Here is a 72,089-nt window from a genome sequence, read left to right as displayed (position 1 = left end):
TGGTATGCTACTTGTTGCATACAAAGCTCACGATCGAAATCCTCCAAACACCCACAAAACCATAAACCAACACACCAAACAGAAAACTAATCAATCCCCTGCCTCGAAACCAACCTATATCCCAACCAACCTCACCGATGAACGCAATTACGGCGATGTCGTTTACAACAAAAAACAGACTGTGTCCTCGCTTCATACAAAAGAATTCTCTGTCAAAATACCCACTGATGAAAAACTCATTGATATTCTTGGTCATGCCGTAATCGGGAAAATAAAAGTTATCGAACACCTTGAATACTTCAATGAAATTTGCAAATCGGAAAATCTCCTCGGATTTGAATCAAAATATCTTGGTGGGAGAGATGTCATGCTCATCTATGAGGACAAAAGACTAGCACTTGAGATGCTAAGCGATAAGAAAAACCCTTTATGGAATTGGCTAGACGATATACAACCTTGGGACCCGGAGGAATATTCATCTTCGGGTCGACTTGTTTGGATCGACATCAAGGGGGTCCCTATTACTTGTTGGTCTGAAGTTACGTTCAACAAAATTGCAAGCTGTTGGGGTGAGGTCATCAAACTTGAAAATTGTTCCATTGAAGTTAAAGGTTCACAAGATCTATCTCTTGGCAAGGCACTAATCAAAACGAATTATCACGCTCTTATCAACGGTCTTGTCTACATTCATCACGACAATAAAATCACCCCTGCCTATGTGAACGAAAATAATTTGCAACCTATTGATTTCAACTCCACCGATAACGAATCTTCATGCTGGGACGATGATGATCATACCGAGGATTATATCTCTGATGAGGATTCGTGCATGGATGGTGATCAAAAATACGATGACCAAGCCTCTCAACCGGAAAAACTAGACTCACCAGGTAATCCATCGGTTCAACATAACACCGGTGACACTTCGTTTTCTTCAAAAAAGATGAATGCTACCACCTTCCCAACCAACCATATTAATTGCCACCCAACTGAATTTAGCGAATCTCAAAGTCAAAACATTCATATTACCCAAGAGGATTCCCACGTTTCGGATACCCAACATGTTAACCACCTACACAGTCACCAAAAACACTATCATAACTCCTCACCCAACTCCCCATGCCCCACCGTAATTCACATGCCCAATGCCAATGAACCAAATATCCCTATAAGCCCAATCCAAATCATAAATAACTTAATAGCTGAAAAGCCCATTGACTCTCATACCTCATCCTCACACGAGCCCAACAAGCAGACTATGGACCCGATCTGTGAATTAAATAAGCCTATTACCGAATTGAATTCACCGTCCGAATCTGTAGATGAGGATACCACAGCTTCGGCTTCACCCACAGATAATAACATCCAAGGAGATAATTCAAATGTTAACCCTAGCCAACTGCCTATAATCGAAGAAACCGATATCTTCTGCAACCCGTCTATTGCTACCAATAAATCAAAAGGTAAAGGATCAAAAAAATCTAAAGCCATGGGTAAAGCAAGTTCGAAAATCCTCAGTTACGATACCACATACTTTAAGAAGAAAGCTCACGACAACTTGGTACCAAGCCCTTCAAAGCCAATTACACATGCTAATCCACCTTCTGATCTCAACAAAAAAGGCTCTAGGTCAAAATTTTTATATGTTAAACAATGTGCTAGAAGCGGACAAAAGCTGAAACTGTCACAACTTTCTAGAAAGACGACATCATCTACTAGTAAAAAGCCATCGAGCAAAGGTGGGAACCGATCAAAATTGACCTCTTCCAACACTATCGACACCAATGAATTCGGCCAAGAGCTGGGAATTCGTTGGACCGCGGATCACTGACCTCCTATCATCCACTCCCTCTGTAAGTTTCTCAATGTCTTGTATTTCTCTTAATATTCGGGGTGTGGGACAATCGGGTAAAATAAAATGGCTTAAAAAAATATGCATTGAGGAAAATCCGATTATTCTAGGTCTACAAGAAACCAAATGTGCTCAATCTCCTGACTCCCTAATTGAATCGTTTTGGTATAATTCGAACTTTCAATTTGTACAAAAGGATGCAATCGGGGCATCAGGGGGTTTACTCTTAATTTGGGATCCAACCACTTTTTCTTTCGAACAAGCCCTAGAGGGGGAATTCTTTATCGCCATTAAAGGGACATGGGCGGGTTACAATTCTGACATTGTAATTGTAAACGTCTATGGCCCGCACTCCCACCAGAAAAAAATCAAATTTTGGGCAGAACTCACAAACCTAATCAATTACATCAATGTCCCTCACATCATTTTCGGTGACTTCAATGAAGTCAGATCCAAATCCGAACGTCTCAACTGTAATTTTAAACAAACATGGGCTGATAACTTCAATAACTTCATAAATAACTCGAATTTAATCGACCTTCCTTTAGGGGAAAGAAGTTCACCCGTATCTGTATTAATAAAATGAAATTCAGTAAACTCAATCGATTCCTTATCTCTGAAAATATCCTAAATCTATGGCCAGACATCTCCTCCAAAACCCTTGATCGAGACCTCTCAGATCATTGCCCAATCATACTCAAAAATTCATTCATCGATTTCGGCCCTAAACCTACGCGCGTCTTCAACACTTGGCTAAACCTACCAAATGCTGATGATATCATAAAAGCCACATGGCTACTCCCCGTACCCGGTAACCGCCCAGACTGTATCTTTCGAAATAAATTAAAAAACGTTAAACTCGAACTTAAAAAATGTAGTCATCAATTAAACGACCTTGACAACGAAATCAAAATGCACTTGAACGCCTCCAATGAATGGGAAAAACTCGCGGAATCTAGACCTCTAACCGAAATCGAAAGAAAATCTTGGTTAAACGATAAAATGCAACACTTTGAAAAAGAAAAAAAGAAAACTAACATGCTCAAACAAAAAGCACGAATTAAATGGAACCTCGAGGGCGATGAAAACTCCAAATACTTTCACAACTACATTAAACGACGCATAAGCAAAAACAACATCCGTGGCATATCACTAAATGGATCATGGTCAGAAGAACCTAACACAATAAAAAACGAAGCTCTTAAATATTTCGAAACAATTTTCACATCCAAAAAGAGAAAAGGGATATGCCCATTTGAAAATGAACCTAACCGCTCCTACATATCCCACACGGATAATCTCCTCCTTGAAGCCCGTTTTTCTGAAAATGAAATATGGGATGCACTTCATGGTTGTGACAGCTCAAAGGCCCCCGGTCCTGACGGCTTCAACATGAAATTCTTCAAGAAATACTGGTGGTTGATAAAAGACGATCTCATCAATGCCCTTGAATGGTTTTGGTGTAATTCCGAAATATCCAAAGGCTGCAATGCATCTTTTTTCACACTAATTCCTAAGAAAGCCAACCCAATTGGTTTCAACGAATATCGCCCAATATGTCTAATCGGTAGCTACTATAAAATCCTCACCAAAATTCTTGCAAACCGCATCTCAAAAGTTATCCACAAATTAATCGGAATTGAACAAACCGCTTTCCTGAAAGGTCGAAACATCTTAGATAGTGTCCTAATCGCAAATGAAATAATAGATGAACTCAAAAGGAAGAAACAAAAAGGCCTCATTTTCAAAGTTGATTTTGAAAAAGCCTTCGATTGCATAGAATGGGACTTCCTTTTCGACACTATGAAATTCATGGGCTTCGGACCTAAATGGATCAGCTTTATTCGTGCTTGCCTCTCCTCGTCTTCCATCTCCATTCTCATTAATGGATCCCCAACCAGGGAATTTTCTCCCGGCAGGGGTATCCGTCAAGGAGATCCCATTTCCCCCTTTCTATTTATCATTGCCGCTGAAGGCCTTAACATCCTCACTAAGCGTGCAATTGCAAACGACCAATTCCGTGGCATCTGCGTTGGACACGACAAGATTGTGGTATCACACCTCCAATATGCGGATGACACTATCTTCTTTGGCGAATGGAGCAAACGCAATGCAAAGAATACCTCTAAATTATTAAAATGTTTCGAAAATATCTCCGGACTTAAGGTAAATCTTAAAAAAAGCAATCTTTACGGAATTGGGGTCCCGAAAAAGGATGTTGAGGAAATGGCTACTTATATCGGATGCTCGGCCGACTCAACCCCTTTCACATACCTCGGGTTACCCATCGGCACTCCTTCCACAAAACCCTCCACTTGGCAACCAATCATTGAAAAATTCGATAAACGTTTCTCCGACTGGAAAGCGAAATCCATATCTTTTGGTGGTCGCTTAACCTTAATCAAATCGGTCCTCACTAGCATCCCTTTATACTACTTTTCCCTATTTCATGCACCCATTAAAATAATTAACACACTCGAAACAAAACGAAGGAAATTTTTTTGGGGTGGGGCGGAAGCGGATAACAAAATTAACTGGATTAAATGGGAACACATCCTCTTACCTTATGAAAAAGGCGGGTTAAACATCGGGTCCTTAATTTGCAAAAACATATCTCTACTCTGCAAATGGTGGTGGAGATTCTTTAATGAAAAAAATGCACTTTGGGTTAAAATTATATCGAGCATTTACGGGGAGGGGGGGGTTTCTACTAACGTTTTCTCAAGAAATGTTGCAGGTCGCACAATTTGGAATGAAATCATCAAAGCAGGGAAAACTGCGGACAGCTACGGAGCAAACTTCACAAATTCAATTTCCAAAAATATCGGAAATGGCTCAAACACCAAATTTTGGCATGACAACTGGTGCGGCACAGAAAAATTTTGTAATCAATTTCGAAGATTATTCATGCTTGAATCAAACAAAAACGTCACGGTTGCGGAAAGACTCAAGATAATCAACTCAACAACAACTACTTCATGGAATTGGTCCCGTACACCCAACGGTAGATGCCTCACCGAATTAACAGAACTAAATCACCTTATAGAAACAATCAGTCTCTCAGATAAGCCTGATACCTGGAAATGGAATCTTGACCAATCCGGCATATTTACAACAAAAGCATTAGCCACCATCCTCGACAACCTAAAACTTGATACACCATCTTCTACCTTTAAGACACCTAGAAATAAACTCTTACCCCAAAAAATTAACATCTTCATTTGGAGAGTTCTATACGGGAGAATCCCGACGCGCGTAGAACTCGACAAAAGAGGTGTTGATCTCGACTAAATTCTTTGCCCACTATGCAACCTACACACAGAGTCTATTGAACACATACTATTTCAATGCACGCTTTCAACATCTATCTGGAATTCAATCCTACAATGGTGGAACCTGTAGTGACCCGAACTTTTCCATGTTTATATATATTAATTGAGATTGATATTTACATGATTAAATGTTTCCAACATGTTAAGCAATCAAACTTGTTAAGACTTGATTAATTGAAATAGGTTTCATATAGACAATTGACCACCCAAGTTGACCGGTGATTCACGAACGTTAAAACTTGTAAAAAAACTATATGATGACATATATATGGTTATATATATAGTTAACATGATATTATGATAAGTAAACATATCATTAATTATATTAACAATGAACTACATATGTAAAAACAAGACTACTAACTTAATGATTTTGAAACGAGACATATATGTAACGTTTATCGTTGTAACGACATTTAATGTATATATATCATATTAAGAGATATTCGTACACCATAATATCATGATAATATAATAATTTAAAATCTCTTTTGTTATTATAAACATTGGGTTAACAACATTTAACAAGATCGTTAACCTAAAGGTTTCAAAACAACACTTACATGTAACGACTAACGATGACTTAACGACTCAGTTAAAATGTATATACATGTAGTGTTTTAATATGTATTTATACACTTTTGAAAGACTTCAATACACTTATCAAAATACTTCTACTTAACAAAAATGCTTACAATTACATTCTCGTTCAGTTTCATCAACAATTCTACTCGTATGCACCCGTATTCGTACTCGTACAATACACAGCTTTTAGATGTATGTACTATTGGTATATACACTCCAATGATCAGCTATTAGCAGCCCATGTGAGTCACCTAACACATGTGGGAACCATCATTTGGCAACTAGCATGAAATATCTCATAAGATTACAAAAATATGAGTAATCATTCATGACTTATTTACATGAAAACAAAATTACATATCCTTTATATCTAATCCATACACCAACGACCAAAAACACCTACAAACACTTTAATTCTTCAATTTTCTTCATCTAATTGAACTCTCTCAAGTTCTATCTTCAAGTTCTAAGTGTTCTTCATAAATTCCAAAAGTTCTAGTTTCATAAAATCAAGAATACTTTCAAGTTTGCTAGCTCACTTCCAATCTTGTAAGGTGATCATCCAACCTCAAGAAATCTTTGTTTCTTACAGTAGGTTATCATTCTAATACAATGTAATAATCATATTCAAACTTTGGTTCAATTTCTATAACTATAACAATCTTATTTCAAGTGATGATCTTACTTGAACTTGTTTTCGTGTCATGATTTTGCTTCAAGAACTTTGAGCCATCCAAGGATCCATTGAAGCTAGATCCATTTTTCTCTTTTCCAGTAGGTTCATCCAAGGAACTTAAGGTAGTAATGATGTTCATAACATCATTCGATTCATACATATAAAGCTATCTTATTCGAAGGTTTAAACTTGTAATCACTAGAACATAGTTTAGTTAATTCTAAACTTGTTCTCAAACAAAAGTTAATCCTTCTAACTTGACTTTTAAAATCAACTAAACACATGTTCTATATCTATATGATATGCTAACTTAATGATTTAAAACCTGGAAACACGAAAAACACCGTAAAACCGGATTTACGCCGTCGTAGTAACACCGCGGGCTGTTTTGGGTTAGTTAATTAAAAACTATGATAAACTTTGATTTAAAAGTTGTTATTCTGAGAAAATGATTTTTATTATGAACATGAAACTATATCCAAAAATTATGGTTAAACTCAAAGTGGAAGTATGTTTTCTAAAATGGTCATCTAGACGTCGTTCTTTCGACTGAAATGACTACCTTTACAAAAACGACTTGTAACTTATTTTTCCGACTAGAAACCTATACTTTTTTTGTTTAGATTCATAAAATAGAGTTCAATATGAAACCATAGCAATTTGATTCACTCAAAACGGATTTAAAATGAAGAAGTTATGGGTAAAACAAGATTGGATAATTTTTCTCATTTTAGCTACGTGAAAATTGGTAACAAATCTATTCCAACCATAACTTAATCAACTTGTATTATATATTATGTAATCTTGAGATACCATAGACACGTATACAATGTTTCGACCTATCATGTCGACACATCTATATATATTTCGGAACAACCATAGACACTCTATATGTGAATGTTGGAGTTAGCTATACAGGGTTGAGGTTGATTCCAAAATATATATAGTTTGAGTTGTGATCAATACTGAGATACGTATACACTGGGTCGTGGATTGATTCAAGATAATATTTATCGATTTATTTCTGTACATCTAATTGTGGACAACTAGTTGTAGGTTACTAACGAGGACAGCTGACTTAATAAACTTAAAACATCAAAATATATTAAAAGTGTTGTAAATATATTTTGAACATACTTTGATATATATGTATATATTGTTATAGGTTCGTGAATCAACCAGTGGCCAAGTCTTACTTCCCGACGAAGTAAAAATCTGTGAAAGTGAGTTATAGTCCCACTTTTAAAATCTAATATTTTTGGGATGAGAATACATGCAGGTTTTATAAATGATTTACAAAATAGACACAAGTACGTGAAACTACATTCTATGGTTGAATTATCGAAATCGAATATGCCCCTTTTTATTAAGTCTGGTAATCTAAGAATTAGGGAACAGACACCCTAATTGACGCGAATCCTAAAGATAGATCTATTGGGCCTAACAAACCCCATCCAAAGTACCGGATGCTTTAGTACTTCGAAATTTATATCATATCCGAAGGGTGTCCCGGAATGATGGGGATATTCTTATATATGCATCTTGTTATTGTCGGTTACCAGGTGTTCACCATATGAATGATTTTTATCTCTATGTATGGGATGTGTATTGAAATATGAAATCTTGTGGTCTATTGTTACGATTTGATATATATAGGTTAAACCTATAACTCACCAACATTTTTGTTGACGTTTTAAGCATGTTTATTCTCAGGTGATTATTAAGAGCTTCCGCTGTCGCATACTTAAATAAGGACAAGATTTGGAGTCCATGCTTGTATGATATTGTGTAAAAACTGCATTCAAGAAACTTATTTTGTTGTAACATATTTGTATTGTAAACCATTATGTAATGGTCGTGTGTAAACAGGATATTTTAGATTATCATTATTTGATAATCTACGTAAAGCTTTTTAAACCTTTATTGATGAAATAAAGGTTATGGTTTGTTTAAAAATGAATGCAGTCTTTGAAAAACGTCTCATATAGAGGTCAAAACCTCGCAACGAAATCAATTAATATGGAACGTTTTTAATCAATAAGAACGGGACATTTCAGTTGGTATCCGAGCGTTGGTCTTAGAGAACCAGAAAATTTGCATTAGTGTGTCTTATCGAGTTTGTTAGGATGCATTAGTGAGTCTGGACTTCGACCGTGTTTTCTTTAAAAATGATTGCTTAACATTTTTGTTGGAAACTATATATTTTTAACATATGAATATTATGTGATATATTAATCTCTTAACGTGTTTGATATTATGTGATAGATGTCTACCTCTAGAACAAGTCCCATTGACTCACCTAATAATAATGAAGAGTCAAATGTAAATTGGAATGATTTGTGGACTGATTCACAAGTTCCCGAAGAGGAACCGGAAGAAGAGTCGGAACTGGAAGAAGAATCGGAACCGGAAGAAGAATCGGAACCGGATGAAGAAATAGAACCGGTGGGGGAAATAATAAAACGGTTAAGTAAAAGAAAATCCTCAACCAACCGACCAAAGTTAATTATGGTCAATGGTGTTTCCGCCAAGGAAGCAAAATATTGGGAGGATTACCAATTCTCCGATGAATCGGATTCCGATGAGAATTCCGATGATGTTATAGAAATTACCCCAACTGAATTTAAAAAGGCAAAAGAAAATAATAAGGGAAAGGGCATAAAAATAGAGAAATCTAATTCCAACCCCGATGAACTTTATATGTATCGTCAACCCCCGAAGTCCTTAAGTTGTAACAATGACCCGGGAACCTCTAAACCACCAGGTTTTTCTAAACCAATGTGGACAACGACGACTCGTATTAGGGGAACATCATATATCCCTAGAAACTTGGCAAAACGAACCAAAACCGAAGAAGAAGAAACGAGCGAGTCGGAATAAGATAGTTGTATTCGTGTGGTGTAATATATGGAATATAGTGTTCTTATGCTTTATGATATATGTAAAAATTGCTTGTATTAATAAGTATTTTTTTTATGAATCTAACTCTTGTCTATTTTACAGTTTAAAAACACAAAATGGATAGACAACCCAATATTTTAAGAGACCTACCCGGAGACATGATTGATGAAATCTTGTCTAGAGTCGGCCAGAATTCTTCGGCACAACTATTTAAGGCGAGATCAGTTTGTAAGACATTCGAAGAACGTTCCAAGAATGTCTTGGTTTATAAGAGACTTTCGTTTGAAAGATGGGGGATATCACATTGGGAAACCCAAAAGTTACGATGTGTTTACTTTGACGCATATATTGCGGGGAACCCAAATGCTATTTTACGCAACGGGTTAAGAAATTATTTTGACTCAATATATCCGAATATTGGACTTCGTGATTTAGAAAAAGCGGCTAACATGCAACATAAAGAAGCATGTTATGCTTACGGATTAGTAATGTTCGCTTCTCACCAAAGTGAGAACAAGAACATCGGGCTACAACTATTAAACAAAACGTTTCCACAAGTGACAGAGTCGGTAATTGGGGTAAGAAATGAGGTTTTTAGATTATTACGGGACTGTTGGACATTACGTAACCCTCGTCCCTTTGATGACGTTACAACACGCTGTCTTATCAACGGCCATAACGGTTATGTTGCACAAGACCAAGGATGGGAAGTAGTCCTAGTAAAACCAGAATGCATGACTTGTTTCTGGACGTATGAATTACGTGTCTTTATTGCCTTTGCTGAACGACTTGTGTACTAGCTAGAATTATCTTCACAACTATCTTGTATCAAAGTTATTGTGTGCTATATTTCATGCTTTATGTAAAATAAGCGGTATTGTAAGTTTGTAAAATATTGTATAAAAGTTTGAACGCGAAATATTATTATAATCAGTTTTTCATATAGAATTGTAGTAGTTGAATTGTATATTAGCTACTAAGTATGAACTTAACGGGTAGGTACTACCCGAATTTAAACTTATAAAACGCTAATATGAAGAAAAAGCTTTTATAAATGAGTTCATATTATGCTACGAAATACTATTAACTACTCTTAATATTCTGTATGATTAACTTGTTCCATTTAACTATTTTGAAGGAAATGGCACCGACTACTCGACACACCGTGAATATGAATGAAGAGGAATTCCGTACTTTTCTAGCTTCAAACATAGCCGCAGTACAGGCTGCGCTACATACCAACAATAACCTTGGATCTAGCAGTACAGGAAATCGTGTAGGATGCACCTACAAAGAATTCACTGCCTGCAAACCTTTGGAATTTGATGGAACCGAAGGACCGATCGGATTGAAACGGTGGACCGAGAAGGTTGAATCGGTGTTTGCCATAAGTAAGTGTACCGAAGAGGACAAAGTGAAGTACGCTACGCATACCTTCACAGGTTCTGCGTTAACATGGTGGAATACCTATCTAGAGCAAGTGGGACAAGACGATGCGTACGCACTACCGTGGTCAGCATTCAAGCACTTGATGAACGAGAAGTACCGTCCCAGAACCGAGGTCAATAAGCTCAAGACAGAACTTAGAGGGTTACGAACCCAAGGATTTGATATTACCACGTACGAAAGACGATTCACAGAATTGTGCCTATTGTGTCCGGGAGCATTCGAAGATGAGGAAGAGAAGATCGACGCGTTTGTGAAAGGATTACCGGAAAGAATCCAAGAAGATATAAGTTCACACGAGCCCGCCTCCATACAACAGGCATGTAGAATGGCTCACAAACTAGTGAACCAGATTGAAGAAAGAATTAAAGAACAGACTGCTGAAGAGGCCAATGTGAAGCAAGTCAAAAGAAAGTGGGAGGAAAACGGTGATAAGAATCACCAATACAACAATAACAACAATTACAACAATAATCGCAACAATTATCCCAACAATCGCAACATCAATCGCAACTACAACAAACGGCCCAACAACAACAACAACAACAACAACAACAACTACAACAATCATCCCAACAACAATAATAACCGCAACAACAACAACAATCAGAAGCAACTATGCCAAAGGTGTGAAAAGAATCACTCGGGGTTCTGCACCAAATTTTGCAACAAGTGTAAAAGAAATGGTCATAGCGCGGCGAATTGTGAGGTCTACGGACCAGGGGTTAATAGAACGAAAGGAACAAATGGTGTCGGAACGAGTAATGGCGGAGCAAGTAGTGTCGGAGCAAGTTATGCCAATGTAGTTTGTTATAAATGTGGAAAACCAGGCCACATTATTAGAAATTGCCCGAACCAGGAGAACACGAATGGACAAGGCCGTGGAAGAGTTTTCAATATTAATGCGGTAGAGGCACAGGAAGACCCGGAGCTTGTTACGGGTACGTTTCTTATTGACAATAAATCTGCTTACGTTTTATTTGATTCGGGTGCGGATAGAAGCTATATGAGTAGAGATTTTTGTGCTAAATTAAGTTGTCCATTGACGCCTTTGGATAGTAAATTTTTACTCGAATTAGCAAATGGTAAATTAATTTCAGCAGATAATATATGTCGGAATCGAGAAATTAAACTGGTTAACGAAACATTTAAGATTGATTTGATACCAGTAGAGTTAGGGAGTTTTGATGTGATAATCGGTATGGACTGGTTGAAAGAAGTGAAAGCGGAGATCGTTTGTTACAAAAATGCAATTCGCATTATACGAGAAAAAGGAAAACCCTTAATGGTGTACGGAGAAAAGGGCAACACGAAGCTACATCTTATTAGTAATTTGAAGGCACAAAAACTAATAAGAAAAGGTTGCTATGCTGTTCTAGCACACGTCGAGAAAGTACAAACTGAAGAAAAGAGCATCAATGATGTTCCCATTGCAAAAGAATTTCCCGATGTATTTCCGAAAGAATTACCGGGATTACCCCCACATCGATCCGTTGAATTTCAAATAGATCTTGTACCAGGAGCTGCACCAATAGCTCGTGCTCCTTACAGACTCGCACCCAGCGAGATGAAAGAACTGCAAAGCCAATTACAAGAACTTTTAGAGCGTGGTTTCATTCGACCAAGCACATCACCGTGGGGAGCTCCTGTTTTGTTTGTCAAGAAGAAAGATGGTACATTCAGGTTGTGTATCGACTACCGAGAGTTGAACAAACTTACCATCAAGAACCGCTACCCACTACCGAGAATCGACGACTTATTTGATCAACTACAAGGCTCGTCTGTTTATTCAAAGATTGACTTACGTTCCGGGTATCATCAAATGCGGGTGAAAGAAGATGATATTCCAAAGACTGCTTTCAGAACACGTTACGGTCATTACGAGTTTATGGTCATGCCGTTTGGTTTAACTAATGCACCAGCTGTGTTCATGGACCTTATGAACCGAGTGTGTGGACCATACCTTGACAAGTTTGTCATTGTTTTCATTGATGACATACTTATTTACTCAAAGAATGACCAAGAACACGGTGAACATTTGAGAAAGGTGTTAGAAGTATTGAGGAAGGAAGAATTGTACGCTAAGTTTTCAAAGTGTGCATTTTGGTTGGAAGAAGTTCAATTCCTCGGTCACATAGTGAACAAAGAAGGTATTAAGGTGGATCCGGCAAAGATAGAAACTGTTGAAAAGTGGGAAACCCCGAAAACTCCGAAACACATACGCCAGTTTTTAGGACTAGCTGGTTACTACAGAAGGTTCATCCAAGACTTTTCCAGAATAGCAAAACCCTTGACTGCATTAACGCATAAAGGGAAGAAATTTGAATGGAATGATGAACAAGAGAAAGCGTTTCAGTTATTGAAGAAAAAGCTAACTACGGCACCTATATTGTCATTGCCTGAAGGGAATGATGATTTTGTGATTTATTGTGACGCATCAAAGCAAGGTCTCGGTTGTGTATTAATGCAACGAACGAAGGTGATTGCTTATGCGTCTAGACAATTGAAGATTCACGAACAAAATTATACGACGCATGATTTGGAATTAGGCGCGGTTGTTTTTGCATTAAAGACTTGGAGGCACTACTTATATGGGGTCAAAAGTATTATATATACCGACCACAAAAGTCTTCAACACATATTTAATCAGAAACAACTGAATATGAGGCAGCGTAGGTGGATTGAATTATTGAATGATTACGATTTTGAGATTCGTTACCACCCGGGGAAGGCAAATGTGGTAGCCGATGCCTTGAGCAGGAAGGATAGAGAACCCATTCGAGTAAAATCTATGAATATAATGATTCATAATAACATTACTACTCAAATAAAGGAGGCGCAACAAGGAGTTTTAAAAGAGGGAAATTTAAAGGATGAAATACCCAAAGGATCGGAGAAGCATCTTAATATTCGGGAAGACGGAACCCGGTATAGGGCTGAAAGGATTTGGGTACCAAAATTTGGAGATATGAGAGAAATGGTACTTAGAGAAGCTCATAAAACCAGATACTCAATACATCCTGGAACGGGGAAGATGTACAAGGATCTCAAGAAACATTTTTGGTGGCCGGGTATGAAAGCCGATGTTGCTAAATACGTAGGAGAATGTTTGACGTGTTCTAAGGTCAAAGCTGAGCATCAGAAACCATCAGGTCTACTTCAACAACCCGAAATCCCGGAATGGAAATGGGAAAACATTACCATGGATTTCATCACTAAATTGCCAAGGACTGCAAGTGGTTTTGATACTATTTGGGTAATAGTTGATCGTCTCACCAAATCAGCACACTTCCTACCAATAAGAGAAGATGACAAGATGGAGAAATTAGCACGACTGTATTTGAAGGAAGTCGTCTCCAGACATGGAATACCAATCTCTATTATCTCTGATAGGGATGGCAGATTTATTTCAAGATTCTGGCAGACATTACAGCAAGCATTAGGAACTCGTCTAGACATGAGTACTGCCTATCATCCACAAACTGATGGGCAGAGCGAAAGGACGATACAAACGCTTGAAGACATGCTACGAGCATGTGTTATTGATTTCGGAAACAGTTGGGATCGACATCTACCATTAGCAGAATTTTCCTACAACAACAGCTACCATTCAAGCATTGAGATGGCGCCGTTTGAAGCACTTTATGGTAGAAAGTGCAGGTCTCCAATTTGTTGGAGTGAAGTAGGGGATAGACAGATTACGGGTCCGGAGATTATACAAGAAACTACCGAGAAGATCATCCAAATTCAACAACGGTTGAAAACCGCCCAAAGTCGACAAAAGAGCTACGCTGACATTAAAAGAAAAGATATAGAATTTGAAATTGGAGAGATGGTCATGCTTAAAGTTGCACCTTGGAAAGGCGTTGTTCGATTTGGTAAACGAGGGAAATTAAATCCAAGGTATATTGGACCATTCAAGATTATTGATCGTGTCGGACCAGTAGCTTACCGACTTGAGTTACCTCAACAACTCGCGGCTGTACATAACACTTTCCACGTCTCGAATTTGAAGAAATGTTTTGCTAAAGAAGATCTCACTATTCCGTTAGATGAAATCCAAATCAACGAAAAACTCCAATTCATCGAAGAACCCGTCGAAATAATGGATCGTGAGGTTAAAAGACTTAAGCAAAACAAGATACCAATTGTTAAGGTTCGATGGAATGCTCGTAGAGGACCCGAGTTCACCTGGGAGCGTGAAGATCAGATGAAGAAGAAATACCCGCATCTATTTCCAGAAGATTCGTCAACACCTTCAACAGCTTAAAATTTCGGGACGAAATTTATTTAACGGGTAGGTACTGTAGTGACCCGAACTTTTCCATGTTTATATATATTAATTGAGATTGATATTTACATGATTAAATGTTTCCAACATGTTAAGCAATCAAACTTGTTAAGACTTGATTAATTGAAATAGGTTTCATATAGACAATTGACCACCCAAGTTGACCGGTGATTCACGAACGTTAAAACTTGTAAAAAAACTATATGATGACATATATATGGTTATATATATAGTTAACATGATATTATGATAAGTAAACATATCATTAATTATATTAACAATGAACTACATATGTAAAAACAAGACTACTAACTTAATGATTTTGAAACGAGACATATATGTAACGTTTATCGTTGTAACGACATTTAATGTATATATATCATATTAAGAGATATTCGTACACCATAATATCATGATAATATAATAATTTAAAATCTCTTTTGTTATTATAAACATTGGGTTAACAACATTTAACAAGATCGTTAACCTAAAGGTTTCAAAACAACACTTACATGTAACGACTAACGATGACTTAACGACTCAGTTAAAATGTATATACATGTAGTGTTTTAATATGTATTTATACACTTTTGAAAGACTTCAATACACTTATCAAAATACTTCTACTTAACAAAAATGCTTACAATTACATTCTCGTTCAGTTTCATCAACAATTCTACTCGTATGCACCCGTATTCGTACTCGTACAATACACAGCTTTTAGATGTATGTACTATTGGTATATACACTCCAATGATCAGCTATTAGCAGCCTATGTGAGTCACCTAACACATGTGGGAACCATCATTTGGCAACTAGCATGAAATATCTCATAAGATTACAAAAATATGAGTAATCATTCATGACTTATTTACATGAAAACAAAATTACATATCCTTTATATCTAATCCATACACCAACGACCAAAAACACCTACAAACACTTTAATTCTTCAATTTTCTTCATCTAATTGAACTCTCTCAAGTTCTATCTTCAAGTTCTAAGTGTTCTTCATAAATTCCAAAAGTTCTAGTTTCATAAAATCAAGAATACTTTCAAGTTTGCTAGCTCACTTCCAATCTTGTAAGGTGATCATCCAACCTCAAGAAATCTTTGTTTCTTACAGTAGGTTATCATTCTAATACAATGTAATAATCATATTCAAACTTTGGTTCAATTTCTATAACTATAACAATCTTATTTCAAGTGATGATCTTACTTGAACTTGTTTTCGTGTCATGATTTTGCTTCAAGAACTTTGAGCCATCCAAGGATCCATTGAAGCTAGATCCATTTTTCTCTTTTCCAGTAGGTTCATCCAAGGAACTTAAGGTAGTAATGATGTTCATAACATCATTCGATTCATACATATAAAGCTATCTTATTCGAAGGTTTAAACTTGTAATCACTAGAACATAGTTTAGTTAATTCTAAACTTGTTCTCAAACAAAAGTTAATCCTTCTAACTTGACTTTTAAAATCAACTAAACACATGTTCTATATCTATATGATATGCTAACTTAATGATTTAAAACCTGGAAACACGAAAAACACCGTAAAACCGGATTTACGCCGTCGTAGTAACACCGCGGGCTGTTTTGGGTTAGTTAATTAAAAACTATGATAAACTTTGATTTAAAAGTTGTTATTCTGAGAAAATGATTTTTATTATGAACATGAAACTATATCCAAAAATTATGGTTAAACTCAAAGTGGAAGTATGTTTTCTAAAATGGTCATCTAGACGTCGTTCTTTCGACTGAAATGACTACCTTTACAAAAACGACTTGTAACTTATTTTTCCGACTAGAAACCTATACTTTTTTTGTTTAGATTCATAAAATAGAGTTCAATATGAAACCATAGCAATTTGATTCACTCAAAACGGATTTAAAATGAAGAAGTTATGGGTAAAACAAGATTGGATAATTTTTCTCATTTTAGCTACGTGAAAATTGGTAACAAATCTATTCCAACCATAACTTAATCAACTTGTATTATATATTATGTAATCTTGAGATACCATAGACACGTATACAATGTTTCGACCTATCATGTCGACACATCTATATATATTTCGGAACAACCATAGACACTCTATATGTGAATGTTGGAGTTAGCTATACAGGGTTGAGGTTGATTCCAAAATATATATAGTTTGAGTTGTGATCAATACTGAGATACGTATACACTGGGTCGTGGATTGATTCAAGATAATATTTATCGATTTATTTCTGTACATCTAATTGTGGACAACTAGTTGTAGGTTACTAACGAGGACAGCTGACTTAATAAACTTAAAACATCAAAATATATTAAAAGTGTTGTAAATATATTTTGAACATACTTTGATATATATGTATATATTGTTATAGGTTCGTGAATCAACCAGTGGCCAAGTCTTACTTCCCGACGAAGTAAAAATCTGTGAAAGTGAGTTATAGTCCCACTTTTAAAATCTAATATTTTTGGGATGAGAATACATGCAGGTTTTATAAATGATTTACAAAATAGACACAAGTACGTGAAACTACATTCTATGGTTGAATTATCGAAATCGAATATGCCCCTTTTTATTAAGTCTGGTAATCTAAGAATTAGGGAACAGACACCCTAATTGACGCGAATCCTAAAGATAGATCTATTGGGCCTAACAAACCCCATCCAAAGTACCGGATGCTTTAGTACTTCGAAATTTATATCATATCCGAAGGGTGTCCCGGAATGATGGGGATATTCTTATATATGCATCTTGTTATTGTCGGTTACCAGGTGTTCACCATATGAATGATTTTTATCTCTATGTATGGGATGTGTATTGAAATATGAAATCTTGTGGTCTATTGTTACGATTTGATATATATAGGTTAAACCTATAACTCACCAACATTTTTGTTGACGTTTTAAGCATGTTTATTCTCAGGTGATTATTAAGAGCTTCCGCTGTCGCATACTTAAATAAGGACAAGATTTGGAGTCCATGCTTGTATGATATTGTGTAAAAACTGCATTCAAGAAACTTATTTTGTTGTAACATATTTGTATTGTAAACCATTATGTAATGGTCGTGTGTAAACAGGATATTTTAGATTATCATTATTTGATAATCTACGTAAAGCTTTTTAAACCTTTATTGATGAAATAAAGGTTATGGTTTGTTTAAAAATGAATGCAGTCTTTGAAAAACGTCTCATATAGAGGTCAAAACCTCGCAACGAAATCAATTAATATGGAACGTTTTTAATCAATAAGAACGGGACATTTCAGAACCTCCCCGTAGACACCTTCACCAATCTCCGTGACATAATCTTAAGTGATCAGTCCCTCACTACGCAACAAAATGGTTCCAACATTTGGCTAGCCGTTAAATGGGCATCCACTTACATCATCTGGAAATACAGGAATCTTAAGGTTTTCGGCAAAAAAGAATGGTGCACCGCCACAATTTTATCTGAAATCCAAACACAATCATTCGCATGGATATCCAAAAGACACAAAAAATCAACGGTTATGTGGCATCAATGGCTAATCAATCCCGTCTCATATATCTCCTCGAATCATCAAAGATCTGGCATTGGTTAATTGTAACATGTCCTTTACATAGTCCTAGTCGTTAGATCATTCTTGACTTGGTTGTCCATTTTCACTTGGTTAAATGGGGAGCGTCAACCGACTTTGTCATCGCAAGTGCGGTACTGTCTGGTTGCCTCTTCCCAGCTTGATGTCTCAAGTCCTGGGGTGTCTATGGCCTCCTCGTTCATGAATGTGTATAGTTTTCATATTCGGACTCATTAAATTGTATAGTTATAGGGCTTTGTAACTCTCCGATATATGAATAAAAGTTTTTTGCTTGCTTTTCAAAAAAAAAAAAATTATAGTATCTCATAACACACCTTTTTACTATCTACGTCCACTTTGAAATAAATTTGCCAATTTCAAAATTCTCATCAACTGCCTCACGATACCTTTAAAGACATGTGGAGTATATAAGTACACTGGGCAATACTATAAACATTTATTAAAAATAAGTTTCAAAATCTTCATATTAAATACAATCATAGGTAAAAGTGGTTAAACTTGAACGAAATGAACAATATCACATGATGCAACACGCTCTAGCACGCTTCGCCGCCATTTGAATCAGCAACACAAAATTTAGTACTTGGTAATGATTAGAACATTGATTATCTAATAAATCCTTTTAGCTTCATTTATAGTTTAATACACGCCTTGATAGTTTTTACATGGTATCGTACAACGAATACATCATGTAGTAAAAGGTCCGATCAACAGATATTTGTTTTGCTAAGAAATTGGTTGGCAGGAAACACCTTTAATCTTCATTTTTATTTTAAAAGCTTTGACTAACCTATTTGAAGTCGTACTTAAGTAGAATTTGTTTTAACGTAGTCCCATTTTGCCTCATTTTCCAACCTTCCCGACCCGTTCGTGTTAGAAAAAAGAGGCAGAATTGCAAGCAATCCGACCAACCTATCTCAAGTCGTACTTAAATAGAACCTGTTTCAACCTAAACCCATTTTGCCTACATGTTTCAACCTAAACCCATTTTGCCTCATTTACCAACCTGCTCAACACGCTCCGGTTGACACCTCCAATACAATAGATGTAATAGCATAAACACTCGCATAAAATGCTTACTTTTGTACTATTGCTCTGTCAAGTGTTTGTGTTGCTTGCCTTGCTTGAAGCCCCTTCTAAAAGATGATATTAAAATGTACGTATGAGATATTTGAAAGGTGTGGTTCAACATTATCCAGTTAATGTTCTTAGCTTTTCATGCATTCATGCACCTTTAAGATCTGAGAGGGCATTATGCTTCACATTCAAATGCATCTGCCTATGGTAGACGTCCCCCGGCTTCAGCATTTAAAACACTTCCTTCACTAATAATAATTTGATAACCTATTTTAGTAACAAACCGCACGTAAATAGTCTATCAAACATAACCTAATTTGAGATAGTTATCAATAAAAGATGCCAAGTTTTTGACAATTTGATGCAAGTAAATGGAAAACTCTAAACACAATTTATGACACAGCTCGAAATATAGAACACGTGAATGATCTTTCTTGCACATGAGAGTAAAGGATGTATAATATATAGAGAGACAGGCTGCGAGAGCAACCCATGTTAGTTGGAAGATGTATAATATATAGAGATAAAGATAAAGTTTCAACACACCAAACCCTATCTCTTGTGTACTTACCCTGAACCTTGTGGAGGGAAGTATTGATTTGATCTTACGATCGTCATTCACCACGCCTGGTGCATGTGTTACTTCTAAAAGTCGGTCAGATCATTAATTAGTGCATAAAAGGTTTCAAATGACCAACCAAATCGCAACACCGTCATGAAGGACTCAAACAACAAACCTAACTAAACTACTCATTTTGTCAACTTAGTACTAAAAGAATATGTTACCTCTGATAGCTTTTTCCAGTCATCTCTACACCATCAAGGAGTGTTTTTAGAAGTGGAACAGCTCCTGGATTTCCACCGTTTTTGAAGATGAGAAGGTAAATTGTCCATAAATGTACTTTAAAATATAAACTTTCTCTACTTGATCAGATTTAAAGATTCAGTTCTTGTCAACAAAAAAAGTGATAGACTTGTACAAAACTACAAATTGAGAAATCGATACATAGACTGATAAATTTTACCATAGGGTTTACAAAATATTTTATCCACACAAAAACCACAACTTGCACTATAAAAGCCCAACATGTTCATATGACAAGTAAAATAAATAAAATAAATCTAAATTCTCATCTATTTTGCAACAACATTTACCTGAACAATGGAATCGGATCCCTCAAACACATCTTTATTGATTTTTCCATTTGACCAGCATCTCCACCACGAACCTGTATTCTGCAAACGAAAAAACATCATATACAACATACAATACAATTACAATAATAATCAAAATAATAATAAATACAATTATATATATAATGATACAACTATCACAAGATATCTATTCCATCGATGCACTATCTTCTTAATTATCCTAACGTTCTGCTGCTTCGGGGTTCAGGGGTGAGTTAGTAATTGGTTCTGCATATCATAAAAAAAAAAACAGTTAGCCTATAAATTTGGTAATAGTTGTCTTAGGTACCAAAATAATTCATGTAGTCCAACCCACCCAATTTGACACCTTTAGAATCATCAATCTTTGTTTGACTAAACGTAGGTGGATGTTACGGAGTACTAAAAAAAAGAAAAAAGAAAAAGCATACTACAAATGAATCTATGCATTCGGCCGTGTTTATCTTGAATCTTAAAACCAAATGTATTGGGTAGCATTGATAAAGGATGAGGAAAAGATTTTACAGAATCTGCTTCAGACATTAATCTGAATGAACTCACACTGCATCATCAAAATTTTAACTTTAGGCCAAACAAAAGTAATTTATAATTTGAACTTCTAATAATAGTGTAACAATAGAGCAATCATTACCTTCTTATTTCATCATCTTCTTCAACCGGAGTTATTGCCATTGCAGAATCCCAAAACTTCCACATCATTGAACTTGCAACTTCATTATTGATGCCCGTCGTGTTTCCCATTTAAAACATGTCAATTTCTCATCAACTTCAAAGCACTAATGAATCGATTGAGAAAAACATAAATTAGAAGTGGAATTTTGACCCATTAACTTATGAATACGCCAATGTGGGTTGTGTTTTATCTCATATGGGTCAAATAAAAAAAATAAATTATTTTATTCAAAGATGCAGATTATTTACTGTGGTTATTGCAGCATGAGTTATCTGAAGTACATCAACAATGGCAATAACAGCTCCCTCTGCATCAAATCAAATATTATTATTATTATTATATGAATTTATTTAAATTAAAAATATCCGAAACTTGGTTATCTTCAGCTGAGTTCAACAATGAACCTTGATATACCTCTATCAATTACAGGAAGATGCAAATAGTTTCCATCATGCATGTTATGCAGGGCATTAACGATAGGCGTATCGAGCGTAGCACATTCTGGATTAGGAGTCATCACCTACATATTACAAAAATAATAATTAAATTCATATATTAAACACATGTATATAAGATACATATACGAACAGAAAGTAAACACTTACATTCTCAACTAAAATCAATTCAGGGCGAAGATCTTGTGCTATCACTCTCATTAAAATATCCTTCGATCTAAATATAAAGTATATATAACACTATGTTATGGAATTTTTTTTTTTACTTTTAAATGCATGATTGTTATAAAATTAAAGACTCACGTTAAAATCCCAACGGGCTTGTTATCAACGTTAAAACTTTTTATCTAAAAACTGTTGTTAGATCGATTAATCGATTGATCTTACTTGAGCAACAAGTAAAAGCAAGTATTTTGGAAGTTTTAAATTATAAAACTTTTTATCTGTATATTAGGAAACTTAATCAAAAATAATGTAGCAAGGATATCTAGAAGTATATACGAGTAGAACGTAAGAACACCATTTTAATTTATGTTATTTTCATTCAGTATTTAGTTAATGAAAAAATTGGTTAAAATGATGTCACAAAATTTTCTGAAATGTTTAATATATTTTTAAAAATTCAAAATTGCAAGAAATGCCTTATGTAAACGCATCACCCACCACAGATGATGTACGCAAGCTCGTGCGTGATGCGTGTATACGAGATATTCAACGAGATAGTCATTTTTTCTCGCAAACTCGTTCCACGCACCAAGCACCACCGACGGTGCGTGGTGCTTGGTGTTTGATACGTTCATTCAAAGTTCTTGTCAAACAAGTACCAAACCCCAAGCACTAAGTACCGAGCATCAGTGGCGAAACTAGGATTTTCTTTACCGGGGGCAAAAAATTTTTTTTTAAACCGTAGCAATTTTTTTGGACAAAAGTTGAAGATTTTGGGGCAAAAGTTGAAGATTTTGGGGTAAAATTTGAAGGTTTTGGGGCAAAAGTTGAAGATTTTGAGGCAAAATTTGAAGGTTTTGAGGCAAAAGTTGGAGAATTTTGGACAAAATTTGAAGGTTTTGGGGCAAAATATGTAGGTTTTTGGCCAAAAAAAAAAAAAAAAAAAAATCCACCGGGGGCAAAGTCGAAAAACCCAAAATTTTTACACTGAAAAAAAATCCACTGGGGGCGGCCGCCCCCCTCTGCCCCACACAGTTTCGCCTCTGCCGAGCATCACGCACGGTGCGTGTTGCGTGATTCTTGATGCATGTTTACGAGAAAAAAACGGTTTCGTTAAATATTTTGAAAATACGCATTACACATGGGTTTGCATGCATCATGCGTAGTGCGTGCGCGAGTGGCCAGGAAACATTTTGAGAATATTGTTAAAAACTTTAGAAAATGAGAACATTTGACAAATTTCCCTTAACTAAATTATGTGTTTTTCTTTTTATTCTTCAAATTTCGTGAAGTTTATATTTTGATTAACCACGTTCACGATTAATTTTAGTTCAGAATGTGATTGTAAATAAATCCTTCCAGTCTTCCACGGTCGACCACACCGACTCACCGAGGATCAAATATCAATAGGCCCGTAAGCGAGAAATCTAAGCCTGATATGAAAAGATATTGTCCGTTATTCGAAATCCCAAGTATCATGAGCCCAACAACTGAGCCATACTAGCCCAAGTTTGAACTTCAGAGAAGACCAAGCCATAAAACCCACCACTCCGATCGATTCTTGGATTCTTCGAGTACAATCAATCGATCAGGCGAAAATGAAGGTGATTCACATCCCGTGTTTGGATGACAACTACGCTTACTTGTATGTACTTCAATTTCCATATCCCTTTGCTTTTAATTATGTATAATTATAATTATGTATGTATTTAGGGTTTGTTTAAAGTAGACACTTATCCCGTTTTGTAGGGTGATTGATGAGATAACGAAACAAGCAGCAGTAGTGGATCCAGTTGAACCTGAAAAAGTTATTTCAGTCGCTAAAGAAAACGGTGTCGAAATCAAGCTTGTTCTCACCACTCATCACCACTGGTTTGTTCACTTTTAATTTTAATTCATAATTCATAATTCATAATTCATATGAATAGATGATAGTCAATGAATTCTAAAACTGTGTTGAATTATGTAATTGATGATTAGGCTTAATTAGGTCATTGGCTGATTGTTTTTGCTCTTGGTAAAACATTTTGACTTTTAGTAGTCAAACAGTTAATTGTAGTATCATGTTTGTTAGTAATTTACTCCTTATCTGTTAAGTGATGATAACATATTGTCTTTTGTTAAACGCAATCAGTGCTCATTAAGGGTGCGTTTGATAAAACTGAATGATTTAGCGCTGAATGGTTCTGAGTTCTGAATGGTTCAGAAGCTCTGAACAAATATGCTTCTGAATGAAAATTCACCGTTTGCGAAGAGTTCTGAACCAACATTCTGAATGACGTAGAATTACCATTTTAACCTTCGATTTGATTTAGATCTAAATAAACAAATCTAGTTTCATTTTAGTACTCCGTAATTAATAAACAAATAGTTTCATTATTAACTAGTAAAAAAAAAAAGAAAAACTAGTACTCCGTAATTAATAAACATCAATGAACAATATATATATATCCTTTCAAAATAAGATCCAAAATAGTTTTCTGCCCAATATTTCTTTTTCAAGATATGAAATCGTCAAAATCGCAACAAGACATTGATGAACAGATCAAACAAATATATAATCTACCATCATACCCACAACAAAAATATATCATCTGGGTATTTCAGATTTTGATTTTTGCACAAGGGTTTTTCCATTTGGGGACCACTTTTGAATCAAGTTGAAACCTTTAAGGCCATATCTTTGCTTGTAATCAGAGAGGTGCTTACAGGAAGATATTTAGGGGAAATTAATTGGTGGAAAAAAGAGGATGAAGAAGAAAAAGGTATTTAGAGATATGAAGGGGGAAAAACAGGATGAAGCAGAAAATGGTAGATAAAAAGGAGAAAAAGATGATGAAGAAGAATTACCTTGTGAAGAAAAATTAATCGCTGGAAGATTTTGTGAAGTGAATATGGCAAAGCAAATAAGAAATAAAAGGGTATTTGGTGGAAAAGTGTACCACTGAACCATTTAGAGATACTCTAGGAGGGGAACCATTCAGTGCTCGTTCAGTACCACTCTTACATTCAGAGGCAGACATCAAACACACTTAACACTGACCGATTCAGTGTTCAGTGCTGAATGATCCCATTCAGAAGCAAACAAACACACCCTAAGTGTTTGGATGAATTCATTAAAGTTGCATCCTTAAGTGAAACTGTGAAAAGCACATTTCTAAGGAATTAAATTGTTCACTCGTAACAGTCAAAGTGGTGACAAACAATTACTCTCATCATTAAGGTTGACCGATCGTGTATAATTTTGATGTTTTACGTATTAAATTGATGATAGGGATCATGCTGGTGGGAACGAGAAGATAAAAGAGTTGGTGCCAGGGGTTAAAGTTTACGGAGGGTCTATTGATAATGTAAAGGGTTGTACTAATAAGGTCGAGAATGGTGATAAACTATCACTTGGGCAGGATATCAATATACTCTCCCTGCACACACCTTGGTATGTCTATTTGTTTCCAGTCAATTTAAATATCCATGATCATTGCATCATATTTTGGATTTAAGTTTTAAATATGGTTTGCTGCTATTTCAGCCACACTAAAGGACACATAAGTTACTATTTGACTGGGATAGAAGAAGAGGACCCTGCTGTGTTCACAGGCGACACACTGGTTGGCATATTTTTTTTTTAAATTAAACTTTCTGTATACCCTATTAATAAATTATAAAATAAATAAATATTTTGAAATATTATCTTTTGTAGTTTGTTGCTGGTTGTGGAAAGTTTTTTGAAGGCACAGCAGAACAGATGTATGAGTCACTGTGTGTGACTTTGGCCTCTTTGCCAAAACATACTCGAGTTTATTGTGGCCATGAGGTATCTTTATATCAGATGCTAATGTATTAGTTTTTTTAATGACCATATATTCATTGTTTTCATTTTTATTGTTTATACTTGTCAGTATACAGTGAAGAATTTGCAGTTTGCTCAAACGGTTGAACCAGACAACGCGAAGATATCAGAGAAGTTATCATGGGCTCAGCAACAGAGACAATCAGGGCTTCCAACTATTCCATCCACCATTGAAGAGGAACTAGAAACTAATCCATTCATGCGAGCAGATCTACCTGCAATTCAGGTCTTGAAAAGTTTAAAAAGTGTAACAAAAATATATAAATTGATCTGAATAACTGCAAACAGTTTGGACTACATTGCATTTGATCTGTCCTGATCATCATAAATGATATAACTCTACGTTCATGAACATTTTACAATATATTTTTTGACATTCGAATAAAAATTTAAAGAAAAAAGGTCTTATATAATAAATCACAATGCAGGAGAAAGTTGGATGCAAGTCCCCTGTTGAAGCATTACGGGAGATTAGGCAGCGAAAGGATAATTGGAGAGGGTAAATTCCAAGTAAACTCATGTTCAGTTTTCTGTCAACATATATTTCCTCTGCGTGCGTTTTCTGTGTACACTGTGTGTAATAATGTATGCTATCTAAAGGCGTCTATTGTGTACACCGTCTGTAATAACAATATTTTGAAATTCAAATATCATTTGCTTTTCTGGTTTGCTACAAGTTTGTTTGATATTTCTTGTGAATGATTGATAGGACTTGTGCTACTCGTTTGTAAGCAGGTAAAGCTCTTTTATATTTTGGTCTTTTTCCCTTGGTTGAGATCTAGTTATGAATCTAAATGAAGTTGGTGAATCAGATGAAGAATTTAGTAACCAATGAAGATACAAATACATACACAACGTTATTGAGTTAACCACTTCCATTTTAGGGTGTTTGGAATATAATTGTGGATAAAGAAGTTATAGTAGCCAAAACTGTTGGAACTTTTAGTTTATAGATTGAAAATTTTATTAGTCAAGTAATGTTTAATATTAAGCTCTGAATGATTGATAGTCTGAATGCTTCAAAAGTTCTAATTGAACTTGGTTATGACAAATTTTATTTTTTTTTGATAATAATTCTTGAATCATGATGAACAAACAAAATGATGCAAATATGTATTAACAATTTACATGAGGCATATTATTTGAGGGTATTTTAAATAAACTTGAGGTGGTTGATGGGTAAAACATAATTTAAACTTTGAGTAATTCAACATTTATATAGATAATTTAAAGAGAGCATTCACGAAGGATCTTCGCAATCACAATACATCCTTCCACTACGATCAATCAAAACCGGTGAAGGCTTATCTTCCTTTGATCCATCCTCTCGATTAGCCTTCATATCTTCCTTCTTTTTCTTCTTTTCCTTCTTCAAACGAGCCAACCTTTCTGCAAACGTGATATCGTCATCGTTAACCTCACAAGAATCATTCAAAACCCTTTGATCACCTGAAACTGGGTCCAACCCAAGTCCGCTGCATGGCCCAGTAAAACTTGGTACGTGTTAAATCGGAAAGTTCCTAAAGAACAATTTGAAGGTGTGAATTTGCGGTTGAGGAAAAATGTAGCTTCTACATCGGGGTCGTATAAGCTCATTGATCATGACGAAGACTTGGACTACGGGGATGCCATTCAAAATTTGTTTATTGGCGGCAAGTTAGATAAGAAGGGCTGTTTCGCGAGATCGGGGGAAGGAAGCTCTTCGAATTTGGCAAAAGATATAATGACCGACGAGGCTTTCAAGGCTTTTGACGCAATGATGACGTGTTTGGCCGGGAGTGAACCGGAGAGTGAATCGGTTACGGTTAATTTAATTAACTCTGACGAGACCTCGCGTACACCGGCTTATAAGAAGAATCTTCAATCTCGAAAGAAGAAATTGGTTCAAGGCGCCGAAAAGAAACAATTTGGCGTGTTCATAAAGGATATTTGAATCTTGAGTTCGTTTATTTCGTTTTCTAGTTGTGTTGTTTAATTTTGGCTTCGTAGCTAGTTACTTTTGTTTAGTTCGGTTTAAGTGCGGTTCGGTATAGATAGTTTGTTGTTAGAAGCTTTTTAGGTCCGAGCCTCATTGGTGCTTCTCTTTTGTATCTTTAGTTGAATTCGTTTTCTTTTCGAAAACGTTTTCGTATCTATAAAAGTTCTCGTTATTTTGCCAGAAAAAAAAAAAAAAAAAAAAAAAAAAAAAAACCTACAAAGAAATAATAACAAAATGAAGCGTAACAAAGTTGATCATCACCTAAGCAACCTATCAACACTTCTCTTCATTAATTTATAACCCTGTGAGCTGTGAGAATAAAAATGAAAAATGCTTATAATAACAATAACAATTATAAATAATTAAATAATACGGAGTAAATACAATAGATAAAGTCAAACAAATAGAGTAAAATCATAAGAAAAAGGTAAAAAAGAAAGAAGATAAGGTGTATAGTGGTAAATTAAGAATACAAAACGCGCCTATCTTCATTTCCCGTTGTTTTCATGCTAGCGACTTCACTTTTTATCGAGAGCGATTTTATTTGTAGTTTATGGATCATCTTATCTGAATAATTCACCTGATGTGGATGTTGATGAGTCTACGAAGTTGTTGGATTCTGATGGTGGTGGATGTATTAATAGTAAAAAGGTTGTGGCTCTTAATAATAGTAATGAGGTGGGTAAGGGTGTTGTTGAGGGTCAAAGTTTTGGCAACAAAAAGAGAAAGCTAAATGAGGTAGGGAGGCTGTTTTGGCTCTTGTTTCTGAACAGGTTTCTGGCGAGAAGGTTATTGATCCTTGCGGTTCGACTTCCTCTACCTTTGTTGTTGGTTCTTGTCGGGAGCGGGTCAATCTCAACAAGAAGGGCCGGGCTCCGTTGAAGAAGTTTTCGTCATTAAATCGAAATACAAAGTTAACCTTTGAAGAAAAAGTTAACAAGAGTAAGAGTGTCTTATTTCATTTACGAGACAACAAGGATGATTTAGCTTATGGTGTTGCATTTCAAGATTTGTTTGATGCAGAACTGGTTGCCGAATATGCTCAAGTGGACAACTCTTGTAAGTGGTCGTTACGTGGGTTCGGGTTCGAGACGTTCGTTAGAAGGAGATTTTTTCGACGAGTTTACTAAATGAGGTTTCAATTCTCATCCGTCGGGTACTTCACTAGTGTGGGACTAGTAATGGTTCGGCCTTTTCGTTCAAGGCTAGTGCGGGTAATGGCGTCGACCCCAACAACACCGGCTACAAGGTTTGGGATGTGGATGGCTTCGCTTGTTTGTCAGTTGTTGTCTTCTTAGTTAGATTATTTGTTAGATTAATTTATTTTCATGTTTTTAGTTTGTTTGTCGTGTTGGTTGTTGGTTCTCTGCGATGCTCGAGTTTAGTTAGTGTTTTCTTAAAGTTCTGTCGATAGATTTTGTTTACGGCTTTCGAGCTACTCCACGTTTGTTTCTTACTTTTCTTTTCGAGAAAAAGATTTTGTTATAGAAAGTTGTCATTTTTTCTAAAGGAAAAAGAAATCTTAATAATTCTTAAATCTTTTTTTTTTTTTTTTTGTAAAGGCAAGCCCTAGAAGTGGAATAATCTGTACAATAATTTTTTTTCTTTTTCCCAATATTACTAGTTCCAATTATTTCTATCATCCGTGAATCGAATTGAAAACTTCATTTCGATTCCAAATAAAACCCTATAATTCAATGCTGTAATTTCATCCCAATTTCCGTTCATATAGCTGTGTATTTCATATACGTTATCAGTTCCCCTGAATATATGCATGTCTTATTTGACTAATTATCGTGATTATATATAATTTGGGGATTTTGTTGGTTGAACGTGTAAAAATAAAATTAGAAGGGGGTTTATATGCGTCGATTAATGGAAACAACAGGTGTTAGTATTGATTCCACTAATTCTGATAATCATGTAAGTAATAATTTAAATTCATCAAACCCTAGTTCTCCAACTATGAGGAATATTGCGTCGCCTAGAACGTCGTCGTCTCCATTTCCTGTAATTAGATTCTTGCAAGCACCTGTAACTACTTTAATTGAATACTCTCAGGTGTCTTACGATCCAGGTTAGATAATGAGTATAATGAATCTGAGAGCTTAATCCCTTAATAAAAATCGTCATCGTGATCATAATCATAATCATGAAAATAGCTCTAGTGGTTATAGTTCTGGTTCTGGTACAGTTAGTAATGGTAGTAGTAATGCTGATAATAGTAATGGTGAGGTTTCGATTCGGATAATGAGCGGTGGAGATCGGTGGACGATGGAGGCAGTGGTGGAGAGAGGGAGACAGCTGATTCTAGTAACTCGAGTGGTGGTAATGATGGAAGTAATAGTAATAGTGATAGTAATACAAGTACAAGTAATGATAACGGAGTAATAATGATTAATGAGGATTCTGCATATCAACAGAGGTATGATCTGCAGCAGATTTCGAGATGTATTGAACAGATTCTTCCATTTTCATTGTTGTTGATTGTTTTCATTTTTCAGCACTTGCAAGGTAGTTTTGTTAACTTGTATCATGATGATTACTTGCCTAATTTACTTTACTTTATGTTAAACTCGAATGAGTATACAACTTAAGAATTTTTGCTTTAATTCTAGTTGGATACGAATAAGTAATGTAGCACTGTTATATCAATTTTCTTATTTTGTATGGTTATTTGTAGGGATCTTTGTTACAGTCTGTATAACTGCTTTCATGTATAAATCTAATGATGTTTTACGCAAGCAGACTGCTTTAAAGGTATTGCTATACTACTTTCGTTGCCTTATATGGTGTTAAAGATATGTGCTTGACTAAACCACCATCTGCAGTTGAGTTGAATAATTGGAGTTTTTTGCAGGGGGGGAGAAAATTATCAGTTCTTGCTGCTTGTTGCTTAGTTTTTTATGCTTCATGTGATTGGAGTCTATTGGTGGTACCAAAATGATAATCTTTTCTGTTCTTTGTTTATGGTTCCGCCAAAAGCAATACCTCCATTCTGGCATGCTATATTCACCATTATTGTGAATGGTACGCATATTCTTTGTATTGTATCTTATTCAGTGATGATTTTTGTAGTGCTGTGATCCTAGTGCTCTTTGTATCTCTTTGTCTGTAACCAGATGTCTTTCTAATGATATATGGGTATGTACAATTCTTTTATTTGAAGTAAAGACACTTTAATATCATAGTTTCGGACTGTAGCCACATGCAACTTCAGCAAAGGGTAGAAAATATATATGATCTGCTAGCCATATTAGGAGAACATCTGAACATGTGAAATATAGGGGTCCTAGGGGATATAAGTGTCTAACGTGGCATAGGAAATACACAGTTTGAAATAATAATAATTAATAATAATAACAACAATAATATATAATATATAATAATATTGTGATAATATACTTGTCATAAGCGAAAACATTTTGTTTCAGTAGCTATGTACATACTGGATTATTTCATTTTCTTATGAATAGTTAAATTCTATTGCCTGCAGACACGATGATACGGCAGGCAGCAATGGCTTTTAAGTTAGTGTTACTTATGTACTATAAAAACGGCAGGGGCCATAGTTTTCGCAGACAGGTAATTTGATTGGATATTATACGGAGTAATTTGTATTGACTTTCAGATGTACTGCCTGGACCTTTTTGAATATTAGGGTCAAATGTTGACTCTGGTTGAGTACACACTTCTTTTATACCGTGCCTTTTTACCTGCCCCCATCTGGTACCGATTCTTCTTGAACAAAGAATATGGAAGCCTCTTTCGTCTTTGACAACGGGCTTGTATCTAACCCTAAAGCTCACATCAGTTGTAGAAAAGGTAAAGTTGCCCATCTTCAGCTTTCCTTCAAGGTCCATAAATTCATAATGAATAAATTTTTATCCCCTGCCTATATTTAGATTGGATCCTTCTATACTGCATTAAGGGCACTATCACGAAAGGAGATCAATTATGGATCTTACGCAACATCAGAACAGGTACAACGAGTGAATTTTGACTTTTGTAACAATTACATTTACCATCAGCTTTTTGAACAATCATTACACTTGAAAAAGTAACTAACAAAATACACTAGCAAAAAAGGTTGTAACTTGTTTTTACACTAGCAAGTGGGTGAGGCAGGAGATTTGTGTGCTATATGTCAAGAAAATATGCAGGCTCCAATTTTGTTGCGTTGCAAACATATTTTCCGTGAAGAATGTGTTTCAGAATGGTTAGCAACTTCAGTATCATTTTATTTGATACTCTATATCAGTTTGGTTGATTTAACGGGACGTTTGGCCATTATTTTAGGTTTGAGAGAGAACGGACTTGCCCTTTATGTAGAGCTTTGGTGAGACCAGCTGAAATGCTATCATTTGGGGATGGTTCAACGAGTTTGTTCTTCCAGTTATTCTAGACTTCTCATTCAGGCTATGTGCTTTCTTCAACTAACCGTGTGCGCATTCTCCTAAAGTTATAATGAGTTGCCACAGTAATTTTTTTTGCCATCCTTTCCCCACAAATTGTACAGTTGAGCTTTAGTTGTGCTTTTACCATCAGTAATATAATATATATTCATATGTATATACATACAAAATATTACACACGATAGGGTTCTGTAATACTACCTACACACACTGCAAACTGCATATACAAAGTCTGCATAAGTATGAACATTATGCCGACTAATGTATTTAGACTTTTATCTCTAAGTTAACAGATACAATAGGAAATTGACCCTAGAACATTAGTTTGGACTGAATCAACAGGTTTTGTGTATGGAATAAGTACATTGTTGTATATTTAGCTTCCTAGATTGCTAAGTTACCCTGTTAGAGGAGAGAATACCTCAAATACGCGTTCTTAAATTCATTAAGGTGGTCATTAAGATTCAGCAAGCACTAGTTGGATCAATCTAAGAGTAAGAACCATCGGAATAGATCACGAATTTGGACACTTCTAACTGGAACATTGTTTATGTAAGTCACTGAACTAATAGCAAGTGGTCATTTGGAGTTAGTTAGCACTGCAAAATCATAAACAAGGTCATCCTATTATGCAACTGAATCAGACAACCTAATCTTTATAGGAGATCTTTTGCAAACTTACATATTATGATGTGCAAGTGTTTGGTGTGTGATAAGAGTGGCAAGTGTGTTGAGAGGAAGAAGGACAAACAATCTCAACCGTTGATTCCTATGATCAACGACTCAGATTCACATCACTACCTTTTACATGCACATTTTATTCCATTTTATGTAAAATGAGCCTTATTAAGATGCAATGAATCTTAGTCGTTAATCACAAAAATTAACGGATAAGATCGTCTATTCCTCTTTCCTATATAGCCAATTCTCAGAACCTTACCCATGTTGTTCTGTTTTATTATTAGACTTTGTGAAGTGATTACTTGGACAAAACAATTTCCTAGATGACTTCCCACATAGCAATAATCAGTGTTTTTCAATCTCATTGTATAGATTGCCTATACAGCTCTTGTATAAATTACTATAACGATCCGATTTTAACTTTAGTCGAATTGTTATTAGAAAGATCCGTTTTAACTTTAGTCGAATTGTTATTAGAAAGATCCGTTTTAACTTTAGTCAAATTGTTATTAGAAAGATCAATCGAATGTTTATCTGATTGTGAAAATTAGCATCAAAGTGTATATACAACTACTTGAGTATTTCATAACAACTTTTCTAGCCATTTTCTCACCCTTTATTGGGCAATACACATGATTGCATTTAACATATAACTGATCATGTCTTGAAACCTTCGTGTACAGAAACCATTGAACTCTAGAAACGTGAAAGCTGTCTTCCATGATACATTGGCTCTATTGTGTCTGCCACCAAACCCCATTAGTGTCGTAAGAAAATCCTCTTTCCACCCAAACTAAAATTGGTTGATTCTCCTAAGTTGACTTCTATCTTTTTACAAATAAAAAAATAAGTTGACAAATAAAAATTCAACAAATGACGCCTCCAAACCATTCATATTTTCACATGAAGAAAATATTTAAATGATGATAACTTAGACCATAAACAAAGGAATGAGATATGATCATGGTGCTCAAAGTGGCGTATCCCATTGTTATCAACAATTTCCAACCCATTTTAGTGGCAAAGGGTTGATAATCGGCAAAACCCTCACTGACTTATAATAAACTATCATTTTCATAGTGTGAGGTGATGACTCACCAACCATTACTTATTGGATTCAAGTATGTGAGAAGAATGAATCGCGAAAGATTAATTTGGATGTAACTTATCATCATGTAAAAATACTATCAAATTGTAGTATGTCACTTCTTTACGACCTTGAGTTAGAAGAGGTACTTGATCAGGTACTTTGGATAGCAATTCATTTTATAGGTAGGAAAAGCCAGTGAAATACATAGACTGATTAGGGGTGTTCATCAGTTTTTGATGATAATCAACTAATGGGTATCTCACATCGGATATGAGAAGAACTAAATGTATGCATATAAGTTTAGGGGACCTCTCTCTATCACCGATTGGTTTTGGGGTACTAGGAAACTCATGAACTTATTATATGTTTGACATATTCTTGGGCTAAAAATGATATATTAAACAAATGTTTAGGTTTAATAGTGATGGGAAAAGTGGGATAATTGGCATCCAAATATATTAAACTATGTGTGATGCACTTATATATGTTAAGACCATTTTTAATGGTGAGGGGGAAAAGTGGGGTAATTTACCCTTATATACTAATTGACATCAGAATTTTGGTCGTTTTGGCTCAAACACCGCCCAAATCTTGGTCAAAACGACAACAGTGGGAAAAAATGGAGCTCCGCGATTGCGGAGATACAAGGGGGGAAACCCTACGATCGCGGGGTAAAAACGAACCAAACACCCCCTCCAACTTTGACCAATTTTCAAGTTCAACCCCAAACCAGGGTGCAAAATGTAAACTTATTATTTTAATTAAAAATCTTAAACACACTTCACCTATATTTTCAACGGGACATATCTTTCCGCTCGACTCGCGTAAATTTTTTTAACCCACCGTTCAACTTTAAAAAATCTTACGAACACAACGGGACTAACTATACCCCAAACGGACACTTCTAAAAAACGCTCAATACCTCGGACTATATTCAATACATATATACACCTATAATATGCTCCGTTTAATATGAATACGCAATCAAAACGCCCCGCTGCAACACGCGGGCCCATTTTGCTAGTTGGCATCAAAGTATATCAAACTATGTGTGATGCTTATATGTTAAGACCATTTGTAATGGTGATGGGGAATGGGGAAAAACTGGGGTAATCGGCGATGGGGAACAGTGGGGTGAAGTATTTGACGGGCCTGCTAGTAAATTGAGAAATAATGAATTGACGTGTTATGTAATGTATTAAAATATGATTGGAAGTTGAGTGTTAAAGAGATATTTAAAAATAAAAAATGGACCAATCAAAATTGAGCTTTATGTCTACACGCCATTCATGCATGGTTCCCGATTGCCACCAACACGCAGCTTCAGTGGTGTGCTAGTGGGATGTCAGGCTTAACACGCCTGCGTTAAACAAGGCCTAAGGGCAAGAGTAGTCATTACGATAATTAATCCACAAACAAAATATGTTTACATTTACTGAATCAGGGGCGGAGACAAGGGGACCGAGGGGTGCTCAGCCTTCCTCAAGGTCCAATCAAGACCCAAGTTTCATTTGCATTATAATGCACAAATAATTGTAAGCCTCCTTCGATTCAAATATCAAATATAATTTTATGGCTTGTTAATGTAGTTTTTTTTTTTTTTTTTTCTTTTTTTTTTTTTTTTTTGATCATCCGATTCACGATTAAGCCACCTCCTACCGTAAATTCTGGCTTCACCGTACTTAATAAATTGTATATAGAGAAGTCAAAACAACTGGGTTTCGTGTCGGACATGTGTGAAATGATTAACTTTTGTGTTGAAACATGTACGTAGATCTAGCCAAGTTCACTTGTCCGTATTTTTTAGATATTAATTATTTGGACAAATATAACTGTAAGATTCTACACGCTCTGAATATTTTTGAAGGTTTATGGATATTGTTTAAATTCTAGCACTATGATTGGAGCAAGTTCAATCCTTTGCATATAAAATTTTATTTTGACCGGAGGTCGTTCTAGAAATACGGTATTGTAGAAAGACAAAGAAGACACCATAACTTATTACCATTCCCATCCGTTTTGTTCTCACCTTTGCTCTCGTTTAGTCCTCGACGACACCCAATGGAAATGTTTTAGCCATCAGGTGTTTCGTCATCCACTTCGCGTTCATCATCACGAATTGAGTAAACTCAAAAGGCAAAACTAGTTGCTAGTAAGTATTGGTCAAATTACAAAGCATATACTCCTGGGGATTGGGTAAGTGAGGTTCGTTTTGAATAAGTGGAAGAAGGCAAGCAGAGGCGAATGCAGGTAATGAGGAGTGGAGTTCTAGGACCCCGTTATTTTGAAAATATTTTATACAAAATAAACTCAAATTGAATAGGACACCACTAAATTTAAAAATAGGAGCCCGTATATTTTAAAAATTAATAAACAATCATTCTTTGATTTTTATTATTATTTTTTATTTTTTTATTTATTTTTTTTTACAAATTACCAATCAAATTGTACAGATGCTCTTTGAGTTTTAATTCTAGAATGGCCATTGGAGTCAAGCTTCTAAGGCCTAGCTTGAAAAGTAAAAAAAGCTTCTTTAGCGGTGGATAAATTGAATGACAGTTGATTGTGTTGTTTTTGGTTGAAGGTGGTTTTAATTATGTCGTTTCTTTAGTTTTCTTGGTTGAAGTTTGTACGTTTAGTTTAGCAATGGTTATGTTGTTGCTTGTTCCGTTCCTTGTTGTGGTTGTAGGCTCGGCTATGGGTAATTATTTTTTGGTTTTAGTTTCAGCTGTTGTTTGTTTTCTAGATAAGAGGCTTATCAGGTTTGTAGTTCTCTACTTTTGAGTTCATGTTAGAAATAGGGTATGATTTGACTGTCCGGAGTGATTCTTGAATCGTGTATTCACTTTCTCTATAAAGTATTTTTCGGAGTGATTCTTGAATCGTGTATTCACTTTCTCTATAAAGTATTTTGACCCAACGATTGCCTTGGTTTCACGAAATCTTTACAGGGATAAGACAAGAACGCAAATAGTGTTTTTCGCAATGAAATCACTAATCAAATTACCAGAGAGATTGTGTGTGTTTATGTAGTTAATTCTATGAATGCAGAATGCCAAAAACGAAAATAATATAACTGTTACATTTGGCAGTTTTAATTTGAAAATGTGTAACCTTTCATTTGGGCGGGAACTTATGTTATATCAAAAGGTACAACATTTGGCTGAAATCTGTTGCCACAACATTTGGCTGAAAATCTGCCCCTTGGACCTCGCCAGGGGCGCTGCCCCTTGGACCTTGCAAGGGGACGCAGCCCCCTTGACCCCCCGCAATTACGCAATAGTTAGTAGCCAACTCTTACGGGCGTGTACTCCACATTCTCCGAACTCGTTGTTAAGTATAACTAGCTAACTCTTACATTAAAGTAAATCGCAATTAGCTAAATGAATGTTGGATAACATTAAATTTACGAATACTTTATTCATCTTTTTATTTTTCGGGGGAAAAAAATGAAAATATATCATAATAGTGCTATTGCCATCATCTTCATAAATGTACGTATCTATCTATCTATATATATACTACATTTCACTCCAATGCCATTATTGGAATTATTCACTTCATTAAGTCTCTCCTTCTAGACGTCTTTGAATATATTCTCTGTAGAAGAGGATTATTTTGTGCATGTTAAAAAAAGAAAAAAAGCAAGACTCTGACTTCATGATAAAAGCGACCCATCAGCTGTTTTTTTTTTCTTCTCCTTTTTCCATAAATACAAAATCACACCTGATCAATAATCATTCAGTAAAACATTCACTGTTAGTCTTCATTCAACTAGTTTCAGATATCTATCCAGTTCCATTTCAATCAACTGTACATACGTCTTTATGGCATATATATTCATAAGATCGATATACAGATACACGTACCCCAGTTAAGCTCTCTATCTCTCTCTCAAACACACTTGATATATATGGTGGCATATTTTGATTTAGTTAAGATTTATTGAGATATATAGTTGTATTAAATTAGCCTTTAATATCATAACTATACTTTTTTTTATGAATCTTCATCATTAATTTATTGATCTATGGGAAGTGAACTGGTACGATGTAACTGTAGATTTTTTTAATAAAATGATGGTATAATATAATAATATAATTCTATACGGATGGTTTGGGCCAAATTAAAGTTCAGAGTGTGTGTAAAATTAATTATTATTACTACTTTTTGATTGATTTTTTGCATATATAATGTGACTCATACTTTTAAGATATCGACTTATGCAACATTTGCACTAATTAAGTGTGCAGTTTCATGTGTGAAACTTGACAAGCATTATGATCAGCTTAGATCGTGTGTATAGTATACATACTCTTGTAGTTGAAACTTGATTGAAAAATAAATGAAGGGAGCTCCCTTCAGCCCACTCATGGATGTGATTAAGGAATTGAATTAGCTGCCGACTCATTCATTCAATCACTAAGTAGAAAAGGATTCATTTTATGCTACTAATTTGATTGAGTGAATGATGCGGGAGATAGTTTTCATCCTTTGCTATCTATGCTTGGACTGAAGGGAGCTCCCTCGTTGTTTAGGATCATTGACTTTGTTAGATACCAACAAATCATTTATCATGTTTTTATTGAATGACGGTGTTAAGGTCATTGATGGGGCCTATATGTTAGATACCCCACCCGATCATATCCAGGTATAAATGATCATATATCTTGATACTTTGCTAGAACGAATTTAAGTTTATTTAGAGTGCATGTAGCATGTAGCTTCAGATTTCCTTTTTGAGGATACCACCAATTCTGTACTATATATAACTAAAATACTAAAAGTTAATAGATGTTATATGTACTGTTTAAACACGATTAATTTAATCAGATTCCTTTTGAACCATTTTTTAATGTGATGATTCAGTAATATGTACCTTAATTATCCACTCATGGATTATTCTGCAAGTAAACTACGCATTTTATTGAAATAAGTCCAAAGGATTGGGTTGGTTAGTAATTTTTATATACCAAATTCCATGTGCATTGGTGCCAATAGGACCTAAACTGCAAAGACAACTTGATCCTAATCATGGGATTAGGGTAATTAACAATCCTTTTACATGTGATACTTAGCATATCATTACTTCAGCTGTCACAAATAAATTAGAAATATTCAAAACAATTTTTTTAATTAGAGGCATATATGTTCTTCATAGTTGTATTCTAATCATAGCATATATATTATATGTATGTATGCATGTGGATATATTTGAAGTTAATCTCTAGCTTGCGGGTTTCAAGGTGGCAAAAATGCTTGGGGCAGGTTTTCAAGTCTCTGAAAGATACAAAGTCCTATGGTTAAAGATCAGGAGACAATTTGCCAACTATGTATATTCAAATTAAGGTTTCAAGTATCTAACAGAATTTTGTAGCCAAAGTTTGTTTTTTTGTTTTTTTTTCCAGTAAAACAAAAAGTTTGTAGCCAAAGTCGACGAGGGTATGTGTTTTAGGTCTCAATATTTAGGTGACTTGAGGATGAAGAGCAAATAATCGGCTGTACGTTGAAATAATTTCCTTTTATATGTTGTTGTACTTGACATTAATAAACTTTACCAAAATTCAGATTCAAGAAAAAATTACTAAAAAAAAGTTTCTTTTTTTTACGCACGTAAATAATTTAACATATTTTAGATACTTATAAGTGTCACAAAGTTTTTCACACTTAAAAACAACGTCAAAAAGGAAAACAATGACACTTAAAAGTGTCAGAAAGTAAATATCACTTAAATTTTTGACGCTATATTTTTTCACGCCTAAAATTTTTGACACCGTATTTTTTCACGCTTTCAACATACATACATATATACATTTCACATTTATAAGCTTCAAAAGTTCATTTTTAAAAAGTGTCAAAAACTACAAACTTAGTTGTAATGAATATACTCTATATTGTTTACCAAATGGTACGGCTTCCGAAGATCGTTCCTTAGCACCACACAACGGGGTCACAAATTTATTCTTAGATTGACATGGCCAATAATTGACTCGTGATATTCTATGAGCTAGTTCTAGTCAACAACGGACTCATGATTCTTTCACATTTCTTACACACATCTTTAATACGTGAGACTGATAAATAATGATGTTTCTACAATCTTATTCTTGTATTATTTGTTAAAATCCTTTTTACTTGTTTAGTCCTTGGTTACTTTTTCAGGTTAAGTGTTTAACTGAAAAGGAGTGGTTGTGCATTTTTTTCTAAGTTCAAGGGGTTTTTTGGTGCATTTGGAATACTTGGAGCTCAAGGATTCAAGATGACAAACTGGAGGGACTTAACTGCTATTATTAATTTATATTTATACCCAATTTTAGGGTTTCTGGGGGAAAATTCATTCGATCGATTTCCGTGTTTTTGTTTTCTCTCTCAATTAGTTGAGTGATCATCTATTATGATCTTGTAGTTTCGATTTCTGTTTTGATTATACTTAATCAATCTTCTTCGATAATAGAAGATTGCTGTTTCTGTATTTTTTGTTTGATTCAAAGAAGGATTAATCTCTGTTTTAGAGATTTGGTAATTTGTTGGTGATTGATTCGTATTACTTTACATGGTATCAGAGCGATTCGATCGTTTGTTTGGGGTGTTTCTTTCAACCGATTGTTGACAGATTCGTGGTGATCTACTGAAAACCCTAATTTTGAAAAATTAGGGTTAGGGTTTATTCATCTTGTCTGATATTGATGTACTGGTGTGAAACAACCCAACCCGTATTCCATACGACAAATTTTTTTTTTTTAAATAACAACCCATTAGCGCCCAATTAAACGGTTACATGTAACCCATTTAAACAATATCACAATTAAATGTTTACAAACGGCACGAAGGCCCTTAACAAATGTAATACAAGTTGACCCATTTACAAACGATAGTTTTAATCCAAACAACACCTCGAGCATGGTTTGGGGCTAAACTACCCAAAAACACTAGGCCAACTTCAAAAGCTTCAACAAGCATCACCAAGGGACACCTAGTGCCCAACAACCCCTTTTCCCTTATCTACACCTGCATCTAAAAAGATAAACAACGAGAGGAGTAAGCTAATGCTTAGTGAGTGCAACAATTATACGATTACATATACAACCTACTTACTTGCATTCACTTACGCATTTACCGCATACATGCTAGCAATATAAATAATCATACCATCACAAGTATAATACTAAACCTTCCACCATACGAGCTAGCATAACAATAGCATATAGTTCTAACAATATAATATGCTACAATCCACACACAACCATGGTTAACCAATCGAACGAGGGAACGTTATTTAAAAGACCGTCGGAGTTCATAACAACCATTAGTGCACTTAACACGTCGTACACTAACCCCACGGGTGGCATCTTAACACGTCGATACTTCACCCCGGGTGGTGCCTTAACACGTCGACACTTCACCCCGAGTGGTGTCTTAACACGTCGACACTTCACTAATTACATCTCTCGGAGTGGCTTCTTAACACGTCGATGCTTCACTCCCGAGTGGTGTCTTAACACATCGACACTTCACTCGTCACGTGAGAAGTGGTGTCTTAACACGTCGACACTTCACAACTCATACTACACAAATAAATACATTATATATGCATGCATATAATTATTCCACTCACCTTAACACGTCGGTGATGATCAAACACTTTTGTATGCTTCAAAGCAAAGTACCTAATACATTAAGTACACATTCAATACACAAACTTGTGAAACTAACCACATTACTTAACTCTTGAGCATTTAATGACCCAAATGCATTAAATGACCCATTTACACCAAAACAGCCCACGTGAGAAGTGGTGTCTTAACACGTCGACACTTCACAACTCATACTACACAAATAAATACATTATATATGCATGCATATAATTATTCCACTCACCTTAACACGTCGGTGATGATCAAACACTTTTGTATGCTTCAAAGCAAAGTACCTAATACATTAAGTACACATTCAATACACAAACATGTGGAACTAACCACATTACTTAACTCTTGAGCATTTAATGACCCAAATGCATTAAATGACTCATTTACACCAAAACCGCCCATCAAAGGCCGAGACTCATTATTAATTACTAAAAGCTAGTGATTAGAGTCTACTAACACCAACTAACACCAACTTAGGGTATTTCATACCCATTTCACCCAATTAGGTCAATCATTACTCATTTGACCAATTTTAACACTTAGACTTACAAACTAGGTCAAACTTGGACCCATTAACAATCTTTCATCATTTAACAAGTGTATTAGTGCCTAACAACACCATTTAACACTTACAACCTCATAAGACCAAACCCTAGATTAAAGCTATCAGGGTTTCCTTTCATCAATATAACCCAAATTCACCCATTTAACCCCCAAATGGGTCATACAAGCCTCAAGTAAACAAAACCCTAGCCATAAACCAATTAAAACTCAAAACATAGAGTTGAGACTTACCAATACAACCATAACGTAGCTAGTGACGTAGGGAACAACTTTAAAGCTTCGGTTCGGGTGAGATTTGGCCTTCTTCTTCACCAAAGTGAACTCTCTCACTCTAAAACCTCACTCTCTCTCTAAAATTGAATATGGTAGATGAAGATGTGTTAAATGAGGATTGGGATAAGGTTGCACCAGTTTTACACTCCCCAAAACCGGCCTCATTGTGAAAAGACTTAAACACCCCCAAAAGATGCCATTTAAAATGGACAACAAAGTAAAACAGCGACTATTGTCGCGATCCGCGGTGACTTGTCGCGATACGCGATGACTAAAACGCGAGAATCATTTTTTGAACGTGAATAAAAGGACAGAAATTGTCGTGACCCGTCCTAATCCATCTGGACGAATACATTACATTTGGATACATCGCGAGGTATTTGACCTCTATATGATACATTTTACAAACATTGCATTCATTTTTAAAAGACAAACTTCTATTTCATCGAAAGTTGACAGACATGCATACTATTTCATAATATATTCAACTATAAACGACTTAATAATATTCTTGATGAACTCAATGACTTGAATGCAACGTCTTTTGAAATATGTCATGAATCTCCAAGTAATATCTCTAAAATGAGCAAATGCACAGCGGAAGATTTCTTTCATACCTGAGAATAAACATGCTTTAAAGTGTCAACCAAAAGGTTGGTGAGTTCATTAGTTTAACATAAATAATCATTTCCATAATTTTAATAGACCACAAGAATTTCATTTCCAGTTCTCATAAATATACGTCCCATGCATAGAGACAAAAATCATTCATATGGATTGAACTCCTGGTAACCGACATTAACAAGATGCATATAAGAATATCCCCTATCATTCTGGGAAATCCTTCGAACATGATAAAAATGAATTCGAAGTACTAAAGCATCCGGTACTTTGGATGGGGTTCGTTAGGCCCAATAGATCTATCTTTAGGATTCGCGTCAATTAGTAGATCGGTTTACTAATTCTTAGGCTACCAAGCAAAAGGGGCATATTCGGCTTCGATCATTCAACCATATAATGTAGTTTCGATTACTTGTGTCTATTTCGTAAAACATTTATAAAAGCGCATGTATTCTCAGTCCCAAAAATATATATTGCAAAAGCATTTAAAAAGGGAGTAATGAAACTCACGATTCTGTATTTTGTAGTAAAAATACATATGACGACATTGAACAATGCAGGGTTGGCCTCGGATTCACGAACCTATATCATTTGTATGTGTGACGACCCGGAGATTTCTGACCAAATTTAAACTTAATCTTCATATAATTTCGACAAAATAAGCAGAGTCTATTAAACTGAGACTAAAAATGTTTGAACTATTTACATGGGTACATTTAACCTTTGACTATCCTCGACGATTCACGAACAATTAATTGTAAATAGATATGTGTGTATGTATATATAAATAATAATTTGAAATAATATTTGAAGTATTATATATTGTTATTAATAAAAAAAATAGGATATTATAATAATTATCATTTAAAATATATTTCTATATATAAATAAAGTATATTAAAAATAAATATTAAATGATTATAATACTCGTTTGATGTTCCGATTGGAATTAAACAAGTTAAATTCAAACATATGTAATTTTAAAATAAACGGTGATACGAAATTGAGTTCTATAAATTTTTGGCTTACTAAAAATATATTTAGGACCTAGTTATTAAGTTTTAACATTTTTTATATTTCTCCCATAAATGAGAGGGACAGATGATGTAATTTTTTTATTTAATAGTTAATGACCAAATTTTATACCATAAGGACCTAAATGAATAAAGATACTTAATTTAAAATTTTGGAAGTTTTCTGAAGACTTTTATTCGCCACTAATTACCAACGGGGTAAGATATACACTACATGCTAAAAGTGGCGGTAGAGAAACTGTTTTAATCACCCGTGATTTAATTCATCTAGTTACTATTATTGTTTGATTACTCAGTTTTCGATCTTTATTATACTTTAAGATGTGTAAAGTATATCTATCCATATATTGTGCAAATTCATATGAAAACAAGTGGTAAACAAACAAAAACGTTACTGTATGTTATTGGAATTCAGTTCCATTATTGTATTGTTTACTATTATTATTATATAGTATATTTAATAACTATCTAGATATATATATACATATGCATATGTTTGAGAGATAGGGATACCAAGTTATTAACTATACCATCCTCACAATCATTCACCCGTCACCACCTTTAACCGGGGACTACCACTATACAGCCACCTTCACCATCGCCAACTACCGCTAATCACCATCTCCCACTCTCGTCTTCTCTCTATTTTTTTTTATCTAATTCTTGCACGGTGAAATCATCACCACTACCGTCCTATACCACTATTAAACCGTCAACCAAGATCATCCTCCACCATCATCACCACCCTACCACAACCATCATACAACCTCCACACCCCACGACTACCATCGCCTTATTTTTTTCTCGTTGTTTTCTGTTTACAATTTTAATCGAATCACCACCACCAAGACACTACTGCTACACCGCTACTATTACCTCGTTTTTATTTATGTTTGATCGAAAATCATTTTTTTTTATCACCACCACGATCATCGTTGATCCACCACCATCGAAACTTATGTAAACCGCCACTTACAGCTACAACACTATAATTACTTCTTTGTTTCGGTTATTATGTTAACAAAGGAAAATCATTATATATTAAAGAACGAGCCATGTGAAACAAACTGATTGGTGTCCTCCTTTTTGCTTTAAAAAAAATGTAATATGCACTATGACTGTCCATGGGACAAATACCCATTTTGGCCCTGAGATATCGGTTCCTATTAAAAATAGTTCACAAACTTTCAAGTTTAAAAGAAGATAAACAATTAGAATAAGAAAGATGATGATGTACGATATGATCTGTGTTCAACGAGATGAAAATGATTTATGTTTCTTTTCTTATGCTTCGTTTCTTGTTTTTGTCACCGAGATCAAATTTTTGGTTGGGCCGTTTTGCAAAATTGATGTTGGGCCGAGAGCAAGCTAATGGGCTGAAAATGATAATGAAGAATCATGTTACAGCAAATAGATGAAGGTATGATATAAGGGTATACGCGTATATATTCTTTTTCCTTTTCTTGATAAATCACGAGGTGATATTGATGATGAAAGACGAAGGAAAATGATGATGAGAAGATTTGTGATGCCCGTTAATGGAAGTGATGATGATAGTTTATGAGGTGGAGAGTGCAAACGAGGAATATGATAGTAGAGGTTTATGTACGAAAAAGATGATCGAAAACGATGGTAACCAAAGATTATGATGACGACTTAATGAGATCGATGATCTTATAATGATGATAAAGACGATGATAATATGATCAGGGGATGATGTTGATGAAAAGCGATCATGATTATAATGATGTGATTATAATGTCGATAGTGATGATGTTAAAATGAAGAAAGGGAAAGTAGAAAAATATAGGATAAAAGAACTTTAGGAAGGAACTTAAAACAGAAAGACAATTGTAAGACGGTGGTTTGGTGTTGTGTTAGGGGAACGAGAGGTCACGGGTTCGAGTCCGGACAAGGGCACTTATTTTTAAGAGCTACTTCCTTAAGGTAGTATTTTTAGTATTATTATTTTTAATATTATTATTATTATTATTATTATCATTATCATTATAATTATTATTAATATGTTGACATTAATATTATTTTACATCATTATTATTAATATCATTTAAAAGTATCAATAAAATTTTCATATATATTAAAAGTATCATATTGATAAAAATTACCATTCTTATTAAAATTATCACTTTTATTAAAAATTATGATTATTATTTTCATTATTAACTAGTATCATTATTTTACTATTATAAGTAATATCATTTTTATTATTATTATTTTTTTTATATTATCATAACAAATAAACATTTCTATGAACATATATATATAAATATATTAAGATATTAATATAAATATGTATGAAAACATAAATACATTGTAGTATATAATATATGAAAATAAATATATTCAAATTAATAATTAATATAACTTAAAATTTAGTAGTTCGATTACAAGTATATGTGTTAATATATATATATATATATATATATATATATATATATATATATATATATATATATATATATATATATATATATATATATATATATATATATATATATACTTGATATAGGTTCGTGAATCCGAAGTCAACCCTACACTTGTTAAATGACGTCATATGTATTTTTTTACTACAAAATACAGTATGGTGAGTTTCATTAATCCCTTTTTAAATGCTTTTGCAATATATATTTTTGGGACTGAGAATACATGCGATGTTTTTATAACTGTTTTACGAAATAGACACAAGTAATCGAAACTACACTCTATGGTTGAATTATCAAAATCGAATATGCCCCTTTTATTAAGTCTGGTAATCTAAGAATTAGGGAACAGACACCCTAATTGACGCGAACTCTAAAGATAGATCTATCGGGCCCAACAAGCCCCATCCAAAGTACCGGATGCTTTAGTACTTCAAAATTAATATCATGTCCGAAGGAGGATCCCCGAATGATGGGGATATTCTTATATGCATATTGTGAATGTCGGTTACCAGGTGTTCAATCCATATGAATGATTTTGTCTCCATGTGTGGGACGTATATTTATGAGAAATGAAAATCTTGTGGTCTATTAAAATGATGGAAATGATTATTTATGTTAAACTAATGAACTCACCAATCTTTTGGTTGACACTTGAAAGCATGTTTATTCTCAGGTATGAAAGAAGTCTTCCGCTGTGCAATTGCTCATTTAAAAGATATTACTTGGAGTCATTCATGACATATTTCAAAAGACGTTGCATTCGAGTCGTCGGGTTCATCATGGTTATTATTTAGTCAATTATAGTTGAATATATTATGAAATGATTTGCATATCATCAATTTTCGATATAAAGCAAGTTGTCTTTTAAAAATGAATGCAATGTTTGTAAAATGTATCATATAGAGGTCAAGTACCTCGCGATGTAACCAACTATTGTGAATCGTTTGTAATCGATATGGACTTTATCCGGATGGATTAGGACGGGTCCTTTCAGTTGGTATCAGAGCGGTGGTCTTAGTGAACCAGGTCTTGCATTGGTATGTCTAACAGATAGTTGTTTAGATGCATTAGTGAGTCTGGACTTCGACCGTGTCTGCATGTCAAAAGTTTTGCTTATCATTTTTGTCGAAAATCATCTGCTTATCATCCTTAGAAAATCACTTACTCATTATTCTTAGTCTAGACACGTTTTACCGCATTGACTGCATGAATAGTGTATAGATAAAATTCATATCTTAGCGTATCTGACAATTCATATCTTAGCGTATCTGACAATTCATATCTTAGCGTATCTGTTACTGTAGACCTTGCCTGATATCTCTCGTAAATTTCTCCTTAATTTAAGGGATCCTGGTACTATATATATCTATGCAAATTATGCATTGAGAATACCATCCAACTATCAATTTCTGTCACTAAACTCTTCATACCAAAAATCTTTCCTGAGATCGCGTAAGATGGCCTCTACGAATCGACCAAGTTCCTCTGACTCCGAAGACAGCGTGACAGGAGCACACCAACCAATCAACTACCGTGATTACTGGAGAAAATGGGGGTGGGTTCGCGATATACTCACCTTATGGAGAAGGGAAGAAGGTACTCCATATCATGAACCGAATCTACCACCTAACCTTGGAGTACTCGACCCGCTCACCGGCGAACCTGTTCGAAACACCGTTTATACCCTTTTGCCAGAATTTTTCGTCTTGAGACTACCATTAACGGAACTAGAGAAGATATCCGATCTCTACCTCACACTGATAACCAACCAGGGTTAGTAGAAGAAGTTAAAGAACTCCGAGCTCGAGTGTTAACTTTAGAGAGCACAATACACAATTTGCAAGCACCAGCCGTACCACCAACACCAGTAACATCACCAACCTTAGCACCAATAGCATTAGTACCACCAACAACAACACCCGCATCACCAGCTTCGACATCTCATTCTGTACCTCGAGTATAATCATCGTTCTACGTATCGTTCTATCTATGTTATTTTCGTTCGACATGGCGATTATGTAATCTCTAATGTTTTAGAGATTATATATTCTTGTTCTAATGGTAAATCGAATGAGATTAATAGCACATTAACTCATTAAATCCGTGATTATATCTGAAGAAAATATATGTATATATGTTTTCATAAAGATTGTAATTAAAAATTCTTTTGTACAAACTGTTAATGATGAAAATATTTTGACGGGTAGGTAATACCCGAGGGATATTTAGATTTCATATTAATAAGTTACATTGTACATTCTTCGAATCTGATTCAACACTCATTTACTATCCTATTTACAACCACCGATATACGAATTCGTTCACCACAAAATAACCATTTTCATTCAATTTCATATTTGGATTTTGATTTATCAGAATCCAACAAGTGGCATAATAAAGAAAAACATTTGACAAAATAAAATTTGTTAGAAACAAACGAATTAACTATGAGAAAATTTGTTAAGAAACCACGCTAACGAAATCCTAGCTAACTGTTCCTAGCTAACTGTTAATTCCGTATTACATTTTATTTCTCGCAATTTAATTATCGTAATTTTTTTTATCGTCATTTAATTTCTGTTATTTACTTTACGCATTTAATTTATCGTCATTTAAATTTCTATTATTTATATTACACACTTTAAATATCAGGACACGTATACAAGGTTTTGACATATCATATCGACGCATCTATATATATTATTTGGAATCACCATAGACACTCTATATGCAGTAATAATTGAGTTCTCTATACAGGTTGAGGTTGATTCTACAATAATATATATACTTTGAGTTGTGATCGAGTCTGAGACATGTACACGGGTCACGATACGTATAAATCAATTCGAATTTTAGATATTAAATTATATATGAATTATTGGACTGTTAACTGTGGACTATCGACTATGGACTGCTAACATTGGACAATTAAAATGAATTAAAATACTGATTATAACATATGAAACTAAATAATTCTTCAAGTTTGCCACTTGATTTCACCTTAAACCTCATTTGTATCTTGACGATTACAATCTGCGTTCAAACCTTTCATGATTCTTGAAAACACTTCAATCGATAGGATGAACCAACCGCACTTCATCTACGGAAGAAAAGATTGATGCATATAGTTATGCACTTGAAAAAAAAAATCTCGGAAACTGAGTAAACGTTTAACACATAGCTGTGCTAATTTCTTTAGTGTTATTATCACCCAAAATAACTTTGCAGTTCTTCTTCAAAATAGCCAATTTTGTCACAGCTCCAGCAAGACAACTTTGACTTTTCGTACGAAACAACCTTATTATAACGTTGATATCTACGCGTGCTCTTTTATTGTCACCAGAGAATCTTTCATATTCCACCATGTTACCATCAGCGTTTAATCATCTAAAAACACAATTCTCCTGAAACCACCTCGGATTAATAACCGATGATTCAGATATCATAGCATTAAATGCAGAGGAAACAGAAAAATGATAGGTGGTCTAAACGTCCAAAAGTTTGATAATAAAGAAAGGAGTGTTAGGAACGCTCGATAGAAAATTTGGTATTGAAAAATAGATTGAACTACCCATGAAGGAGACCAAGGACAAATACAAGGACCATACCCTATATTCAAAGAATCCAGATAATTCTGGATCCGTTGAAATCTTTAGAGAATATCTTGCTCCGAAGTCATGTTAAAATCTTACGAAAAAAAAAAAAATTTCTCCATCAACTATCGAACTTAGAAATTCCGAAATATCATCATCAATATCTTCGATATTTATGAGGATATTTTCATAAATATTCTCGTCCGAAATTATATACCTCCTCGTGCTTCCTGTGTATCATTATATTGGAAACATTCAATAGAAAATTTAGTACCGAAAAGCGGATTATGCGAAACTATGAAGGAAGCCGTGGACAAATCACAAGGAATAAGTTTGACTTCAAAGAATCCAAATGATTCTGTTTCTGATGAAATCTTTAGCGAATACCTTGCTTCCGAATCTAAACCCTTACGGATAAATCTTCTTCATCATCCATCGATATTAGAAATTCCAAGATATCATCGTATCTTTCATTATAAATATCCTCCATATTTCTGAAGATATTTTCATAACTATTCTTATCTGAAATCATTAATCTCTTCATGATATCAGTGTTACATCATATAGAAACTGTTAGTTTCTATATTCTGTAAACTTTCGAGCTTAAAATATGAATGTTATTGAAGTAATGTTGGGAACTGATGCATGAGTTAGTATAATATAATGACACTTGATCAACGTGATTATATTACAGTAAGTTATGCTGAGTTTCTATTGGAACGTGATGATTCACAGATCATAACGTCATCATGTGCCATGTTACATGACTCTTACATTCTATCTAACTTATGAACATATCAAAAACATATTTCTTGATAGTTCTATCTTTTCCCCTAACTTCTGGTAATTTAACCAGTCAAGGTCGTGATATTATGTCCCTTTCTACTTAGAACATTAGGATTATTCGAAACTCCATACCTATGAATTCTGGACCATTATTCACTTGATTTAAAGTCGGGAAGGGAAAACAAAAGAATGAAGATCTGAAATAAAAATGGGAGTATAAATCACAGTAAATTGGAGAGAGTATTAACTGTGGATGTCAATGATTATAGAAGAACAGAAGCAGAGACATCAAAATATAAGGGAAGATATAAAACCCAACAACAACGCAGAAATTACAAATCGTGGATATTAATACGAATAACAATATAAAGACACAGTATAATTAAGAATAGTATCACCCTAAGGTAATAGTAGAAGTAAACAGATTTTTTCTGGTGGAAGATTGAAAAGAAGGATGACAGAAGTGATAATTATAAAATAACAAGGATTAGAACTGGACTATGCATTTTCACAATCTTTTGGATGTATGAACTAAGAAAGAAAGAATATGAATGGTGAGAATAATGGAACGGAAAAGTTTAATTTATAATGGGAATATCAGACAGAGTAATCGAGGCAGATCATCGTATTTAATTATAGAGATCCTAATTTCTTTATTCGCCGAAGAATCAAATCTTTTAGATTTTGAGAATTTTCATTAAATTCCTTGAATTCCGGAATTCAACCAAGACAACGTCAAAAGTCAAGACACACCTTATTTTCTAAATTCAACCACGATTAGTCAAAAGTTATGATGAAACTTGTTTTTCTCATTTCACTCTTTTGTGATAACTTTATTCGTACTCTTCAAATAATCGAATCGTTTCATCGATATTACTCAATGATAATAAAACTCTATTTATCAACTCATATTCTTCATGAAAACATTTTAATTGTTAGCCACGACCACCTCACTCAAATTTCGGGACGAAATTTCTTTAACGGGTAGGTACTGTGACGACCCGGAGATTTCCGACGAAATTTAAACTTAATCTTCATATAATTTTGACAAAATAAGCAGAGTCTATTAAACTGAGACTAAAAATGTTTGAACTATTTACATGGGTACATTTAACCTTTGACTATCCTCGACGATTCACGAACAATTAATTGTAAATAGATATGTGTGTATGTATATATAAATAATAATTTGAAATAATATTTGAAGTATTATATATTGTTATTAATAAAAAAATAGGATATTATAATAATTATCATTTAAAATATATTTCTATATATAAATAAAGTATATTAAAAATAAATATTAAATGATTATAATACTCGTTTGATGTTCCGATTGGGATTAAACAAGTTAAATTCAAACATATGTAATTTTAAAATAAACGGTGATACGAAATTGAGTTCTATAAATTTTTGGCTTACTAAAAATATATTTAGGACCTAGTTATTAAGTTTTAACATTTTTTATATTTCTCCCATAAATGAGAGGGACAGATGATGTAATTTTTTTATTTAATAGTTAATGACCAAATTTTATACCATAAGGACCTAAATGAATAAAGATACTTAATTTAAAATTTTGGAAGTTTTCTGAAGACTTTTATTCGCCACTAATTACCAACGGAGTACGATATACACTACATGCTAAAATTGGCAGTAGAGAAACTGTTTTTAATCACTCGTGATTTAATTCATCTAGTTACTATTATTGTTTGATTACTCAGTTTTCGATCTTTATTATACTTTAAGATGTGTAAAGTATATCTATCCATATATTGTGCAAATTCATATGAAAACAAGTGGTAAACAAACAAAAACGTTACTGTATGTTATTGGAATTCAGTTTCATTATTGTATTGTTTACTATTATTATTATATAGTATATTTAATAACTATCTAGATATATATACATATGCATATGTTTGAGAGATAGGGATATCAAGTTATTAACTATACCATCCTCACAATCATTCACCCGTCACCACCTTCAACTGGGGACTACTACTATACAGCCACCTTCACCATCGCCAACTACCGCTAATCACCATCTCCCACTTTCGTCTTCTCTCTACTTTTTTTATCTAATTCTTGCACGGTGAAATCATCACCACTACCGTCCTATACCACTATTAAACCGTCAACCAAGATCATCCTCCACCATCATCACCACCCTACCACAACCATCATACAACCTCCACACCCCACGACTACCATCGCCTTATTTTTTTCTCGTTGTTTTCTGTTTACAATTTTAATCGAATCACCACCACCAAGACACTACTGCTACACCGCTACTATTACCTCATTTTTATTTATGTTTGATCGAAAATCATTTTTTTTTATCACCACCACGATCATCGTTGATCCACAACCATCGAAACTTATGTAAACCGCCACTTACAGCTACAACACTATAATTACTTCTTTGTTTCGGTTATTATGTTAACAAAGGAAAATCATTATATATTAAAGAACGAGCCATGTGAAACAAACTGATTGGTGTCCTCCTTTTTGCTTTAAAAAAAATGTAATATGCACTATGACTGTCCATGGGACAAATACCCATTTTGGCCCTGAGATATCGGTTCCTATTAAAAATAGTTCACAAACTTTCAAGTTTAAAAGAAGATAAACAATTAGAATAAGAAAGATGATGATGTACGATATGATCTGTGTTCAACGAGATGAAAATGATTTATGTTTCTTTTCTTATGCTTCGTTTCTTGTTTTTGTCACCGAAATCAAATTTTTGGTTGGGCTGTTTTGCAAAATTGATGTTGGGCCGAGAGCAAGCTAATGGGCTAAAAATGATAATGAAGAATCATGTTACAGCAAATAGATGAAGGTATGATATAAGGGTATACGCGTATATATTCTTTTTCCTTTTCTTGATAAATCACGAGGTGATATTGATGATGAAGGACGAAGGAAAATGATGATGAGAAGATTTGTGATGCCCGTTAATGGAAGTGATGATGATAGTTTATGAGGTGGAGAGTGCAAACGAGGAATATGATAGTAGAGGTTTATGTACGAAAAAGATGATCGAAAACGATGGTAACCAAAGATTATGATGACGACTTAATGAGATCGATGATCTTATAATGATGATAAAGACGATGATAATATGATCAGGGGATGATGTTGATGAAAAGCGATTATGATTATAATGATGTGATTATAATGTCGATAGTGATGATGTTAAAATTAAGAAAGGGAAAGTAGAAAAATATAGGATAAAAGAACTTTAGGAAGGAACTTAAAACAGAAAGACAATTGTAAGACGGTGGTTTGGTGTTGTGTTAGGGGAACGGGAGGTCACGGGTTCGAGTCCGGACAAGGGTACTTATTTTTAAGAGCTACTTCCTTAAGGTAGTATTTTTAGTATTATTATTTTTAATATTATTATTGTTATTATTATTATTATTATTATTATTATTATTATTATTATTATTATTATCATTATCATTATAATTATTATTAATATGTTAACATTAATATTATTTTTACATCATTATTATTAATATCATTTAAAAGTATCAATAAAATTTTCATATATATTAAAAGTATCATATTGATAAAAATTACCATTCTTATTAAAATTATCACTTTTATTAAAAATTATGATTATTATTTTCATTATTAACTAGTATCATTATTTTACTATTATAAGTAATATCATTTTTATTATTATTATTTTTTTTATATTATCATAACAAATAAACATTTCTATGAACATATATATATAAATATATTAAGATATTAATATAAATATGTATGAAAACATAAATACATTGTAGTATATAATATATGAAAATAAATATATTCAAATTAATAATTAATATAACTTAAAATTTAGTAGTTCGATTACAAGTATATGTGTTAATATATATATATATATATATATATATATATATATATATATATATATATATATATATATATATATATATATATATATATATATATTGATATAGGTTCGTGAGTCCGAAGTCAACCCTACACTTATTAAATGACGTCATATGTATTTTTTTTCTACAAAATACAGTATGGTGAGTTTCCTTAATCCCTTTTTAAATGCTTTTGCAATATATATTTTTGGGACTGAGAATACATGCGATGTTTTTATAACTGTTTTACGAAATAGACATAAGTAATCGAAACTACACTCTATGGTTGAATTATCGAAATCGAATATGCCCCTTTTATTAAGTCTCGTAATCTAAGAATTAGGGAACAGACACCCTAATTGACGCGAACTCTAAAGATAGATCTATCGGGCCCAACAAGCCCCATCCAAAGTACCGGATGCTTTAGTACTTTGAAATTAATATCATGTCCGAAGGAGGATCCCGGAATGATGGGGATATTCTTATATGCATATTGTGAATGTCGGTTACCAGGTGTTCAATCCATATGAATGATTTTGTCTCCATGTGTGGGACGTATATTTATGAGAAATGAAAATCTTGTGGTCTATTAAAATGATGGAAATGATTATTTATGTTAAACTAATGAACTCACCAATCTTTTGGTTGACACTTGAAAGCATGTTTATTCTCAGGTATGAAAGAAGTCTTCCGCTGTGCAATTGCTCATTTAAAAGATATTACTTGGAGTCATTCATGACATATTTCAAAAGACGTTGCATTCGAGTCGTCGGGTTCATCATGGTTATTATTTAGTCAATGATAGTTGAATATATTATGAAATGATTTGCATATCATCAATTTTCGATATAAAGTAAGTTATCTTTTAAAAACGAATGCAATGTTTGTAAAATGTATCATATAGAGGTCAAGTACCTCGCGATGTAACCAACTATTGTGAATCGTTTGTAATCGATATGGACTTTGTCCGGATGGATTAGGACGGGTCCTTTCAGTATGTATATTAACACACATAATTTAAATCGAACAAATATATATATTATATTTTTACATTATATTATATATATATATATATATATATATATATATATATATATATATATATATATATATATATATATATATATATATATATATATTTGTCTGATTGATATTATATTAAGAACACCTAATTTATTATATATGATTATTTATAAAAAATTTGTTAATACGATTAATACATACTTATATGTAATGCAAATATAATTTTTATTATGTTACATGCACTAAATATCTTTATATATATATATATATATATATATATATATATATATATATATATATATATATATATATATATATATATATATATATATATATATATATATATATATATATATATCATTTGTCTATCAAACAGTAATTTTGATTATACTAAGTTAATATTGGTAATTATAAAAATGATGATAATATTATTACTAATGTGCTTATGTTACTAATAATAGTCCTAATATTTATAAAATGATAATAATACTAATATTTATGAGAATTGTATTATTTTTATAATATTAATAATAATACTAATCATAATCATAATAATGATAATAATATCTAATATGGTAATTTTAATAATAATAGTAGTGTTAGTAATATTTATATTTATAATAATACTAATAATAATATTAAGAATACTACTATTTAATAGTAATGATAAAAATAACAATACTACTAATTAATAATAATATTTGATATTGATAATAATATTAGTATAATTTCTAAAATTGTAATAATAATAATTATAATAACAATTATAATAACAATCTTCCTAATTATAATCATAATGATAAATGTTAACTAATACTAATAATAATAACATAACAATAATAATGATAATAATCATAATAATAATATTAAAGATAATAAACTACATAATAATAAAAATAATAGAGATAAATAAACTACCTCATTAAGCTCTTTCAAAAAAAAAATGGCAGGTACAAGACTCGAACCCAGATCCCTCGTACACTCATCACTAACCCAAACTATTGGACTGCCTACTGTTTTTCTGATTTTTATTCGTGTATAAATTATTTTAAACCCGTGTTAATATATTTGTTTTTCCCTCTTCTCCTTCGTAATCAGTCGACCAGGGATACAATCAGAGGAGACAATCAATTAATAGATGTAGATTTTTCTTTTTAGAAACACAATTAATTAACAATAGGTATTTGTATGATTTTGTAAAGAAATAAAAAAAAATAATAAATGGAAAATAACTGCTACTGCAGTTCGTGAAGAACAACAAAAAAAAATCAATTTTTGAGCTAGTGACCGTTTTAACTAAAATTCACAACTTGAAAAAGATTGTAAATGTTTATTAGAAACTATCTGAGACATCAATTGAAATTAAAACATTGAAACAAACCCGAATTTAATGATGAACAAATACGTTGACCTTTTGATTTTTAAACTTTGACTTCAAAATTCGTAATCGATAAGAAAAATTTACAATTGAAACTTTCCAGAGAGTTTAAGTGGAAGATTTCTAACATCTTTGCATTAATAGAATTTAAAATGGGTTTCGAATTCGAAGTTTTTGTGAATTTATGAAGAACATGGTATAGCGACAGTTTTCTTAAAATATTTTGTTTAAATTCAATCAGACAAGGGTCGTAATGGTTTTAATTGTTAATGATAAAGAATGACTGGGTGAATTAGTTAATAATACAAATCAATTCAATGGATTTTGTATCCCAATTTGGTCGACAACAATATTCTTCCAGGAATAAGAAGACAAAACCACTTTGCTTAATTCAACAAATTGTACGATTTAATAACGATGGGTAACAGATTGAAGACCAAAAACAAAACTAGTTACAGTTTGACAAGGATGTAAAACAGCTCCTGATTGCCAAATCCAAATATATACGATTTTTTTACATATTTAATATTAATGAATAATTAAATAGGTTAATAATAATAGTAATAATAATAATAATAATAATAATTTTATAAATAATAATAATAATTAATAATAATATTATCAACAATGTTAATGATAATAATTTATAACAATAAAATTATATTATTAATGAATATTTCATAATGTTAATATTGATTTTTATTTTAATGGTATTTATAAATATAATAAATATGATAATACTTTTAATAATAACTAAATCAAGATTTTACCCCTTATTACAATAATAATGATATCACTAATAATAACAATAATATTAGTAATTAAATGTATTCAATTTCATATATATATTACATATACATATAATAATAATATTGACATTGATATTACTAATAATAATGAAAATAATAATATAACAACTATAATTTAATTTGTAATTTCATATATTAATATTGCATTTTACTAATTGTGTAATATCTAATAATTATATTATATGTAATACATATAATATTTATATCTTTTATATATACATCAATCATAATACTTCTTTATAGAAATCATATATATATATATATATATATATATATATATATATATATATATATATATATATATATATATATGTATATATATATATATATATATATATATATATATATATATGTGTGTGTGTGTGTGTGTGTGTGTGTGTTTTAATATTTACTTAATCATTCTCTTTATTATTTTACATCTTTAATTCAAATATTTATTTCTAGTACTTAAATAATATTTTATTTCGAATTATATTTCCAATCATTATGAATATATGTATCTATTTATAATTTGTTGTTCGTGAATAATCGGGAACTGTCAAAGGCCAATTGAATATATAAACAGTTCAAAATTTTTGAGACTCAATATTACAGACTTTGCTTATCATGTCGGAAATATATAAAGATTAAGTTTAAATTTGGTCAGAAATTTCCGGGTCGTCACAGTACCTATCCGTTAAAGAAATTTCGTCCCGAAATTTGAGTGAGGTCGTCATAGCTAATGATAAGAATGTTTTCATGACAATATGAATTGATAAATAGAGTTTTATCATTATTGAGTAATACATATAAAACAATTCGATTATTCGAAGAGTACGAATGAAGCTATCACAAAAGAGTGAAATGAGTAATTAAAGATTCGACTTAACTGGTGATGTAGTCACGATTGAATTTAGAAAATAAGATGCATCTTAGCTTTTGACGTAGGGGGTTGAATTTCGGAATTCAAGGGATTTAAAGAAAATCTTCGAATCTATAAAAGATTTTATTCTTCGGTAATTCAGGAAATTAGGATCTCTCTAATTAAATGCGGAGATCTGTCTTGATTCCTCTATCAGATTTTTCACTATAATTTAACTTCTTCCATTCCATTACTTTTACCATTCCTATACTCAATTCCCAAATTCAAAAGATTGTGAAAATGCTTAATCCAGTTCTGATCCTTGTCCTTATCCTGACTATCGCCACAATCATTCTCCTTTTCCAACTTCCACCAGAGGAATCTGTTTTCTTCTACTTCGCCCTTAGGGTTATAGTGTTTTTAATTCTCCCGTGTCTTTATGTTGTGATAAACATTGACATACACGGTTTGTAATTTACGTGTTGTTATCGGGCTTTATATCCTCCTTTATATTTCGGAGCTCCATGCTTTTGTTTTCTCTTCCTGACTTTAAATCAAGCGAATAATGGTCCAGAATTCGTAAGTATGGAGTTTTGAATGAACTTAATGTTCTAAACAAGAAAGAACGTAATATCACGATTTGATTTGTCAAATTACCAGAATCACTGAGAATAGAACTATCAAAAATATACTTTCTTGATATGTTCAGAAGTTAAGCAGAATGAAAGAGTTATGTAACATGGCACATGATGACGTTATGATCTGTGAATCATCATGTCCCATTAGAAACTCAGTATGACTTACTGTAATATAATCACGTTGATCAAGTGTCATTATATTATACTAACTCATGCATCAATTCCCAACATTACTTCAATAACATTCATATTTTAAGCTCGAAAGTTTACAGAATATAGAAACTAATAGTTTCTATATGATGTAACACTGATAGCACGAAGAGATTAATGATCTCAGATAAGAATAGTTATGAAAATATCTTCAGAAATATGGAGGATATTTATAAATGAAAGATACGATGATATCTTGGAATTTCTAATATCGAAGGATGGTGAAGAAAATTTGTCCACAAGAGTTTGGAGTCAGAAGCAAGGTATTCGCTAAAGATTTCATCAGAAACAGAATCATCAGGATTCTTAATATACAAGTTTAGTCCTTGTGATTTGTTCACAGTCTCCTTCATAGTTTGTTCAATCCGTTTCACAGTTTCAAGCTTTTTCTGAGATTTGCCAACACACTATTCTTTATCATCAAACTTTTGACGGTTAAGGGCGTTTACAGCTTTTGCTACTTCATTCAACACTTTCCAAAATTCAGAGAACTGATTCGTAAACTGGGTGCTTTTCAGAATTTCAGATTGGAAGATCATAATTCTAAGAGATGAATGTTATATGTATACATATAACTGTTGATGTAGACATGCTGCGAGATTTCTAAATACTGAGTGCTAATTCCGGGTGATTGGTATGGTCATTCTCGTTACAAGATGCGGATGAGTATATGATAGGGTTTCAATGAATATAATGATTTTTCGAAAAATCAAATATCAATGAAGTTGCTGGTAAGTTTACTGCTAATGTGGTGGAATATAAACGGTTCTCCGGTAACGATGACGAAAGGCAAACTTATATACAAAGTTATAATAGAGTTTATTCGAATGAAAAATCGAATTTGATTTGCTGAAGCTGTGACAAAATTGGCTACTTTGGAAAGGGATTGCAAAGTGATTTTTGATAATAACAACGCCAAAGGAGCTAGCACAGATATATTTTAAATATTTACTCAGGTTCCGAGTGTTTTCAGGTGCATAACTATATGCATAAATCTTTCCTTCCGTAGATGAGATGTGGTTGATTCATCCTCTCGATTGAGGTGTTTTCATGAATTTGAAAGGTTTGAACGCAGATTGTAATCATCAAGATACGAATGAGGTTTAAGATGAAATCAAGTGGCAACTTGAAGAATTGTTTAGTTTCATATGTTATAATAAATATTTTAATTCATTTTAATTGTCCAATGTTGGTAGTCCATAGTTAGCAATCCACAGTTACTAATTCAATAATTCATATATAGTTTATGATATTCGAATTAATTAATATGTATCGTGACCCGTGTACATGTCTCAGACTCGATCACAACTCAAAGTATATATATTATTATAGAATCAACCTCAACCCTGTATAGCGAACTCAAGCATTACAGCATATAGAGTGTCTATGGTGATTCCAAATAATATATACAGATGCGTCGATATGATATGTCAAAACCTTGTATACGTGTCCCGATATTTTAAGTGCGTAAAATAAATAACAGAAATTAAATGACGATAAATAAAGTGCGTAAAGTAAATAGCAGAAATTAAATGACGATAAATAAAATTGCGATAATTAAATTGCGATAAATAAACTGTGATAAATAAAATGTAATCAGTTAGCTAGGATTTTTCTGTTAGCGTGGATTCTTAATAGAATTTCTCATAGTTAATTCGTTTGTTTCTAACAAATTTTTATTTTGTCCAATGTTTTCTTCATTATGCCACTTGTTGAATTCTGATAGATCAAGATTCAAATATGAAATTGAATGAAAATGGTTATTTTGCGGTGAACGGATACGTATATCGGTGGTTGTAAATAGGATAGTAAATGACTGTTAAATCAGATTTGAAAGAATTGTACAGTGTAACTTATTAATGTAAAATCTAAATATTCCTCGGGTATTACCTACCAGTTAAAATATTTTCATCATTAACAGTTTGTACAAAAGAATTTTTAATTACAATCTTTATGAAAATATACTTACATATATATTTTCTTCAGATGTAATTATGGATTTGATGAGTTAATATGATATTAAACTCATTTGATTTACCGTTAGAACAAGAATATATAATCTCTAAAACATTAGAGATTACATAATCGCCATGTTCAACGAAGATAAATAATGTAGAACGATTCGCAGATTGATGATTATGCTCGAGGTACATAATGAGATTTTGAGGTGTGTGATGTTGAACTTGGGTTGTTGGTGGTACTGGTGCTGTTATTGATGGTACTGTTGGTGCCGGTGATGTTGCTGAAGCTGGTAAATTTTTTACACCATATTTTTCCAAAGTTATAATTTGGGTGCGAAGCTCGTTGACTTCTGCTATTACTCCGGGATGATTGTCGGTTCGGACGAGCGAATGAATAAGATCTAGAATATGAGATAGTATATCATCGTGAAAATGGTGGAAATGAGGGTGAAAATGGTGTTACGAACAGATTCGCCGGTAAGTGCTTCAGGTTCTTCATCAAGAGGTGAATTCGGTTAATGGAAGGGATCACCTTCTGCGCGTCTCCATTGATTAAGTCGACTATGAACCCATCAGATGAATTGGGGATGGATGATTGGTTGATTCATTCTGGTGACACTGATTTCGGAGCTTAGGTGAAAATCCATATCGGAATAGCTGTCGGAATCCGAGGAATTCGAACTAGTTGAGGGATTCATCTCGTACGATCAGATGAAGGATTTTCGATAAGAAATAGATTATAGGATGTAGATTAGTAACCTGCAATACATAATTTATATATGCATATATAATACCAAAATCCCATAAGTTACGGAGGAATCTACGGAAGCTGTCAGGCAAAGGTAACAATAGCAGATACGCTAAGATATGAATTTATCTATACACTGTCTATGCAATAGAGGCAGTAAGACGTGTCTAGACTTTAAGCATGATAAGCAAATAATTTTTGACACTAAATGATAAACAAAACTTTTGACATGCTGACACGGTCGAAGTTCAGACCCACTAATGCGTCTAAACAACTATCAGTTAGACACACTAATGCAAGACCTGGTTCGCTAAGACCACCGCTCTGATACCACATGTCGTGACCCGTCCTAATCCATCTGGACGAATACATTACATTTGGATACATCACGAGGTATTTGACCTCTATATGATATATTTTACAAACATTGCATTCATTTTTAAAAGACAAACTTCCATTTCATTGAAAGTTGACAGACATGCATACTATTTCATAATATATCCAACTATAAATGACTTAATAATATTCTTGATGAACTCAACGACTCGAATGCAACGTATTTTGAAATATGTCATGAATGACTCCAAGTAATATCTCTAAAATGAGCAAATGCACAGCGAAAGATTTCTTTCATACCTGAGAATAAACATGCTTTAAAGTGTCAACCAAAAGGTTGGTGAGTTCATTAGTTTAACATAAATAATCATTTCCATCATTTTAATTGACCACAAGAATTTCATTTCCAGTTCTCATAAATATACGTCCCATGCATAGAGACAAAAATCATTCTTATCGATTGAACACCTGGTAACCGACATTAACAAGATGCATATAAGAATATCCCCCATCATTCCGGGAAATTCTTCGGACATGATAAAAATGAATTCGAAGTACTAACGCATCCGGTACTTTGGATGGGGTTCGTTAGGCCCAATAGATCTATCTTTAGGATTCGCGTCAATTAGTAGATCGGTTTACTAATTCTTAGGCTACCAAGCAAAAGGGGCATATTCGGCTTCGATCATTCAACCATATAATGTAGTTTCGATTACTTGTGTCTATTTCGTAAAACATTTATAAAAGCGCATGTATTCTCAGTCCCAAAAATATATGTTGCAAAAGCATTTAAAAAGGGAGTAATGAAACTCACGATACTGTATTTTGTAGTAAAAATACATATGACGACATTGAACAATGTAGGGTTGGCCTCGGATTCATGAACCTATATCATTTGTATGTATATTAACACACATAATTTAAATCGAACAAATATATATATTATATTTTTACATTATATATATATATATATATATATATATATATATATATATATATATATATATATATATATCTGATTGATATTATATTAAGAACGCCTAATTTATTATATATGATTATTTATATAAAATTTGTTAATACGATTAATACATACTTATATGTAATGCAAATATAGTTTTTATTATGTTACATGCACTAAATATCTTATATATATATATATATATATATATATATATATATATATATATATATATATATATATATATATATATATATATATATATATATATATATATATATATATATATATATATATATATATATCATTTGTCTATCAAACAGTAATTTTGATTATACTAAGTTAATATTGGTAATTATAAAAATGATGATAATATTATTACTAATGTGCTTATGTTACTAATAATAGTCCTAATATTTATAAAATGATAATAATACTAATATTTATGAGAATTGTATTATATTTATAATATTAATAATAATACTAATCATAATCATAATAATGATAATAATATCTAATATGGTAATTTTAATAATAATAGTAGTGTTAGTAATATTTATAATAATACTAATAATAATATTAAGAATACTACTATTTAATAGTAATGATAAAAATAACAATACTACTAAATAATAATAATATTTGATATTGACAATAATATTAGTATAATTTCTAAAATTGTAATAATAATAATTATAATAACAATTATAATAACAATCTTCCTAATTATAATCATAATGATAAATGTTAACTAATACTAATAATAATAACATAACAATAATAATGATAATAATCATAATAATAATATTAAAGATAATAAACTACATAATAATAAAAATAATAGAGATAAATAAACTACCTCATTAAGCTCTTCAAAAAAATGGCAGGTACAAGACTCGAACCCAGATCCCTCGTACACTCATCACTACCCCAAACCGTTAGACTGCCTACTGTTTTTCTGATTTTTATTCGTATATAAATTAATTTAAACCCGCGTTAATATATTCCTTTTTCCCTCTTATCCTTTGTAATCAGTCGACCAGGGATACAATCAGAGGAGACAATCAATTAATAGATGTAGATTTTTCTTTTTAGAAACACAATTAATTAACAATAGGTGTTTGTATGATTTTGTAAAGAATTAAAAAAAAAATGGAAAATAAACTACTACTGCAGTTCGTGAAGAACAACAACAACAAAAATAATCAATTTTTGAGCTAGAGACCGTTTTAACTAAAATTCATAACTTGAAAAAGATTGTAAATGTTTATTAGAAACTATCTGAGACATCAATTGAAATTAAAACATTGAAACAAACCCAAATTTAATGATGAACAAATACGTTGACCTTTTGATTTTTAAACTTTGACTTCAAAATTCGTAATCGATAAGAAAAATTTACAATTGAAACTTTCCAGAGAGTTTAAGTGGAAGATTTCTAACATCTTTGCATTAATAGAATTTAAAATGGGTTTCGAATTCGAAGTTTTGGTGAATTTATGAAGAACAGGGTATAGCGACGGTTTTCTTAAAATATTTTGTTTAAATTCAATCAGACAAGGGTCGTAATGGTTTTAATTGTTAATGATACGGAATGACTGAGTGAATTAGTTAATAATACAAATCGATTCAATGGATTTCGTATCCCAATTTGGTCGACAGCAATATTCTTCCAGGAATAAGAAGACAAAACCACTTTGCTTAATTCAACAAATTGTACGATTTAATAACGATGGGTAACAGATTGAAGACCAAAAACAAAACTAGTTACAGTTTGACAAGGATGTAAAAGTAATATTATTAATAATAATAATTTTATAAATAATAATAATAATTAATAATAATATTATCAATAATGTTAATGATAATAATTTATAACAATAAAATGATATTATTAATGAATATATCATAATGTTAATATTGATTTTTATTTTAATGGTATTTATAAATATAATAAATATGATAATACTTTTAATAATAACTAAATCAAGATTTTACCCCTAATTACAATAATAACGATATCACTAATAATAACAATAATATTAGTAATTAAATGTATCCAATTTCATATATATATTACATATACATATAATAATAATATTGACATTGATATTACTAATAATAATGAAAATAATAATATAACAACTATAATTTAATTTGTAATTTCATATATTAATATTAAATTTTACTAATTGTGTAATATCTAATAATTATATTATATGTAATACATATAATATTTATATCTTTTATATATACATCAATCATAATACTTCTTTATAGAAATCATATATATATATATATATATATATATATATATATATATATATATATATATATATATATATATATATATATATATATATATATATATATATATGTTTTAATATTTACTTAATCATTCTCTTTATTATTTTACATCTTTAATTCAAATATTTATTTCTAGTACTTAAATAATATTTTATTTTGAATTATATTTCCAATCATTATGAATATATGTATCTATTTATAATTTGTTGTTCGTGAATCGTCGGGAACTGTCAAAGGTTAATTGAATATATAAACAGTTCAAACTTTTTGAGACTCAATATTACAGACTTTGCTTATCGTGTCGGAAACATATAAAGATTAAGTTTAAATTTGGTCGGAAATTTCCAGGTCGTCACGGAAATGAGGTCTCAGGGGTTGTCGCGTTTCGACATGACATGTCGCGTTACGCGACACAACAAAACGCGATACCTTTGACTCAAACGCGACAAAATATCAGTAGGGAGGGTTCCAGACTTGCATCGCGTTTCAATAGCTCCCATCGCGTTTCGCGATGACACAAAACATGATACACACACCCAGGACGCGACATATTTCCAGTAACCATCCAAACGCAATCTTTTTAACATCTAACCCATATACAAACAACCATGGATATAATATTAAACGTACATGAGGTTAAATACGTACCTTAAGTCACATTCGAGGAAAACGGGATGTTATATGGTGTTTGATTGTCTTCCGCTGCTACTTGGTTTCTGTATTCTTCTACAAATTAGAGTTTTCACTCTAATAGGGGAGTCTCGTGTTTATTCATGCTTTATTATACCTAGACCAGATCTCTACGCCCAACTCTTGATCTAGATTCTTGAGATCTATGAATATCTGATCAAGCGTAGATTGATCTTGACCTTTATTTGTTAATCATCTTTACAGGTTTCCTGGCTAGTAGCCAGTCGTTTGTGGTTTGTTTCTTTTCCTTACAGGTGTCTGAACCGTGGATTTTTTGCGGTTTTATGTGCTAATTGTCTTAATCCTGTGCTAGTTTCTTTGTGTTCTACTTGTTATTTGATTTATTGTTTTCTTGCTTGTTTGTTTCTTCTGTGTTTTTATTATGGCTAGTGATGATGATGGTAGTTCTTCTGTAACTTTGGTTAATAAATTAGATTTTGATGATCCTCTGTATCTGCATGCTAGTGATACTACTGGAACTGCACTTGTGTCAATTAAATTGAAAGGAACTAAAAATTATAGTGTTTGGAGCAGAGCTATGCTTCTTGCTTTAAATACTAAAAATAAAAAGGGATTTATTGATGGAACTTGTAAAATAAGTGATAATGTGACTGAATTTGTTAATTCTAAAATGGATAATTTTTGTTCTAGTCATGGTATTATTCATCAAACCACTATTACCTATACTCCTCAGCAAAATGGGATTGCTGAAAGGAAACATAGACATCTGCTGAATGTAGCTAGAAGTCTTATGTTTCAAGGGGGGGATACCTCTTAATATGTGGACTGATTGTGTGTTAACTGCTTGTTATTTGGTTAACAGATTACCATCTTCTATGCTGTCTGGAAAGTCTCCTTTTGAGTTGGTGTATGGATTTAAACCTAGTCTCTCTCATTTAAGGGTGTTTGGTTGTTTATGTTTTGCTACTGTGTTAAACAATTCTGATAAATTCAGTTCTAGAGCTGAGAAATGTGTCTTTATTGGTTATTCTTCTGTTAAAAAGGGTTATAAACTTTTTAGTCTTGATTCAAAAACCATTTTTTATTCAAGAGATGTTAAATTTTATGAAACTGTTTTTCCTTTAAAAGAAAAGGTTGATACTTGTTATGAGAACAATAATTTTGAGTCTGATGTTAATCATTTAAATTTCTTTGATCAAATATTTTCTGAAAGTCAAAATACCAACACTCAAAGTCCCAATGATGAAGGGAGAGAAAGAGAAGCTGAAGTAAGTGAAGGCACAAAATAAGATTCTTCAAGTAACACTAATAGTGAAACTGAAGATAATACTCAAAGTGCAACACTTGATGATAATACTAGTGATAGCACTGGTTCTCCTGAGGGCAATTTTCAAAATATTTTTCAAACTAATCCAACTCGAACTTTAGGAGATGACCTTAATCTCAGAAGGTCTAGTAGACCTACTAAGAGACCTTCTAAGTTTGATGATTATATTGTTGATAATAGTGTGAAATATGATATTAATAAAGTAGTCTGCTATGCTAATCTTTCTCATGATAACTTGTGTTTTGTGTCCAATTTGAACAAAAGTGTTGAGCCTAGTTGTTATATTGAAGCTTGTAAAGATAAACATTGGGTTGATTCTATGAATACTGAAATTGAAGCTTTAAATAGAAATAATACTTAGATTTTAGTTGATCTTCCTCCTGGAAGAAAACCAATTGGGTGTAAATGGATATATAAGATAAAATATAAAGCTAATGGTGAAATAGAAAGATATAAGGCTAGACTTGTTGCAAAAGGGTTTAGTCAAAGAGAATGTGTTGATTATGATGAAACCTTCTCTCCTGTTGTAAAAATGGTTACTGTTAGATGTCTTCTTACTCTTGCTATTAATAATGATTGGCCTGTATTTCAATTAGATGTTAATAATGCATTTCTTTATGGTGAAATTGATGAAGATATGTATATGAAACCTCCTGAAGGATATCTTGATAATAACAGTAATAAAGTTTGTAAACTTATTAAATCCTTGTATGGTCTGAAACAAGCTCCTAGAAAATAGAATGAGAAATTATCTAGTGTTTTATTTCAAAATGGATTTGTGCAAAGTACACAAAAACTGATGGTGATGTTTTTCTTGCTCTTCTTGTTTATGTGGATGATATCATTGTCACTGGAAATAACATTGTTGAAATTAAAAAGTTTAAGGAATATTTAAATTCAAATTTCATGATAAAAGATTTGGGAACTTTGAAATACTTTCTTGGAATTGAGATTCTAAACAATGAAAATGGTATTTGTATGAGTCAAAGGAAGTATTGTTTGGAGTTACTTAATGAGTTTGGTTTACTAGGTTGTAAACCTCTCTCTGTTCCTATAGAACAAAACATTTCATGTAAAACTGAGCCTACTGAAAGTGATCCTGTTTTGAATGATATTACAACATATCAGAGACTTGTTGGAAAACTGATTTATTTAACAATGACAAGGCCTGATATTTCTTTTGCTGTACATTGTTTGAGTCAGTTTATGCATAAACCTTTACAATCTCATTTTAAACTTGCTCTCCATGTTTTAAGGTATCTTAAACTTTCACCTGGTAAAGGAAATGTTATTGTTAAGTCAAAAAATTTGAATTTAGTTTCCTATGCTGATGCTGATTGGGCTAAGGCTATTTTCATGTCAAAATCTGTCAATGGATATTGTGTTTTTATGAGAGATTCTTTAGTTTCTTGGAAAAGCAAGAAACAAAATGTTGTTGCAAGATCTTCTGCTGAATCTGAGTATAGAGCTATGGGTAATGCTACATATGAAATTATATGGATTCTTAAAGTTCTTCATGATCTGAAAGTTAAGCCTACTATTCCTATTCCTCTTTTCTGTGATAATAAATCAGCCATACAAATGGCTGCAAATCCTGTTTTTCATGAAAGGACAAAACATCTAGAAATAGATGTTCATTTTATAAGGGAAAAAATTAGTTCTGGAATCATTCAAACTGTTAAAATAGATTCTAATGTTCAGATTGCTGATATTTTTACAAAAGGCTTAAGTGTCAAAAAACACAATTATTTCTATAATCAGCTGGGAATGTTGGACTTGTTCAAGAATAAGATTGAGGGAGGGTGATAAATAATGATGTTTCTACAATCTTATTCTTGTATTATTTGTTAAAATCCTTTTTACTTGTTTAGTCCTTGGTTACTTTTTCAGGTTAAGTGTTTAACTGAAAAGGAGTGGTTGTGCAGGTTTTTTCTAAGTTCAAGGGGTTTTTTGGTGCATTTGGAATACTTGGAGCTCAAGGATTCAAGATGACAAACTGGAGGGACTTAACTGCTATTATTAATTTATATTTATACCCAACTTTAGGGTTTCTGGGGGAAAATTCATTTGATCGATTTCTGTGTTTTTGTTTTCTCTCTCAATTAGTTGAGTGATCATCTATTATGATCTTGTAGTTTCGATTTCTGTTTTGATTATACTTAATCAATCTTCTTCGATAATAGAAGATTGTTGTTTATGTATTTTTTGTTTGATTCAAAGAAGGATTAATCTCTGTTTTAGAGATTTGGTAATTTGTTGGTGATTGATTCGTATTACTTTACAGAGACGTTTACGATTGGCATATTGAAACGACCCAGAAATTTCCGATCAAATTTAAACTTAATCTTTGTATGATTTCGACATGATAAGCAAAGTCTGTAATGTTGAGTCTCAAAAACTTTGGAACTATATTCATGTAACCAATTACCCTTTTACTGAAATGTCCCGTTCATATTGATTATAAATGTTCCATATTAATTGATTTCGTCGCGAGGTTTTGACCTCTATATGAGACGTTTTTCAAAAACTGCATTCATTTTTAAAACAACTATAACCTTTATTTTATCTATAAAGGTTTAAAAAGCATTACGTAGATTATCAAATAATGATAATCTAAAATATACTGTTTACACACGACCATTACATAATGGTTTACAATAAGAATATATTACATCAAAAATAAGTTTCTTGAATGCAGTTTTTACACAATATCATACAAGCATGGACTCCAAATCTTGTCCTTATTTTAGTATGCAACAGCGGAAGCTCTTAATAGTCACCTGAGAATAAACATGCTTAAAATGTCAACAAAAATGTTGGTGAGTTATAGCTTTAACCTATATATTTGTCAAATCGTAATAATAGACCACAAGATTTCATATTTCAATATACATCCCATACATAGAGATAAAAATCATTCATATTGTGAACACCTGGTAACCGACATTAACAAGATGCATATAAGAATATCCCCTATCATTCCGGGAAATCCTTCGGACATGATAAAAACGAATTCGAAGTACTAAAGCATCCGGTACTTTGGATGGGGTTCGTTAGGCCCAATAGATCTATCTTTAGGATTCGCGTCAATTAGTAGACCGGTTTACTAATTCTTAGGTTACCAAGCAAAAGGGGCATATTCGGCTTCGATCATTCACCCATATAATGTAGTTTCAATTACTTGTGTCTATTTCGTAAAACATTTATTAAAAATTGCGCATGTATTCTCAGCCCAAAAATATAAAGGGTAAAAAAGCAAATGAAACTCACTTTCACAGATTTTTACTTCGTCGGGAAGTAAGACTTGGCCACTGGTCGATTCACGAACCTATACAAATATGTACATATATATCAAAGTATGTTCAAAATATATTTACAATATTTTTTAATACGTTTTAATGTTTTAAGCTTATTAAGTCAGATGTCCTCGTTAATAACCTACAACTAGTTGTCCATAGTTAGATGTACAGAAATAAATAAATATAAATTATCTTGGATCAATCCACGACCCAGTGTATACGAGCCTCAGGCTAGATCACAACTCAAACTATATATATTATTTTGGAATCAACCTCAACCCTGTATAGCTAACTCCAACATTACTGCATATAGATTATCTACGGTTGTTCCAAAATATATTATATAGATGGGTCGATATGATATGTCAAAACATTGTATACGTGTCTATGGTATCCCAATATTACATAATATATATTAGAATACATGAATAATACAATATAATTTTGTTAAGTTATGATTTGTATAGAATTGTTACAATATTTCCCGTAGCTACAACAATAAAAAAAAT

The 72,089-nt window shown here is 32.8% G+C and overlaps 3 protein-coding genes and 1 pseudogene across 3 annotated transcripts; 3 read left to right on the top strand and 1 right to left on the bottom strand.

Moving 5' to 3' along the window:
• The first annotated feature begins 1,865 nt into the window (after positions 1-1,865).
• On the top strand, positions 1,866-2,438 carry LOC139863187 (uncharacterized). The gene has a single exon (XM_071851835.1). The coding sequence runs from the start codon at positions 1,866-1,868 to the stop codon at positions 2,436-2,438; it is 573 nt and encodes a 190-aa protein (XP_071707936.1).
• A 16,829-nt stretch (positions 2,439-19,267) lies between these two features.
• Positions 19,268-22,861, bottom strand: LOC139863186 (CBS domain-containing protein CBSCBSPB5-like). Its single transcript, XM_071851834.1, has 9 exons — positions 22,739-22,861; positions 22,365-22,408; positions 22,212-22,278; positions 22,021-22,126; positions 21,854-21,913; positions 21,565-21,673; positions 21,250-21,474; positions 20,895-21,161; positions 19,268-20,589 (listed from the first exon to the last, which is right to left on the bottom strand). Exons 1-7 carry the CDS (start codon positions 22,859-22,861, stop codon positions 21,315-21,317), a joined length of 669 nt encoding a protein of 222 aa, XP_071707935.1. The 3' UTR covers positions 19,268-20,589; positions 20,895-21,161; positions 21,250-21,314.
• An 856-nt stretch (positions 22,862-23,717) lies between these two features.
• On the top strand, positions 23,718-26,752 carry LOC139862522 (hydroxyacylglutathione hydrolase cytoplasmic). Its single transcript, XM_071851142.1, has 7 exons — positions 23,718-23,871; positions 23,976-24,098; positions 25,501-25,662; positions 25,756-25,834; positions 25,927-26,040; positions 26,126-26,302; positions 26,505-26,752. The coding sequence occupies exons 1-7, from the start codon at positions 23,825-23,827 to the stop codon at positions 26,577-26,579; spliced, it is 777 nt and encodes a 258-aa protein (XP_071707243.1). The 5' UTR covers positions 23,718-23,824; the 3' UTR covers positions 26,580-26,752.
• A 2,928-nt stretch (positions 26,753-29,680) lies between these two features.
• Positions 29,681-32,775, top strand: LOC139861413 (uncharacterized; annotated as a pseudogene).
• The last annotated feature ends 39,314 nt before the right edge of the window (positions 32,776-72,089 follow it).

The sequence above is a fragment of the Rutidosis leptorrhynchoides genome, chromosome 8 (genome assembly GCF_046630445.1).
Source record: "Rutidosis leptorrhynchoides isolate AG116_Rl617_1_P2 chromosome 8, CSIRO_AGI_Rlap_v1, whole genome shotgun sequence".
In the NCBI taxonomy this organism is placed as follows: domain Eukaryota; kingdom Viridiplantae; phylum Streptophyta; class Magnoliopsida; order Asterales; family Asteraceae; genus Rutidosis; species Rutidosis leptorrhynchoides.
This window is presented reverse-complemented; position numbering and strand designations above follow the sequence as displayed.

Coding starts and splice junctions, on each gene's coding strand:
- LOC139863187 (XM_071851835.1), top strand. CDS start 1,866: ATGTCTTGTATTTCTCTTAATATTCGGGGTGTGGGACAATCGGGTAAA.
- LOC139863186 (XM_071851834.1), bottom strand. CDS start 22,861: ATGAACGTATCAAACACCAAGCACCACGCACCGTCGGTGGTGCTTGGT. Junction 22,409..22,738: donor CGCATCACGCACGAGCTTGC/GTACATCATCTG, acceptor AACAGTTTTTAG/ATAAAAAGTTTTAACGTTGA. Junction 22,127..22,211: donor AATTGATTTTAGTTGAGAAT/GTAAGTGTTTAC, acceptor TGTAATATGTAG/GTGATGACTCCTAATCCAGA.
- LOC139862522 (XM_071851142.1), top strand. CDS start 23,825: ATGAAGGTGATTCACATCCCGTGTTTGGATGACAACTACGCTTACTT. Junction 24,099..25,500: donor CTCACCACTCATCACCACTG/GTTTGTTCACTT, acceptor AATTGATGATAG/GGATCATGCTGGTGGGAACG. Junction 25,663..25,755: donor CTCTCCCTGCACACACCTTG/GTATGTCTATTT, acceptor CTGCTATTTCAG/CCACACTAAAGGACACATAA.